The 72,089-nt window shown below is 34.7% G+C and overlaps 1 protein-coding gene and 2 long non-coding RNA genes across 38 annotated transcripts; 1 reads left to right on the forward strand and 2 right to left on the reverse strand.

Annotated features, from left to right (window-relative positions):
• Positions 1-9,489: 9,489 nt before the first annotated feature.
• Positions 9,490-46,902, forward strand: LOC137824195 (uncharacterized). 36 transcript variants are annotated; one of them, XM_068629680.1, is made up of 50 exons: positions 9,490-9,907; positions 14,591-14,870; positions 15,006-15,184; positions 15,329-15,575; positions 15,752-15,910; positions 16,293-16,499; positions 16,870-17,042; positions 17,164-17,422; positions 17,771-17,946; positions 18,087-18,357; positions 21,974-22,377; positions 22,502-22,646; positions 23,003-23,460; positions 23,560-23,704; positions 24,512-24,936; positions 25,023-25,164; positions 28,238-28,710; positions 28,830-28,974; positions 29,279-29,751; positions 29,868-30,012; positions 30,266-30,744; positions 30,870-31,014; positions 31,338-31,798; positions 31,922-32,066; positions 32,401-32,867; positions 32,992-33,136; positions 33,470-33,936; positions 34,061-34,205; positions 34,540-34,833; positions 35,168-35,634; positions 35,759-35,903; positions 36,237-36,709; positions 36,838-36,982; positions 37,305-37,765; positions 37,872-38,016; positions 38,398-38,885; positions 39,011-39,134; positions 39,485-39,954; positions 40,071-40,215; positions 40,815-41,293; positions 41,386-41,677; positions 42,028-42,500; positions 42,600-42,894; positions 43,647-43,822; positions 43,970-44,255; positions 44,437-44,606; positions 44,683-44,965; positions 45,316-45,645; positions 45,861-46,036; positions 46,193-46,902. In XM_068629680.1, the coding sequence occupies exons 1-50, from the start codon at positions 9,866-9,868 to the stop codon at positions 46,700-46,702; spliced, it is 14,229 nt and encodes a 4,742-aa protein (XP_068485781.1). In that variant the 5' UTR covers positions 9,490-9,865; the 3' UTR covers positions 46,703-46,902. The 36 variants fall into 36 exon arrangements, with proteins under 36 accessions (XP_068485781.1, XP_068485794.1, XP_068485800.1 ...); XM_068629693.1 differs by having other exon boundaries at positions 45,355-45,645; XM_068629699.1 differs by having other exon boundaries at positions 40,878-41,293.
• On the reverse strand, positions 13,099-14,591 carry LOC137824197 (uncharacterized). Its single transcript, XR_011083220.1, has 3 exons — positions 13,868-14,591; positions 13,690-13,784; positions 13,099-13,478 (listed from the first exon to the last, which is right to left on the reverse strand). It is a non-coding gene; the product is annotated as an uncharacterized lncRNA (long non-coding RNA).
• Positions 41,995-47,294, reverse strand: LOC137824198 (uncharacterized). The gene is made up of 5 exons (XR_011083221.1): positions 47,186-47,294; positions 45,847-47,066; positions 44,989-45,022; positions 44,467-44,619; positions 41,995-42,413 (listed from the first exon to the last, which is right to left on the reverse strand). It is a non-coding gene; the product is annotated as an uncharacterized lncRNA (long non-coding RNA).
• Between the last annotated feature and the right edge of the window lie 24,795 nt (positions 47,295-72,089).

Raw genomic sequence — 72,089 nt, forward strand, 5'->3', positions numbered from 1 at the left:
TTTGGCTTGGTACTCACCTATGACTTACCCGGTTACCAGCAATGAGTCAATTTTTACCAACAAGCTTTTAACGCCTAGTTCTTTGGCCGACAACATTCTAGCTACCAAGACTTCATACCAAGCCTAGTTATTGCTGGCCTTGAAGGTGAATCTCAGGGCCTGCTCGATCAACAGTCCGTTAGGCCCTTCTAGAATGATCCCAGCACCACTACCTTGCTAGTTGGAAGATCCATCCACCGAGAGGACCCATTGAAAATCACTATCGTCTACCTTAATGGCTTCTGAGGATAGCTCTACCACAAAATCAACATATTTTTTTTTATCAGCATATACCTGGCCCTTGATAGGCCCCCTGGGTTCGCACTGTACGTCGAACTCAGACAGCTCAACTGCCTAACGCACCATCCGACCTGCTATATCAGGCTTATGGAGTACTTTGCGGATTGGAAGATCAGTTATCATTATCACAGTGAAACTCTAGAAATAAGGGCACAACCTCCAAGCTATAAATACCACTACCAAGACTGCCTTCTCGATGGCTTGTTATCGCACCTCCGGCCCTTGTAGCACCTTGCTCACGAAGTAAATAGGCCTTTGAACTTGATCTTGCTCCTGCATGATGAACGAGCTGATTGCCCGATCCGTAACTGCAAAATAGAGACGAAGGGGGGGTACCTGGTAGCGGCTTACACAGGACAGGTGGTTTGGCTAGGTACTCCTTCAACTTGAGGAACGGGTCCTCACACTCATGCGTCCATGTAAAACGGTTGTTCTTCTTCAAGCACTGGAAGTAAGGGTACCATTTATCTCCTCCTACTGATAAGAACTGGACAAAGCTGCCATACGCCCAGTCAATTGTTGTACTTCCTTCACCCGTGGCAGGGCTTCTCATCCCTATGATTGTTGTGCACTTGTCCGGGTTCTCTTCTATCCCCCGTTCAGGGAGCAGGAACCCATGAACTATCCTACTTCTACCCCAAACACATACTTCTTTGGATTCGACTTCAGATTATACTTAGCTATTATGGTGAATAGCTCTTCCAAATCAATGACGTGTTGATTCTTTTCTGCCGAGGTGACGATCATGTTGTCTACGTACGCTTGTACATTTCGTCCACTCATGGGGGCGAGAATCCTTCCCATTAACCTCTGATAGGTGATGCTGGAATTCTTCAGCCCAAAAGTTCATGACCTTATAACAATAGCTGGAGAGCTCCGTCATGAAGGCGATCTTGCACTCATCATGGGGGGTGCATGCAGATCTGATTGTACCCCCGAGAACGTGTCTAGAAAACTCAGCAGTCGGCAACCTGAAGCGTTGTCCACCAAGGAATCTATGTTGGGCAGTGGATACGAATCCTTGGGATAGAACTTATTTAGGTCTGTAAAGTCGACGTACATCCTCCACTTTCCATTTTCCTTCTTCACCAATACCACGTTTGCTAGCCACTCAAGGTACTGGATTTCCCTTATGTGGCCAGATTTCAAGAGCTGCTGGGTTTCCTCTTTGATGACTAGAGGTCTCTCTTCGCTGAGCTTCCTTCTTCTCTGTATTACTGTCCTGACCTTCTTATCCATGGTAAGTCTATGACACAAGAAGTCAAGATTATTTTGGGCATGTTTGCAGAAGACCAAGCAAAACTCATGTGCCTCGCTATTACGTCAACGATCTTATCTTGCAATTCTTGGCCTAACGATGTGTCAAGCTTGAACTTCTTCCCCTGGATCACCTTCTCATGAACCTCACCAACAGGCCCAGGTCGCCTTTCGTTGGTGACCTCATCTCCGGTGATCACCTCTGGCATTTGCGGCTGGATGGTGACCGTACACACTCCCCTTCTGTTCTTTAGACTGTTATCGTAGCACTTCCTTGCTGCCTTTTGGTCAAACTTGATGATGATCACCCCTCCCTCGAGAGAAGGCAACTTCATCTTCATGTGCCTCGTCGAGGCCACCACGCCTAACCTGTTCAAGGATGGCCTTCCCAAAAGTAAGTTATAGGCTGAAACAACATTAATCACTAAATAACTGATACTGATCGTGCGAGATAACATGCCATCTGAGAAGGTCGTCCTCAGCTCCACATGTCCCCGCACCTCCACCTGATCTCCAGCAAAGCCAAACAAGCAACCATCGTAGGGTCTCAATTGGTCAGGTAACAACTACAAGTTATTAAACGTTACCCAGAACATCACATCAGTTGAGCTCCCCTGGTCAATAAGAATTCAATGTACTCTTCTTCCCACGGGACGACGGAGATCACCACTGGATCATCCTCGTGTGGGACCACGTCCCCCAAATCAGCACTGGTAAAGCAGCGGTCGGGTTCGACTGGCTGGTTAGCCTCCCACACCTCGACTATTATCACCTCTCTCGTGTACTTCTTATGTTTGGAGGCGGAACATGCTCTTCCTGAAAATCCTCCCGAGATGCTGTTCAGCTCACCGTGGACAGGTACCTCATGTCCTTGGTCCACTGAAGCAGTCTCTTCCTTTGACCCTTCCTATCTCCCTTCCAGATACTCCTTCAAGAATCCATCTTTTATCAAGTTTGCTAGCTGGTAGCTCAGGGCTATATAGTGTTCCATGTCATGCCCAAACCCCTTGTGAAACTCGCACTAGGCCTCCTTGCGCGACCCCAAGTTCCTGTCAGATTTCGGAGGAACCTCAGTTTTTTCGCCATTCCTGGCATACCCAACAGCTCCTTGTAAGTCATCCGGAACTTTGGGTGGAAAGGTAGGTTGATGGAAATCGTCCAGCGTCACACAACCATATAATAAGGAGGATGAAGACCTAGAGGTTGTTTATTGATTTAATTGCAAATATAGGTCTAATTGGGCTTTTGTTTATTTTTGTAAGCCCAATCAAGAGGAAAACTCTAGGGTGAAGGAATGTACAAACATATCCAAGAAGACCTCCAAGTCATCAAAACAAACTAGAGTTTTGGTCAGAAGAACACAAGAAGACTGGGTTTCTGCTGACTGGTCAACATTATATTATGGGCCAAGCTTTAGCTTAAATAAATTGTATAAATTTATTTAGGATTTCATGGGCCACGTATTGGGCCTAGTAGCATAAAATAATTGGACCAAATATTTGGGCCAAGTAGTATAGGTTTTTGGGCTTGTTTTTGGGCCAATAGTAAAATATGACTAGTTAGGGTTAAAAGTGACTAGTTAGGGTAACAATTGGGCTTATTGAGCTTCTTTGATCCTAATGTAACCCTAAAACGTCTAGGGTATATTGGAGAACGAAAATACCTTGGCATGGAGCACATGGACGTCCATATGGCAACATAGGAGTGAAACAGATTTAGCTTGGAAGGTGCGAGTTAAACATGGAAAACATGACTCCACATGACACCTTCTCATTGGAGAGTTTTATTTTGAATTTTAAACTTTTGGCTCCAAAATGTTCAACCCTCTCTCCTATAAATTGAGGTGTTTGGCTCTCATTTTGTAAGATTAATCAATGAGTGAATTGCTGCCAAATTTGTGCCAATTACACTCTTGTCTCCTACCCTCCTTAGGATAGACGTTTGATCTTCATTTTTTCACTAGACCAAGTGATTAGGCCTCACCTATCACTCTCCATACCTTACCTTCACCTTCAAGGAATCTGCAAGCTCTACATGAGCTCCTTGTCTGCTGCAATCCATGAAGCTTCCGTCAATCAACCAAAGAGATCTCAACGGATGAAGGCACTCTTCCATCATAGGTCGTCCCTTGCCTTTGTCCTAGGTTGGTTCTTTCTGGGTGCGTAGGGTGCTCGTCGTGTGTCTGACCTCTTTTCGGTCACAGCTTAATGGGTGTGTGTTGTCGCGCTTCACAGATACCGCCTCCTTAGCAGCGATGTGAGCGACAACTTGTCGTCGTATCTCCCCAAACGTCCTTGCTGGATTTCTTATCGCAAATTGCTGAACTGTCTTGACATGACCCCCTGTCCAAAAGCGTGGACCACCAAGGACTCATCCTAGGTTTGAAGTCTTACTATAAACGCCCCAAACCTGTTGAGGAAGTCCCTTGAAGGTTCTCCTTATCTTTGCTTTACACCGAAAAGGTCGAAGGGGACAGACGGTCGAGCCTGGTTAACGATGAATTGTTCCCTGAACAATTTGGAAAACTGGTCGAAGGAGGTTATGTGGCCATCAGGAAGGCCAACAAACCACTGTAATGTCGTGCCTTTGAGCGTACCCATGAACATCTTGCAATGTATGTCATCGGTTCCTCCTGAGATAATCATCTGGGCGTTGAACATTGTTAGGTGGCTCTCAGGATCTTCTACACATGTGAAAGTAATCTTGGGTGTTATGTAGTTGGCTGGTATGGCAACGTCCATAATCTCCTGCAAAAATGGTTTGGGGCAGGCCCTTAGTTGGACAATTGGACCTCACTCCTCTGTCAAGCTGTTGTAGACTCCTGCGCAATTCCTCATTAGTCTTGCGTAACTCGTCGTTGCTTGCTCGAGACGCGTCTATCTCCGCCATCAGCTGGTCTTGCCTGAGCAGCTGCTCAGCTCAGGCTTTCGCCATGAGTCTCTCTTGTTCAGCCCTAGAGGTTGTCATCTCCTCTTGGAGAGCACTCACGGTTTCCATAAGCTGTTGTATGGTAGGGTTGTCATACCCATCATATCCCAATGGACCTTTCCTTGTATTCCTAATCATGTTTAGAGACTCGAGCACAACTGTGGGTGGGACTTGGTTTTATCGGGCCCCACGGTGGGTGCCAAATGTTCTTGCCTGTTGACTTTCTCACCAATTGACTTTTGGTGACAAGCTCTAGCTCCGTTTGTCCTTCCCGAATCTGCCCTACGTCTTGTTACATTGCTCGTGGCTCCGTTGGAACAAAGGGGACCCTACTTGTTGATTGCACTCCAACGATCAAGTCAGTACAGGGCTTATAAGAATTTAAGAAGTAGGTTACCGTCTAAGAAACAGCGTACCTGTACCTGGGGGTCTCAAACCCCTTTTATAGCTTACCTCTTGTAACAACTTTCCATCACGAGAATCTAATCTCAACTGAAAGCATACTCAACAAGAAAATATTTTGTTTAGTGGCAGACTCTCTTGGTGTTGCAACAAAACGAAATCTTTCCTCCAAGGAGTGCATTAAAAAATAACAGAATAACCATCACGGTACCAACTCATGTACCAACATTAGGGGTCCAGTCTGTTTACGTAGGCACCCTCTCCGTGGTGCTACGCTACCTTTCATCATACATGCAACCTAACCTCCACGTGCCCTAACACACATGAGTTTAGGTTTAAAAGAAAACACTTACTTGAACTAGACCTTATGCGCACTAAGCGCACCCTTAGGTCCACAATTATCCCTTGCTAGCCGCCTAGGCCTTACGTATGAAGGATTATCTTAATTATACAAAAATGGACTTATACATACAACCGGGGCCCAATTACATGGCCTGCTATTCTGGCCCAAGAGCCGAGCTGACCTGTTTGCACCATGTACCGAGGTCTGACCACCGAGTGCTGAGTTTTGAGCTCACACACACACGAAGATTTGTTGTCATAAGGATCCAACATTTTTTTAACTGTCAAAAAGTTATTCATATGGTTTTAAATTGATTTATGGAAACTTATATATATTACTTTTTTACATCAATTGATTGAAAATACTTAAGATTATTAGCATTTTCTGAAATATGTTTTATATACGGGAAACCATGTTTTAATATGTTAAATAATAAGTGTTTTCAGTTTGAATTTTTTCCATATTAGAAAAATCACTTTTTATGCAAGTTATATTCCTTTAAGTAAAACCAACATATTACTTCGAGTTTTTTAATAGATTGATTTTACTAAATTGTATAAAAAGGCTTTACACTGTATCAGAAAAAGGTTACACATACGCTTTCAACTTTTACATCTAGGAGAGTTTTTGCGAATCAATTTTTTTGGAAAAATCTTTGTGGTTTCTTGGAGCAAAATTTGCATCATCTCGTTAAAGCGAAAAATATTTCACTGTTGTTTTGAATTTAAGAAATCCAGTTGTATTTCTTGTTTCACAATTCAGGTTAATTCATTTTTTTCTTTATTGTATTGTTTTTCAGTATTATATTATTGGTCAAGATAAGGTTATTTGGTGGATAGTTATGCTATAATAGGGTGTTAGCAGTGTGTTTTTGTTCTTGTAGTGTTCAAGAACAATTTTGTGTATTTATTGCAAAAGAATTTTTGTTTTTAGTGTAAGCCACATTGGTGTGAGGTGGGATAGATGCAGTTCTTTATAAGAGTTAACTAGTATAAAATTATTCTTGGTGCTTTTGTGTTCCCTATTCTGCTTTACGAATTGTCTACATAATGATATGTTCTAATATAATCTATCAATTATTTTTCACAAATAATTTATTGTCTTTGTTTCTACATATTTATATTGATTTTCTGTAATAACTGAAGTTACTGAAATAATTGATATTGATTATTACACTACTTTTGATATATTTTACTATAATTTATATAAGTTACATAATAAAATTGTTTGAAATAGAAACAATTTAATAAAATTACATTGATCTTAACAAATCAACTGTTTTATTAAATATTGTTTTTCTGAAATTTGTATTTGTCATATAAACTATAAAAAATAATTCTTTGTATTGTTGTTATATTTTATTGTATTTATTGTTTTGTGTGTTTGAAAAAGGTTTTAAAAAGTTCAATTAGTGTTTTCTAGTTCTAACAGGTTTAATGTTTTTTTAAAGTATTTTTTGTTTACAAAATTAATTTATTAATCTGTAAAATAATCTGTTGAAATTAATTTTATTAAATTGATTTTTGGTAAATTAGAGCGTACTGGAATAATATATAATGTATAAATCATAATTTAACCCCTTCCTTATTGTGATTTTTATATTTCTTACAGTAGAAATCTCATGAAGGTCGAAAGTCACGATACAGAAAAGAGTTGGAGTAGTGAGAAACCAATCTATATGAGGAGTGAGAGAGGTTGTAACAGAATGAGAATTATAGTTTATCCAAAAAACAAACACATTTTGGGTAAGAAACGCAACTCCTTTGTGCTGTCACAGTCTTTGCAAGCAAAGCATAATTTATTATTAGAGTAAATGCCTAAGCCCACTTGTAATAACATTCCAATCTTTGACGTATGGGCGGCTAAGGAGGTCCTAATAATTCAGCCTGTGGTCGGTCTGAAAATGATTCTTTCTTTTGTTCTTCAACTTTTTCTTTAATGAATAGTCTCTCAAATGATCACAAAATGACAATAAGTTGCACCCAAATTAGAGAGCTCATTGTTTGGAAGAGAAATAAACCACTTTTTTCTATTTGTGGTCTCAATGAAACAGTTTTTTTTTATGTTGGATAGCAGACAAGCCAATTCCTTCAAGTTTTGTTGTGAAAACTTATCCAGCTTGGAAGACACCTCATCTATGGGACAGACAGACTGGTAAGGTTACCGACCTCCACCGTCCACATAAGCCCTTACGCAATAATCAAATCAAATCATAGACCTAAAATCATTCCCAATACTATAATATATTTCGATAACTTTTCATACATTTTTTTTTAAATTAATAAATATTTTATAATTTAAAACTAGTTTATATAAAAATTTATAACTAAAAATTTAGATAATATATCAAAATTTCTACAATTAATTTACAGATAAATTAATTTTAACTTTTCACAAATTTATTTAGTTTTTTCTTCTTATTTTTCTCTAATAATTTTATGAGAAAAATTATATACACACACTCATTTCAATATTTGTCAACGAAGAGCATTTTCTCGTCATAATTATATTACTGAAAAGCTTCCCTTAAATTCTGGATAAATTCTAACTTTAATTCTTTAATTTTTAAAGAAACATTTCAATAACTTAAAAGTTGAAAAAAAACTCGGTTCCCAAATATTAAATTTCAAATATTTTTTTCTAAAATCATATTCTCTCAAATTTAGAGCTTAAAGACTAAAATTATATTTTACTAAATTTGAATAAACTAAAGTAAGTTTGTTTGTTTTTAATGTGAGGAACTAAAACGATTTAGCTTAAATTTCAAAGATTAAAATATAATTAAATATTAATAAAAGAAATGAACAAATCATAAGAGAAACCATAAGTTTCTTTACTATTTGTGTTCATTTACCAGTATCTAAACCAAGATCATCATTACGTTCTTGTTCTTTAATCATGTCGAAAGGGATTTGATTTCAAATATGTATATATAGGAAAATAACTGTTAGGACAACTTAATTTAAGACACTTTAAACACAACTTAAGACAAAATTTAATTGAGAAAAAAATTACTCCTTTTTATTTTCAATAATTATGAAAGTTTAGAACACACCACTATTTGTCCAAAAAAATATACATACCTTGATATCATGTTAGTTTCTGAAACTATTTTTCTTAAATTCCTAATTTACAATTCATCAATCAAATTTGTAAATAATTTAGAAAATGCATAATTTAAGTGATAATAATAACATGTTTAAAATCAAAATGACAATCAATGATTAAATTTAAAATTTAGATGAAACAAGTAAAAAGTTGAAAACTTATTTTAAATTATTCTTAATTTCAATAAGCAATGCATTACACTTGGCCAAAGTAACAGTTTACTAAAATAGAATTGAATTCTGTTTACAGGAGAATATAGCACCATTGGTGAATCACACCTTTGAGTTGAAATACTGATCACAATTCATATTTAAGACGCCACTAGTGTCATAAATTCTGAGCCAATTATTCATGTCCATATATGCTAATAGCAGTGAAACCATGCTATCACCATTAATCAATATGGATAGTTTTGGAGGAATATATGTATGAAGATTTCTAATATAAAAAAATCAAATGAATTTTTTAGTAAATTAAAACTAGTTTATAAATAAAATAATTGATAAATTAATTCATATAAATTTATTTAAATTTGTATCCTTAACTTGGATCAAATTAATTTTAACATACAGAAGTACTATATATTTTTTTTTCTTTTTCTAGAATTTTTTATAAAAAAGAACTATGTAATCTTTGGACATATTCCAAACCAGTCAATTATAAACATTATGACTTAATGAGCATTATATGACTCCTAGTAATTACTTTCGACAATGAATATGAGTGAACAGTTGATGCAGAAGGGATTTAAAGAAAAAGTAAGAAAGATAAAATTAACTTTTTCAAAGTTAAAATTATTGTATATAAAAAATCATTATTGCTGATAAAAAAATGTATATACAAAATAAAGTTAAGAATTTGAAACATTAATAAATAAGTTATTTTTTATTTTTTCTATTAGAGATCAATACTCCAAAACTTACTATCCGGAGATCAAAGACCTAGAAGCATAAAAATATATTAAACTTTAATTAATGGAAAATAAAATAATATTATACTTAGTGTATGTAAATATTATGTTGATTATTAATATAACTTTTAATCTGTCAACAAAGTTTGACAAAACATATTTACTTGCCAACTTTTATTTATACTAAGGAAGTGTTCTACAATGGTAGCAGATGAGAAGAATTAGACTCATATTAGGATCCTTAACTCCAAAAACGCCAACTTCATCAAGATAAATGATTATGCTTGCTTTCGCTGTTGACTAGAACTGTTCAAATACTATAGTCCGGAGAAAAATTAATAGAAATAGATTAATTTTTCATGTGACTAATCTATCAGTAGGACCATTGCCTTGTACACTGCTCTTGATATGTTTTAGCATATTACAAGTGGCACTGTCACTTTTATGGCAATTTAGTAATATTAATACACACATGCACACGCTTATATACACTACTATAGATACAAGATAGTTCGTGTTCAATTCATCAATACTCTTTAAGCAACTGCACCTTCTACTGAGTTGGTCAGGCCTGCAACATGGAAGCTGAAACCAATTCTCCAGAAGATGCATCTTCTAAGGTATGTCTTTCTACACAGCTTTCTAATGGCTGAACTTTTGCATACTTAGCTTGCTTTCACATGTACTTAACTGAAGCAAATACTTAGATTAGTTATCTCCAAAGTTATGTTTTTCTTCTGCTTGATGCTCCTGCTAAACTTGATTATGCAGTAATATTTCCTTCTGCCTTTGGTTATGAGTTATTTTGATGAAACAGAGTTGAAAATAGTAATAAGACACTGAGCATACAAAGAAATTCAACGCAATATCTCAATATATTAAGATACACACCTTTCTGAATACTGAGGAATACAAGTAGGATTTTCTTTAGCACTAAATTGTGCAGTTATCTACAAAACATCCCCTTGGTCAAATAGATTTCAAGTAAAAAATGATTAGTTTTTATAATTTGGATTGCGTTTAATTGAATCTCACATCCAACTTCTGTGATGAGTGTTGTCCTCCACTTAACACATATCCAAGCTTATACCTAGTTCTAGTGAATGGAGCATGCGCTTTCTCAATGCACCCTTTCACAACGTAGGCTTCACACATGACTCATATGCTAAGTAACAATTTTAATGGATTTAGGATAAATTCAAACACTATTTTATAGTTTGTATTAGACTCAATTCAATTCCACAGTTCTTCCGATATTAGTAAATTTGATTCAATAACATATATATAGTTACGGTTAGACTTTAAAAGTAAAAGTGAAGCTTCTTTTACTCTATTTGTGTCAACTTTAAGCTAATATGTTCAGTTTTAGAGGTCTAAGGTTGGTGTGTTAATACTCCATGCGGATACGATATGTATCCAATACAATAATATGGTATGGTTATTCTAATAACAACAAGACGTGCTAAATACATATTTAAAATGTAGTAAAAAACATAATGACTATATAGTTATGTTTCTTGTAGTTTTATTAGATATAAATGATTTAAAAGATTATGTATAAGTGAAGTATCCAAAAATATTGGTATTCAATACGTGGAACAAGTTGGATATACTTTGTCAATACGTATCACTAAAGTATAATCCTAGAATTGGACATTATGCAAAATAAGGGACGTTGGTCTTAAAAAGAACCAAAAAATAAAGAAATGATTCAAGTAGGACATTTGTCAATTATTTTAACCGAAAAATATTCCTAATAGAGACAACTCATTGTAACATGTCAAATCTAATCCTTTAACCATGTGGATTTGTTGATTTTTCTAGTGAACCTTTTTGGAAAGCATGTTTTAGAAAAAAATGTGTATAATACGTTCTAAAATGTGTTTTCTAAAATAAAATTTTAGAATGTATTTCAGAAAAAGTTTTTTAAGAAGAATTTTGTGGGTACAGAAGAAACATCCATACCTCACCCTTATTCAAGTGGATCTTGTTCTCAAGGTCATTGATGTGACTCTTGGGGTGATTTGGGATTGAAAGTAAGAGGAAATTCTTTCTGCAACATACCAATTTGAACTTACACCCTATCATCTTTTTTGAAAATTTTAAATTTAAAAATTTATAATTCAAAAAATATAATCCAAAAACAAAAATTTCATTAAAAAAATAAATCCTTATATCCAAAAAATAGTTTCTGAATCAGAAATATGTTCCGAAAATCCAGATCATCGCATACCACCAATGGACGGAGGGAGTGGTGTTTCCACTATAGTTTGCAATGAGTTGCTTCTTCCTGCATTTCCAACATTCTTCTGACATCTCATATACTTTATGTGAAAACACTTTTTACCTTTAGCAAAAAAGTTAAAAAAACCCTAAATTTCACACATTTCACATTCTTCCTTCTTCCTTCCTTTCTCCCCACGAAAACCCCAAACACCTCAGGCACCCTTCACCCTAAAGCACCCCAGCACCTCATTTATGCTCGTTCGAGGTTTTTTTAGTTCTTTAGGTCATTTATGATACAGTGAATATGCATTGGTGGAAAAGGTTGATTATTCAGTTGTATTTCATTGTTTTTTTTTACTAATTTATCATTAGTCACGTCTTTTCGTTTTTTAAGGACATTTTCATAATCTATTATTCCAAACTTGGAAAGGACATTAAGATTATGTAATTCATAACACACTTTAAAAAAAATATTACACATTCTAAAAGGTAATCCAATCAAGAAAATACTTTCAAATTATGTAATAAAAATATATTTTTTTTACAAAATATGTTTCAAATTCAAAACCGATACAAAATATGTATTTTTTAAATAATTACTTTCGAATTCTACCAATTCAAAAAAACACTCTTAGATCATAATTTGATTTTCGACTTTCCTAATCCATAATATATTTTCTAAAAACACATCCTGAAAAATATAATTCAAATTATAAATTTACATTTCAGATTGACTAATTTAAAACATTTTACTACATTCAAGAACAAGTTTTGGATTACCTAATCCTAAAAATACACAAACATTTTAATTAGTTCCAAATGATGTAATCCATATAATCTTTAGAATCCAAAATATACAAAATACACACCATAACCAAACCTTCAAACATTTAAACTTTTTATTTTTGAAATTATAAAATTTATGGAAGTGCAGAAAGATGGGCTTTAGTAGTTTGGTTGGGTGGTTTGTAAAAGGTGTTGGATACCCATGGGTAAGGAGGGATTGTTGTGGACTCTTTCTTCCTACACCTCCATACCTTCTTGTGCCACCCCAGACCAAATGTGAAAATACCATTTTATCTTTTTTTTGCCACCCCTTATATTTGAAATAAGTCTTTGAATTATGTAAACAAATATATTTTGGATTACATAATTCAGAAGTCAATCTCATATTTAGAAAAAACTTTTGGATTATGAAATCCGGAAGCTAATCACAAAGGGCTTTTGATTACATAATCCAGAAAATAAAGACTTCCAGATTATGTAATCCAGAAACTAATCACAAAAGGCTTTTGGATTACATAATCCGGAAGCTAATTCTAGATCTAGAAAAAAACTTCCAGATTATGTAATCTAGAATATTTAAAAGGGTATTTTTGGAATACAAAAAACTTATGCGGGTGACACTAGAAGGTATGGAGGTGCAGGGCCATTGTTGTGTTATAATGTGGGAAGTGGAAGCCATCTTGGTGTTGAGTGTTGTGTCAAGGTGGTAGGCTAAAGATTGTGTATTATTTAGGGCATTAGATATTACTAGGAGAACTTTATAAAGAAAGTGATCAAAAGATTAAAAGAACACTATAAATTTATTGAATAGGTTAGATTATTTTCAATTAAAGATTCTTATGTTGTGTCAACAATTGTTTCTTAAAGATTCTGGATTATGTAATCCAAAATATGGAAGTGATACAAAAAAGGATAAAAAAATATTTTGATGTTTTGTATGAGATGCCAAAAGAACATATGGAGGTGCAGGAAGAAACGTCTCTCTCAACCTTTCTTCATCAAAATGTCTTCAATACAGATATATTGAGAAAGTCATTGCAAATCTTTTCTAATCATTGCATAGTTTTGAAGTATTTTTTGTTCTTCAAGCTGTGCATTTATCATCGTTCCAAAGCTTATAAAGTAATATAGTCTTCCGTATTCATTAACGTTCCAATTGCCCTCCCCCGTGTCAAGATCCTGAAATACAAAATGAGCAAAAGAAAATTACAGAAAGGTTGTTGGAAAGTTTCATAACATGAAGGACATCTTTAAGATTGAGAGATGATAGAAGAAAAATATTGTCACATCCAATTATTAGGACATGAGTCTCGTTAGCAATAATAATGTGATCAATAGAAGAATGTAATAAGTCATATGATCAGAGAACAAGTACCAAAAGAAAACTTACTAAGAGAACCTATTTGAGTCATTGGCGTTCAATCTTAACTTCAAGGGCAAGGCCCCTTCTTCGACTAACAAAGAATTAAGAGAGACTTCAAGAACCTTCAAAATAAAAATTTGTTTGATGAGTCTTCTTTGAGGGTTAACCTTTCAATTCCACCATGTAAATGAAAGCTTATATCTACCTTGAACCAAATCTCCTTGGTATACCCACATTTCTTACAATGAGAGCACCAACAATCCTCCTTACCTTTTGAGTTGATCTTCGCATTCCTAATGATTGAGGCTCCAAGTTTGAAATTCTCGAATGTAAGACAACTCCTTTAATGAGCAACTCATTCATCATGATCATTTTACAAGTCTCTTCACATCCAAACAAAATGATATTCCTTTCCTTGCTATGAATGTATTCTCTAATATGGTCATATTAAAAAATTCAATCCTGACAAGAATTTGAAAATGCTACATCGTTCAACAAATCGAGTCGAGTTTATAAGCTTAAAAAATCTGATACTAGTTGAGTTTTCTCCATACGCCCATCAAAACCCTTTAGTAGTTTGCAACAAAGAGAACACCTTGTTTCACACTCAAAATCTTACTTCTAATGTAATTCAGACTCCATAAAGACTGAAAGAGCTGAAATAGTATTGACGACTAGAAAGGGATCCCGAGAAAAGAATGTAGAAAAATAAGAGAAAAATTAATCAACTTTGAGGTCTAATAGCAGTGAAAATTATAGCTTTAGGAGACGTAATGATGCACTGTATTGTGTAAAAAATATGGAGAACCTCATCTTTGCATGAGACATTATTTAATTTAGATAAGTTTTTAGTATTTATTTTATACTTTAAAGAAGAATGTTTTGTTTAAATTGAAAATCATGAGCTTATAATCTTTCTTTTTTGCAGAGTGTCCCATTAGTTAAGTCAATTATAAATATTGGAAATGAAGAAATAATATTTCCGCAAAAACTTGGAACTGAGGTAAATTCTGAATATCCCTTGGTAGAAGAAAAAGGGAAAGCAGATAGAAAGACTGATGAAGTCTCCGAAATAAGACCTCAAGAAATACATCAAGAATCATGTGAGGTCTGTGTGGGAAGCGAAAAACAAGCTGAAGTGCCTTCAGACTGGTTAAAGCAAAGAGATTCGGAAGGACTGGTTATGACGGAATCAATACCAAAGTCAAGTAAGTACTGAAGAGCAAGGAAAAGTTCCAGGTTTTGAGATTGGATATCTATCAGATGTATTAGAAATTAGAAAATAACTTTAGCCAACTTTGAGGGGATGATAGCTACAAACATCTAACATTGTATAATGACAGGTGAGCACGAGCATGAACCCATGTCAACAATACCTGAATTGGCAATTAACCACAGTGAGATGGCTGAAAAAATCTGTGAGGAAGAAACATACAACGAGGAAGAAGAATCAACAGAAATAGATGATGACAAGAGCTGCAGACCAGAAAATGATCTAGGGAAAAGGAGTAAAGCTCTTGAGGTTAGACAGTAATGAAGTATAACAAACATGCAGATAACTTCATTTTCACATAATAAGCCCATGTTTATGCATCCATGCAAATAACCAATCATTTCTTTTCTTTTTTTCTAATACAAATTTGATTCATATGCAACATGCAAACAGGCAATTGATCAAACCCAATTCATGGGCAAAGATACTGCAGTTAATGAACATGCTGACCACCAATCGGAAGCACCCAGCATGGAGAATGTGATTACAAAGCATTCCAACTCAGAAGAAAAGTTGCTAGCGGAAAGCAGCATAAAATCAAATTATGAGGAGGAACCACTACAAAAGATTCTTGAATTATACTCTGTTGATAATTCAGAGATAAAAATAGATGGAAAAGTCATGCCAGAGAAAGAAATAGGTATTAACAAAGCCACTGAAGTGGAAATATATAAAACAAAAAGTAATTATGTTCTGAAATTTTAAAACCTGTTCTTTTGTTTTACATCCTAGAAACAAACTGATTGTAGAAGAAAATATTAAAATAGACAACACTATGTCAATCATTTCATTTAATATCTATTTTGGATATGACAGGTGTGCCTGCAGATGGGACCCTGAAAACTTTATCAACTACAGAATGTATTGGCGCTGAAGAGTTAGAGAAAAAGGATGAAGGAAAATTCGCACACGAGAAAGCAAAAGAGATGGAAGCAGCAACAGAAATGCAATTATTAGAAAGAGCATCAGCAGATAGTATGTGGTCAAAGTTTACCAACATTTTGTTACTTCATTCAAATAAAGATTGACCCTAGAAAATAAAATAAAAGAAACATTAATTTTCATATCACACCCCAAACAATCAATTTTTCACTCAGAAATGGCCTCCAGTGTTTATGCCATTAAAAGGAATAACTTGCATTAAAAGAACCTGATAAATAAACTTGCATTAAGTGTAAATAATGTATGATATTATGTATAAATTATTAAATTAACTTTGATCTTATTAGTAGCGTGAAATGCCAGTAAAAATTTTAATATTTTAAGACACGATGTTTTTTCGAATGACTACTAAAGACCTACTTTAGCTAACTTTTTATGGGTGATATCAAAGAAATATCTCAATTGTTAATGATAGGTCCACCTGAGAATAAAGACAAGTCTGCAGTGTCCACATCTGAATTTGTCAAAGGTCACACTGACGAAATCTCACAGCAACAAACACATAAAAACGATGAAACAGCAGTTATTGACACTGGGAAGAGTAGCGCAGAACCTGAGGGTGATGAGAAATTAGATAAAGAAGCAAAAGCAATAACACAGTTACTAAACACTGAAACAGAAAGTATGTGCTCAAACTTCACTAATTTGTATTACTTTGCATTCAGTTTAATTTTGACCCAAGAAACTGTAGGCTTCTATTTCAAAATTTCATTATATCTTTCAATATCCTTAAGAAAACACAATTTTTGCTGAGAAACGGCATTTGGCACCTATAGTTTTGAAAGAAAAGCAATGACTTACAGTAAGAAGGAATACTTTATGGTGGGGTCTGGATTATAAGGTACTGACTTACTAGAATAACTTTGTCCGTTGATTGCTGAATGACGTGGCAGGACAGTGGAAATTTTAAATTTTCTGCAGAAAATGTCTGATAAAATCACAATAAATCTTAATACTTTAGCTATTGAAACATCTCACATGCATAATGACAGGTCCACCAGAGGAAGAAGTCCAGCCAAGATTGCCCACACCTGATATTGTCCAACAAAAAACTGATCAAATCATAAAGCAACAATCACTTAATGAAGATCAACCAGACGTGATTGATAATGCCAAGAGCTGCATAGCAGAAAATGAACTTGACAGAGTATCCACTGTTATTGAGGTTAGGCCATAGTGAAGTAGGCAAGTAACAATTTACATATATATATATATATATATAAGTGAACAAAATTTATTTTCTTAACTTGTTATACTAGTTTTATACTTAAAATATATTCAACCAGGAACCTGTACAACTTGAAACCAAGGACAACATCAGCATAGTAAAAGAACAAGCAGACCAACAATCAGAAGAAACAAGCATGCAGAGTGTCACTACAAATTATATAATAGAAGGACACGTCATATCAGAAAGCACCACTAAACTAACTGATGATGTCCACGAATCACACTCAATAAAGAATTTAGAGAGGAAAGATGCAAATGAAATCAGAGAGGAAGCAACAGATGTCAAACAATCCATACGAAAAACAGAAGCTAAAGGTAATTATGTTTTGAAATTTTACAATTGAATACTCGAAAGCCAAAGCCAAAAGGCAAACACAATGATATTTAAACCAGGAAAAGAAAAATAAACACATGAATTTAGAAGGAAAACAATTCTTTTTCCTCATAAAATAAAATAAACCGCCTCTTTAGATGGCACAGACAGTTTTATTCACTCCTTGTGGATGATAACATACACGGAAATTTTGTGGCCCCACAAAGTAACTTCTTGTGACACTTTGACCTTTTCAATTGTTAAGAGAACATATGGAAGTATTAAAATTGTAACAGCAGCCTCAGGTAATAGATTACTTTTCATATAATATAACCTTTCTTTAATAATAGGGATATCTGAAGATAAAGCCCTGCAGACATTATTCAGTGCAGAATTGGTCGGAAGCAAAACAGTTGAGGAGAGATGTCAAGAAGATATAAAACCAGAAGCACAACTTGCAGTGACATATGCAAATGAGGAGCAAACACCACAACATGAATTCGACACAAAAAAAGAAATTCCTGAGGTTTGAATCAAACAAACCAAACTAAATAACTAAAAATAAACCTTTTATTTTCACACTTGAACAATAACTATTATTTATTATCATAGAATAAAAAATGATAAAGCTGACAGTATTTTTTGAAACCGACATATGGGTTGTAGGAAGAGGCATGCCAGCTCACTGCAGAAAATGAACCAAAATCAGAACCCCAGATTGTAGCACAGAATAATGAGACCACATGCATAAAGCATCCGTATTTGAATGGAGAGACTGCAGAAATAAACCCCACCAGTGATACAGTAGAACAAGAGATTACAATGTCTCATACCAAGGAGAAACTAGCAATTGAGGATGACAAGAAGTTCAATCTAGAGGAAGTACAAGGGACAGTAAAAGAAACAAAAATGCAGTTACAAGACACTACAACAGAAAGTATGTCGCTAAAAAAATCATGAATTACTACTTTTTAGTTTCATTTTGACCAGAGAAATTATAGGTTTCTATTGCAAAAATTTATTGTTTCCCAATAAAGCAACTTGTTGTGGAAGTATGACAACTTCAATTTTCAAAAATAATATAAATGAATTAAAATAGTAAAACACACAGACTTTGTTCAAACGATTCCTTCCAATATATAATCTTTTATAACATCAGGTGTGCAACCTGTTAAAGCTCTTCAACTCTCAAATATTAGGGTAGAATAGAATAATTTTATTGCTGAGTACATCAGATATATATACAAGATTGAAAACTAATTTGGGAAATATAACAACAACACCTAATGTAATCAGATCACTATGATTCAGGGATATTTATGTTATACACTTGAATTATAATGTGCTAATTATGGAATAATAGAATATGATTGCTGACATTCCCCCTGAAGTTGGTAAATATACATTTTCTATTCCCAACTTTGAAATAATCCTTTCAAAGTTCTTGCTATTCAACCCCTTTGTTCATGAAAGGAGACATATCAGATGTAGATTTGACCGCTGTCTAATTTTTCTTTGATAAAATGCGTTTGGTTCTATCATGTTGCACTGGATTATAGATTAAGCAAATAGCAGATTTATTATAAAAAATAAAGTCTCATTGGTTCATCCTACTTAATTCTTAAGTCTTCCAAGATGATTTTCAACCATAGTAGTCCACAAATCCCTTGTGTCATTGCCGTGAACTCTACTTCAACACTAGATCTTGATACCACATTTTTTTTTGTACTCTTCCAAGTCACAATTGAGCCACCATAGGCAGCATATGTATATACTTTGAGATTTGTATTCCTATTTCATTTGAACAGAATTTCCTTGCCTGGAGTCCCTTTCATATATTGCACAATTCTTAGTGCATCATATAAGCGAGTTTCCTTTGGTTGGTGCACGAATTGGTTCACTAGACTCGCTACAAATGCAAGATCAAGTCTAGTGTGAGACAAATGAGTCTGCCAACTAATCTCTGGTACATTTCCCTTGTCAACAAGGATATCTCCTTCTGCATTTCCCAACTTCAGATTTGGATCAATTAGTGTACTTGTAGGCTTACATACTATCTTACCAATTTCTTCCAGCAAATCAATAATGTATTTATGTTGAGATAACAAAATACCCTTTTTAGAATGGGCTAATTCAATTCCCGAAAAATACTTCAATTTTCCCAAGGTCTTGATTTCAAACTCCTTGGATAGATGTTGGCTTAATAGTTGTTGCTCCTCTTCATCATCACTTGTCACTATAATATCATCCACATACACTAGTAACACTGTTATCCCCTAACTTAGTGTGTTTAACAAACACTGTGTGGTCTCCTTAGCATTGTTTGAAGTTCGAACCTATCATAACTTTAGTAAACCTCCCAAACCATGCTCGTGGTGATTGTTTTAGTCCATACAAAGCCCTTTTCAGGTTACAAACAATATTGGTAGCAGTTTTCCACCATACCCAGGGGAAAATTCCATGTAAATCTCCTCTTCAAGTTCCCCTTGAAGGAAGACATTTTTTACATCAAATTGTTGCAAGTTCCAACAATAATTAGCCACTAGAGATAATATCACCCAGGTTGTATTCAGTTCTGAGACTGGAGCAAATGCTTCCAAGTAATCCACTCTATAAGTTTGAGGGAATTGGTTATTAACCTTGCCTTGTACCTTTCAATGGATCTGTCAACCTTGCATTTTATAGTATATACCCATTTGCATCCTACTGGTTTTTCCCCTTTGGTAGAGTAACCAATTCCCAGGTACCATTCTTTTCTAGTTCCTCCATTTTCTATTAGTCAATGCGTCAAATAAAGAGGTACATCTTGTGGTAGTGTTTAGGCTTGTAATGAAGGCTTTATGAGTAGGTGAGAAGTGTCAAGGGATAGATAATTGGCTAAAGGGTATTGTGGCTTGGTGATATACATTTTCTAGTCTCTTTCCCAAGGGAAATTGGAATGTCTAGGTTCCCATAGGTGGTGGTGTCAAACTGGATTCAGGTTACTGTGCAATTGAGAAATCAGAGATTGATTCACTAGAACTTACAAGATTAGAAAAAAGAGTTACCTCATGTAATGTCGGATTGGATTCATGGACATGGGCAGATTCTGGAATGATCTTTGTCTTCCTTGTATAAACAAGATTTTCCCCAAATCTTCCACCATCCCCATCTTGAGTGGATTTAGTGCGTTCAGTGTGTTGAACTTCTTTCTCAGACTCAGTTTCTTTTTTAGTCCCTATTTCTGGTCCAAGTATAAAATCAAGAGGCAGCAGAGGAGGATCATCTTCCTTTCTTATATTTTCCCCTTGAAGATGATCTAGGTGAATGTAACTTTGTTGCTAAAAAAAAGTGAAGTTAGGATCCCAAACAGAAAACCCAGAATCCCTCCCAAACACAACAAGAAGAAAGAAAACTCTGTTTTATTACAGTGCAGAACAGAACACCCACAAGGGTTACAAAGGAGAATAGCTCCTTTCACACAGGTTTAATTCCTGTCAACTTCTTACAACAATTCCGATCCCCTCCCCCACAACAGGTCGGTCTTTATTTAAAGACCCCCCTCACCTCAACTAACTCACCTAACAACTAACTAACCCGCTCAATCTCTATTGTTAAATTTCCTTCTCTGATATACCCTCCAGGTACTGTCTTTATTTTCCTGCCTAACACATCTCTAGACACCAAAGTTTTTTGGATGGTGGATGATAGTATTTATATCCCGTTTGTGTGGGTGATTATCCTACAAAGACATATTTTAAGGGTTTAGGATCAAGTTTTCCTCTAGCACAACTATGATGGACAAACGATACACAACCAAATATTCTTGGAATGAGTTTATTTCATGTAGTCACATTGGGATAAAAAGAAGACAAGACCTCTGTTGGAGATCCCACATCGACTAGAGATTAGAGCCTTTCATAGTATATAAGTGGGTGCAAACCTCAACCTCATGAGCCGGTTTTATGGGGTTAAGTTAGGCTTAAAGTCCACTTCTTAACATGGTATCAGAGCCATTTTCGAGCCTATCCTAACGAGTATTTGTTGGGTTTATCAGGCCACCACCCATAATATGCTATTCCACGTATATAAGTGGGTGCAAACCTCAACCTCATGAGTCAGTTTTATGGGGTTGAGTTAGGCTTAAAGTCCACTTCTTAACAACCTCTATAGGACTTTTGTGTGTGTGTTCACTTCACACACAAGATTGAAAAACTAATTTGAGAAATATAATAACCACACTTAATGTAATCAGATCCCTATGATCCAGGGATATAATCAGACCACTATTATTCAGAGATATAATTAGATCCTTAGATCCCTATGATTCAGGGATATAATTAGATCCCTATGATTCAGGGATATTTCCGTTACACTTTAATTATAATTTGCTAAATATAGAATAGTAAAATATGATTGCTGACATAACACAAAATAGGTAGTAACTCTTTAGGTAAATATGAGAGCATTTTGTGGCACTGACTATTTTAATTTTCAAGACAGCATAACATGTATTAAAAAAGATATGCAATCTGTGTAAATAATTGCTTTTTGAAACTCTTCTATAACAACAGGTGTGTCAAAAGAGGAACCTATACAACCAATAGCCAGAGCAGGATCGGTCAGAACCGAAGCACATGATGAAAGTAGTTCAGAAGAGATACAGCCAGAAGCAAATGTTACAGAGAAATCAAACAAAGAGGTGCTAACATCTCATGTCACAGAAAAAGAAGGGATTTGGGATAATGGAAAGTGCAGTCAAGTGGAAGAAGCAAAAACGATTGAAGAACCAACAAAAATGCAGTTACAGGAGGAAGAAGTCCAGACAAGATCACCCACTCCTGCCTCTGTTGAAGGTGATACTAATCAAATTTGGCAGCAAGAAGCACTGTACATTGACGATTCAGAAGTAAATGATAATGCCAAGCAGGGCTACATACCAAAAATTGCACAAGACATAAAATTGACTATTGCTCAGGTTAGGCATAAAGTAAACAAGTAAAAATTTACAAATATATGACCATGTTATGAACAAATAAAATTCTTTTATTTGCCAAACCTCTCAAACAAATTTTATACTTATATTGTATATATTCAACCAGGAAACTGAAAAACCAGAAACCATGGACAATGTTAGAATAGTGAGAGAGAAATTAGACAACAAGGATGTAAGTGACATCAGATTACAGGAAGGAACAGATGCCAAACAATTGACTGATGTGGAGATATCAAAGTCAGAAACCGAAGGTAATTTAAATTTTGAAATTTTAGAATTGAATTTGACTGAAAAAACTAAACCAAGAAACAAACACAAAGTGTATATTCATGTCAATAAAAAAAATAAACACAACTTTAAATGAAAAAAAAATCATTTACTCCACATAAAATTAAAAAATTAGCATGTCCAGGTGACAAAAAGTTTTACTCACCACTTTATGGGAATGATAAGAAAAACAAAGTAATTATTTGGGCCAATGTGGGAGCTTTTTGTGGCCTGTGACTTCTAATTTTCAATAGAGCATATAGAAGTATTGAAACAGTAAGATATGAAACGTTTGTTTGAGTAAATGATTAATTTGTTTAACTCATTTTTATAATAACAGGTGTGTCAAAAGATGAAGCTCAACAACCAATAACCAATAGAGTATTGGTGGGAACCGAGGTAGTTGATGAGGGTAGTCAAGAAGAGAAAGAGTCAGAAGCAGATGTTGAAGTGCTATCTAACAAAGAGGAGCAAAGACCAGAATATGTAACTGGGGGAACTGTAGAAATAAACACCACTAGTTATACTAATGAAAACGAAGAGGTTCCAACATCTTCTGTCAGTGCGAAAGAAGGGATTGAGAATGATGGAAAATTCAGTAAAGAGGGAGAATCAAAAGGGGTTGAAGAAAAAACAAAAATGCAGAAACAAAAATCACCCACACCTGCCTTTGTCAAAGGTGATACTTATCAAATTCCTCAGCAAGAAACACTGTACATTGATTCAGAAGTTTTTGATAATGCCAAGCAATGGTGCATACCAGCAATTGAACTTGACAAAAAGACCACTGTTGTACAGGTTAGGCATCTGTGAAGTAAAATTTTATATGTATATCAGCATCCTGTGAGCAAACAAAATATCACTTATTTTCCCAACTTGTTGCACGTATTCAACCAGGAAACTAGTAATCCAGAAACCAAGGATAAAGTCAGCGTAGAAGCAGAGAATTTAGACCACAAGGATGCAACTGAAATCAAGGCAGAGGAAGGAACATATGCCCAACAATTGACTGATGTGGAGATGCTAAAGTCAGAAAGAGAAGGTAATTAGGTTTTGAAAATTTAGAATCAAATATGACTCAAACTAAAACCAAGGAACAAACACAGTGAATATATTAATGCCAGGAAAAGAAAAAAACGGCTCAAGGTGAGAGAAAAATTATTTAATCCACATAGAAAATTAGGAAATTAGATTATTTAGATTTCTTTTATGATATTTTGAGGTGCTGCATATGACTGATATTATTTGTGGTATCAACATAGTTACGATGGCAAACAACATAGTTAAAACAGACAATATTACTCAATACTATGTGTTGGAGATCCTACATCAAATACATCAAATAGAGATTAGAAAATTTTATAGTATATAAGTGGGTACAAACCTCACCTCATAAGCCGGTTTTATTAGGTTAAGTTAGGCTTAAAGTCAACTTCTTAATATGGTATCAGAGTCATTTAAAACCTATCCTAGCGAATGTTTGGTGGGTTTATCAGACCACCCGTTATCGGACCACCCATATATTACATTATCTCATGCACAAGCTGTCACTCTCGGCATGAGGGGTGTGTTGGAGATCCCACGTCAATTAGAGATTAGAGCATTTCATAGTATATAAGTGGATACAAACCTCATCTCATAAGCCGGTTTTACGAGGTTGAGTTAGGCTTAAAGTCCACTTCTTAATACTATGTATATGCTGTCATACATTCTTTTGGCTAGTAAGGGAGCATTTGTGGCACTGCGACTATTTTTAATTATCAAGAGAGCACAAAAACTATTAAAATAGTATGACATGTGCCCTGTTGTATGAATGACTACTTTCCTTAACTCAATTTTATAAAATCAGGTATGCCGATTGATGAAGCACAACAACCAATAGCCAATGCAGTATTAGTCGGATCAGAAGCACTTGATGAAAGTAGCCAAGAAGAGATACCACCACAAACATATCTTAAAGAGAAATCTAACAAAGAGGTGCCAACACCAGAATATGTTACTGATGAAGTTGTAGAAATAAACACCAGTAACTATACTGAGAAACAAGAGGTTCCAAAGTCTCATGTCGAAGAGAGAGAAAGGATTGGGGATAAATTAAATCAAGAGAAAGTAGAAGGAATTGAAGAAGCAACAAAAATGGAGTTACTGGAGGAAGAAGTCCAGATGAGATCATCCACTCTTGCCTCAGTTCAAGGTGATACTAATCAAATACTGCAGAAAGAAACACTACACGTTAATGAATCAGAAGTGATTCAAAATGGAACTATTGTTCAGGTTAGGAATTAGTGAAGTAAACAAGTAAATATTTAAATATATATCACTCTGCAGTGAAGAAACATAAATAATTTCTTTTCCTATAGGAAATCGAAGTATATGAAACGGAGGACAATGCCGGCAGAGTAATAGAAAATTTAGACAATGATGCAAGTGAAATCAGAGCAGAGGAAGGAATGGATGCCAAACAATTGACTGATTTGGAGATGTCAAAGTCAGAAACCGAAGGTAAGTAAGATTTGAAATTTTATAATCGAACTTGACTCAAACCGAAAACAAGAAAAAACACAAAGCATATATTCATGCCAGGAAGAAATTAGCACCGTTAGATGACATCAACAGTTTTATTCACCACTATATGTGGATGACAACATAGACATTGTAACTTTTTGTGCCAATATGGGAGTGTTTGTGAATTTTTACAAGGCTTTATAATGCTAATATAAAATAGAAAGATATTCAGCTTTTTGTGTAAATTATTGCAACCAATAGCCAACACGTATCAGTCAAAACTGAAGTTGATAAGACTAGTCAACAAGTGATACAGGCAAAAGCAGATGATACAGAGAAATTTAACAAAGAGATGCAAACGTCACAATATTTTTGTTAATGAACAGCAGAAATAAACTCCACTAATTAGACTGGGGGACAAGAAGAGGTTCCAACATCTCATGCCAGAGACAAAGAGGTTAGAAGAGAGAAAGTAGATTGAAGATATGTGAAAAGTGTGTGGAATGTGTTGGAGATCCCACATCGACTAAAGATTAGGACACTTCGTAGTATATAAGTGGGTGCAAACCTCACCCCATTGAGCCGGTTTTATGGGGTTGAGTTAGGCTTAAAGTCCACTTCGTAATATGGTATCAGAGCCATTTCGAGCCTATCCTAGCGAGTGTTTGTGTTGGGCCTATCGTGCCACCTGCTATCGGGCCGCTATCGGACCACCCAAAATATATAGTCCCACGCACGAGTTGGCAGTCTCGGCGTGAGGGGGTGTGTTGGAGATCCCACATCGACTAGAGATTAGGACATTTCATTGTATATAAGTGGGTGCAAACCTCAACCCTATGAGCCGGTTTTATGGGGTTGAGTTAGGCTTAAAGTCCACTTCGTAATATACTATGAAAGGCTCTCATCTCTAGTCGATGTGGGATCTCCAACAGAATGCATAACAAAGTCCATTTATAAGTTAATGGAAATACATACATGATATGATATTCCTATAAATATATTCTGATAAATCTGATTCTAAAAAGATATTTCTATAATTCTATACATACACTGTCAGCCACCAGAATTCATCCACCACCAGCCACCAGCCACCTTTTTGTCACTGAACAATTCAGCATCTTTTCCACAAGGTTCGCCGGATCTCCTTGTCCTTGTTTCAACCCTTGTTTCTCTGGTTTCAGCTTCGGTTAAGAGGCTCCTCTCTTATTCTCTCTCTCTCATACTCCTTCTCCACCACTGTTTGCTATCTTTTACAGTTGGCACTGGTTGTCTAGTGTAGATTATTTCTCTTATTCTCTCTCTCCTATACTCCTTCTCCACCACTGTTTGCCATCTTTTACAGTTGGCATTGGTTGTGTAGTGTAGATTATTCTTATAATTCTGATTGTTGGCGAATTCATCCTTCAATATGTCTTCCTTTACTCAAAGTGGATACATACATCCTTAATATTCCTTATGAAGAATATCAAGAATATTTTAGTTTGAAGTTTGACAGCCAAACACAACCTTGAACTAGTTTGTCAAAAGCTTGCATCTCTCAAACCTTTCATTAGTTTGAAGCTTTAATGTTGTTTTCCGTCATAGTGATCTAAAAGAGATGTACATGGATCAACCTTTAAGTTTTATTGCTTAGGATGAGTCTGGCTTGGTTTGTAAGTTACATCAGTCTCTCTATGGCCTTAAGCAATCTCCTTATGATGTTGACTTGGCACGATTTTCCAAGGATAGACGATCCACTACTGGGCATTGTGTTCTATTTGGAGAAGAGATTATTTCTTGGAAAAGAAAAAACAAAAATATGGTTGTCCAATCTAGTGTTGAAGATGAATATAGGGGCAATGACATTTTTCATTTGTGAACTTGGATGGGTAAAATAAATTATGTGAGATCCAACAAATGAAGATGTATTGTGATAACCAAATTGCTTCCAATCCAGTGTTCCATGAGAGCACTAAACACATAGAACTTAACTGTCATTTTATTCGGGAAAAGTTGTTATCCAAGGAAATTTGTACCCAGTTTGTCAGATCCAATGATCAACTTGCAAATGTGTTACAAAATCTTTAAAGGGACCATGGATTGAATTTATTTGTTCCAAGCTTGGTACATACTGTTGCATAATCAGGAGAATTATGCTATAATTAAGTGCAGATTCCATTCTATATTTATAATGACATTCTATATTTATAATGACAGATTTGTTAGTGATTTTATTTTATTTTATTTGTACAGCTTTAAACACCCATTATTTCTGGCTTTCATTACCCATTATTTCTGGCTTTCATTACCTATTATTTCTTTCCTTAATTAGGTTGTAAAATAGTCTATAAATAGACACTGTAATCACATTTGTAAAATACATCAGAAATACATTCCATCTATTTCTTTCAACTTGGTATCAGAGCTCTTGATATGGGAGACTCTGCTTCTGCAATATTTTTTTAGCAGCCTTCATTGCTGCAATTTATTTTTCTGGGTAGCCTTCATTGCTGAAATTATTTTTTTTTATTATTATTTTTTTTATAGTTGAAGAAAGTAAACAAGAGTCGCAGCCTATGAATGCAAGAGTCACAGCCTATGAATGTTAAAATAGGTAGTAAATATAGGTAGTTAGTAGTTGTATTGGAAAACTGCTATTTTTTGTACCTATGAGTTGTTTACTTATTTGTATTAGTTGAAAGAAACAGATGAAATGTATTTATAAGATGATTTACAAATGTGATTATAGTCTCAATTTATAGACTGTTTACAACCTAATTAAGAAAATAAATAATAGGTAATCAAAGCAAGAAATAATGGGTGATTAAAGCTGTACAAATCAAATCAAATCACTAACAAATCTGTCATAATAAATAGAGAATGAAATCTGCACTTAATTACGGAATAATTCTCCTGACTATGCAACAATATTAATTACTTTGATATTCCTGATGTAATTTTCTTCTCTAAATAACAAAGATCAGTTGACAGATAATCAGTCTCCTAAGCTCTTTTTCTCCCAGTCTTAAAGTTCAGATATGCAGTATTTGTGTAAATGATTGCTTTCAATATTTCAACTTTCTTAAAACAGGTGTGCCAGAAGATGAAGTTATGCAACCAATATCCAATGCGGTACAGGTCAGAATTGAAGCAGTTGAGGAAAGTAAACAAGAGTCACAGCCAAAAGCAGATGCTACAGATAAATCTAACAGAGAGGTGCTAATAAAGAAATTTGTTACTGAGGAGACTGCAGAAATAAACACCAATAATTATACTGAGGAACAAGACACGGTTCAAACATCTCATGCCAACGAGCAAGAAGGAACTATGGATGATGAAAAATTACATGAAGAAGAAGCAAAAGGGATTGAAGAAAAAACCAAAACTCAGTTCCCAGAGGAAGAATTTCAGACAACTTCACCCATTCCTGCCTTTATCCAAGAAGATTCGGGTCAAACTTCGCAGCAAGAAACACTGAACATTGATGAATCAGAAGTTCTTGATAATGACAAGCAAAGCTGCATACCAGAAAGAGAACTTGATGGAAAGTCCACTGTTGTTCAGGTAAGCCATTACTGAAGTAAAAAAGTAGTAATTTACATGTACATCAAGCTTTATATGAACAAACAAAATATCGGTTATTTTCCTAAGTTGTTTAAATAATATTAGACTTATTCATCCAGGAAACTAACAATCCAGAAACCAAGGACAATGTCAGCACAGGAGCAGATAATTTAGACAACAAGGATGAAATTGAAGTTACGGCAGAGCAAGGAACATGTGTCGAACAATTGACTAATGTGGAGATACCAAAGTCAGAAACCAAAGGTAATTAAGTGTTGAGGTTTTAGAACCAAATATGACTCAAAACCCTGAATGAAAAATAAAAATGGAACAAAGGTTATATTTATGATAGAAAAATTAAAATAAAATCATGACTTTAGATGAAAGAAAAAATTATTTAATTCACATAAACAAACAATTTTAGTAACTACTTTATGAGGATTATAACATACAAATAACAATTCTCTATGCAAATACAAGAGAACGTATACTTCTCTTAAAAGAGTAAGAAAAATCAGCGTTTATGTAAATGATTACTTTCAATAACACATGTGTATCATAATAACAGGTGTGCCAAAAGATGAACCTCTGCAACCAATAGCAAACATAGTATTAGTCAGAACCGAAGCAGTTAATGAGGGTAGTCAACAAGGGATACAAACTCAAGCAGATGTTACACAGAAATCTAACAAAGATGTGAAAACACCAGAATATGTTACTGCAGAAACTATAGAAAAAAACACCACAAACTATAATAAGGAGCAAGAAAAAGTTCCATCTACTCCTGCCAAAGATGAAGGGATTAAGACTAAATTCAACCACAAGGAAGAAGCAAACGGAATTGAAGAAGCCGCAAAAATACAATCACTGGAGGAGGAAGTCCAAACAAAATCACCCACTCCTATCCTTATCCAAGGAGATAACAATCAAGTTCCATATAAAGAAACCTTGGCCGTTGATAGATCAGAAGTAATTGATAATGCCAAACAGAGCTGCATAACTGAAATTGAACTAGATGGAGGAAATTCCATTGTTGTTCAGGTTAGGCATTTGTGAAGGAAACATTTAAAACTTTATATATATATTAGCTTATTGTTATCGCACAAAAATAATTTATTTTCCTAAATTTTATAATAATATTCTACACAATCATCCAGGAAACTGAAAAACCTGAAACCAAGAACAATGTCAACATAAGAACAAGGAATTTTGAGGACAAGGATGCAAGTGAAATCAAAGCAGAGGAAGGATCATATGACAAACAAGTAACAGAAGTGGAAAGATCAAAGTCATTAACGGAAGGTAAATAAGTTTTTGTAGTTCATATATTCAAGAAAAGAAAACAAAAAAAAATCATGACTTTCGAAGAAAAATGCCAATTATTCATAAACTAACAAAATTTACTTACTTAACATAGGAACTTTGTGGGCCAATATGAAATCTTTTGTCTCACTGGGACTATTTTAATTTTCAAAAGAAATCATACATGCAACTAAATAATAAGATAGCAGCATTCAAGTTAATGACCGCTTTCAATATCTCCATTATAAAACAGATGTGCCAGAATACGAAGATCCAACTGAAATAGAAATTACTGTAGTGGTCGGAGCCGAAACAGTTAATGACAGTAATCAAGAACAGATAGAGCTCGACGATGGTACAGAGAAAAAATCTAACAAAGAGGAACAAACACCAAAATATGCTGCTGACGATACGGCACAAATAAACACCAATAATTATCCTGATGAACACGACAAGGATCAAACATCTCATGCCAAGATAAAGGAAGGGATTGATGAGGAAATTTTGGATCAAATGACAAAAGCCAAAGCTACTGTGCAATCAAGCAAAATGCATTTACCCCAGGAAGAAATCCAGACAACATCACTCACTCCCGCCGTTGTTCAAGGCAACACTAAACAAATCTCACAGCACGAATTACTGCATGTTGATGAATCAGAAGAAACTATTGATTACGTCAAGCAAAGTTGCATACCAGAAATTGAACTTGAAAGAAGGTCCACAATTGCTCAGGTTAGCCCTCTGGTGTAAACGAGTAAAAATTTATAAATATAAATCTCCTTTGAAAAAACCAAAATTCAATCCTTTTCCGAACATCTTATAGAAATTTTATACATACATTTCATAATTTCAACTAGGAAACAGAAAAACCTGAGTCCAACGACAGTATCAGCAAAATAACAGAGATGTCAGCCACCAACGATGCAACGAAAATCAGAGCAGAGGAAGAAACAGATTCCAAAACATTGGCTGATCTCAAGATGCAGAACTCAGAAATCGAAGGTAACTAGGTTTTCACAATTTTAGACTCGATTTTTACTGGAAAACACTAACCAAAAGAATAAGTGCAATAATATATAGAAAGTAAAACTAAACACAACTTGACGTAAAAGACTTATAATTTACTGTACATACATTTATATAAACAAGTGTTTTTAGATGAAAATGGCAGTTTTACTCACTCCTAACATGCATACAGTAATACTTTGGCAAATATGGGAGCTTTATGAGGCACTGGGACTATTTTTATTTTCAAAAGAACTTAAACATGCAATTAAATAACAAGATAGAAGAATTCATGTTATTGATTAATTCTTAATATCCAGAAGATCAAGTTCGGCAACCAATAGTGATCATAACCGAAAGAGTTGATGACACTAAAGAAGAACAGATACAGCTGGACAAAGACATTACAGAGAAAAAACCCAACAAAGAGGAACAAACAAAACAATGTGTAGATGATGACACTGCCGAAATAAACACCACTAGCTATACTGATCAACATGACAAGGTTCAAACATCTGATGCAGAAGTAAAACAAGGGATTGAGGATGATGAAAATTTAGGAAGACTGATAGAAGACCAAGCTACAGCAGAATCAAGCAAAATGCAGTTACCCAGGGAAGAAGTACTAACAATATCACTCACTCCTGCCTGTGTTCAAATAGACACTGAAAAAATCTTACAGCAAGAATTACTACATGTTGATGAATCAGAAGGTATTGATTATGTCAAGCAAAGTTGCAAAGAAGAAATTGAACTTGGAAGAAATACCACTTTTGCTCAGGTTAGGCCTAAGTGGTTTAAATTAGTAAAAGTTTACATATATTACATCTCCTTCGAAAAATAATCAATAATTTTCATAACTTTTGAAAGAAATTTTACACATACATTTCACAAATTCAACTAGGAAACTGAAAAACCCGAGACCAAGGACAATAACAGCAAAGTAACAGAGAATTCAGCCACCAGCGATGCAACAAAAGTCAAAGCAGTGGAAGAAACAGATTCCAAATCATTGGTTAATTTCAAGACCAACAAGTCAGAAATAGAAGGTAACTATGTTTGGAAAGTTTAAAACCGGTTTTCACTCGAAAACACTAACCAAAATAAAAACATCAATACTGTAAAGAAAATAAAACTAAACACTACTTCGCGTGAAAGAAATATTATTTAATGTACATAGAAATTTAAAAACACGTGCTTAGATGAAAATGGCTGTTTTACTCACTACTATATGCGGACGATAAAATGTGTACAGTAATTCCTTGGCAAATATAGGAGCTATATGAGCCACTGGGACTATTTTTTGTTTTCAAAAGAACCTGTACATGCACTTAAATAATAAGATGCCACAATTTATGTAAATGATTGATTCTTAATATCCAGAAGATCAAGTTCGGCAACCAAAAGGAAATGCAGTAGGGATCGTAACCGAAAGAGTTAACGACACTAAAGACGAAGAGATACAGCTGGATGAAGACATTACACAGAAAAAACCTAACGAAGAGAAACAAACAACACAATGTGTAGATGAGGAAACTGCCGAAATAAACACCACTAGCTATACTGATCAACATGACAAGGTTCAAACATCTGATACAGAAGTAAAACAAGGGATTGAGGATGATGAAAATTTAGGACCACAGATAGAAGACCAAGCTACAGCAGAATCAAGCAAAATGCAGTTACCCAAGGAAGAAGTCCTAACACTCACTCCTGCATCTGTTCAAATGGACACTGAAAAAATCTTACAGCAAGAATTACTGCATGTTGATGAATCAGAAACTATTGATTATGTCAAGCAAAGTTGCAAAGAAGAAATTGAACTTGGAAGAAATACCACTTTTGCTCAGGTTAGGCCTAAGTGGTTTAAATTAGTAAAACTTTACATATATTGCATCTCCTTTGAAAATAAAATCAATAATTTTCGTAACTTATGAAAGAAATTTCACACAAACATTTCATAAATTCAACTAGGAAACTGAAAAACCCGAGACCAAGGACAATAATAGCAAAGTAACAGAGAATTCAGCCACCAGCGATGCAACAAAAATTAAAGCAGAGGAAGGAACAGATTCCAGAACATTGGCTGATTTCAAGACCGACAAGTCAGAAATCGAAGGTAACTATGTTTTGAAATTTTAGAACCGGTTTTCACTCGAAAGCACTAACCAAAAGAAAAACTTCATTACTGTAAAGAATTAAAACTAAACAGTACTTTGCTTGAAAGAAATATTATTTAATGTATATAGAAATTTAAAAACACGTGTTTAGATGAAAATGGCTGTTTTAGTCACTACTATATCCAGACGATAAAATATGTACTGTAATTCCTTGGCAAATATGGGAGCTTTCTGAGCCACTGGGACTATTTTCTATTTTGCAAAAAACCTGTACATGCACTTAAATAATAAGATGGCACAATTTATGTAAATAATTGATTCTTAATATCCAGTAGATCAAGTTCGGCAACCAATAGAAATTTCAATAGCGATCTTAACCGAAAGAGTTGATGACACTAAAGGAGAACAGATACAGCTGGATGAAGACATTACAGAGAAAAAACCTAACGAAGAGGAACAAACAACACAATGTGTAGATGAGGACACTGCCGAAATAAACACCACTAGCTATATTGATCAACATGACAAGGTTCAAACATCTGATACAGAAGTAAAACAAGGGATTGAGGATGATGAAAATTTAGGACCACAGATAGAAGACCAAGCTACAGCAGAATCAAGCAAAATGCAGTTACCCAAGGAAGAAGTCCTAACACTCACTCCTGCTTCTGTTCAAATGGACACTGAAAAAATCTTACAGCAAGAATTACTGCATGTTGATGAATCAGAAGCTATTGATTATGTCAAGCAAAGTTGCATAGAAGAAATTGAACTTGGAAGAAATACCACTTTTGCTCAGGTTAGGCCTAAGTGGTTTAAATTAGTAAAACTTTACATATATTGCATCTCCTTTGAAAATAAAATCAATAATTTTCGTAACTTATGAAAGAAATTTCACACAAACATTTCATAAATTCAACTAGGAAACTGAAAAACCCGAGACCAAGGACAATATCAGCAAAGTAATAGAGAATTCAGCCACCAGCGATGCAACAAAAATTAAAGCAGAGGAAGGAACAGATTCCAGAACATTGGCTGATTTCAAGACCGACAAGTCAGAAATCGAAGGTAACTATGTTTTGAAATTTTAGAACCGGTTTTTACTCAAAAACACTAACCAAAAGTAAAACTTCAATACTGTAAAGAAAATAAAACTAAACACTACTTCGCGTGAAAGAAATATTATTTAATGTACATAGAAATTTAAAAACACGTGTTTAGATGAAAATGGCTGTTTTACTCACTACTATATCCAGACGATAAAATGTGTACAGTAATTCCTTGGCAAATATGGGAGCTTTATGAGCCACTGGGACTATTTTCTATTTTGCAAAAAACCTGTACATGCACTTAAATAATAAGATGCCAATATTTATGTAAATCATTGATTCTTAATATCCAGAAGATCAAGTTTGGCAACCAATAGGAATTGCACTAACGATCGTAACCGAAAGAGTTGGTGACACTAAAGAAGAACAGATACAACTGGATGAAGACATTACAGAGAAAAAACCTAACGAAGAGGAACAAACAACACAATTTGTAGATGAGGACACTGCCGAAATAAACACCACTAGCTATATCAGCAAAGTAACAGAGAATTCAGCCACCAGCGATGCAACAAAAATTAAAGCAGAGGAAGAAACAGATTCCAAAACATTGGCTGATTTCAAGACCGACAAGTCAGAAATCGAAGGTAACTATGTTTTGAAATTTTAGAACCGGTTTTTACTCAAAAACACTAACCAAAAGAAAAACTTCAATACTGTAAAGAAAATAAAACTAAACAGTACTTTGCGTGAAAGAAATATAATTTATTGTATATAGAAATTTAAAAACAAGTATTGAGATGAAAATGCCTGTTTTACTCACTACTAAATCCGGTCGATAAAATGTGTACAGTAATTCCTTGGCAAATATGGGAGCTATATGAGCCACTGCGACTATTTTTTATTTTGCAAAGAACCTGCACATGCATTTAAATAATAAGATAGCAGAATTCATGTAAATGATTGATTCTTAATATCCAGAAAATCAAATTCGGCAACCAATAGGAATTTCAGTAGCGATCGTAACTGAAAGAGTTGATGACACTAAAGAAGAACAGATACAGCTGGATGAAGACATTACAGAGAAAAAACCTAACGAAGAGGAACAAACAAAACAATATGTAGATGATGACACTGCCAAAGTAAACACCACTAGCTATACTGATCAACATGATAAGGTTCAAACATCTGATGCAGAAGTAAAACAAGGGATTGAGGATGATGAAAATTTAGGACCACAGATAGAAGACCAAGCTACAGCAGAATCAAGCAAAATGCAGTTACCCAAGGAAGAAGTCCTAACACTCACTCCTGCCTCTGTTCAAATGGACACTGAAAAAATCTTACAGCAAGAATTACTGCATGTTGATGAATCAGAAACTATTGATTATGTCAAGCAAAGTTGCATAGAAGAAATTGAACTTGGAAGAAATACAACTTTTGCTCAGGTTAGGCCTTAGTGGTTTAAATTAGTAAAACTTTACATATATTGCATCTACTTTGAAAATAAAATCAATAATTTTCGTAACTTATGAATGAAATTTTACACATACATTTCACAAATTCAACTAGGAAACTGAAAAATCCGAGACCAAGGACAATATCAGCAAAGTAACAGAGAATTCAGCCACCAGCGATGCAACAAAAATTAAAGCAGAGGAAGAAACAGATTCCAAAACATTTGCTGATTTGAAGACCGACAACTCAGAAATTGAAGGTAACTATGTTTTGAAATTTTAGAACCGGTTTTTACTGAAAAACACTAACCAAAACAAAAACTTCAATACTGTAAAGAAAATAAAACTAAACAGTACTTTACGTGAAAGAATATTATTTATTGTATATAGAAATTTAAAAACACGTGTTTAGATGAAAATGGCTGTTTTACTCACTACTAAATCCGGACGATAAAATGTGTACAGTAATTCCTTGGCAAATATGGGAGCTATATGAGCCACTGCGACTATTTTTTATTTTGCAAAGAACCTGTACATGCATTTAAATAATAAGATAGCAGAATTCATGTAAATGATTGATTCTTAATATCCAGAAAATCAAATTCGGCAACCAATAGGAATTGCAGTTGCGATCGTAACCGAAAGAGTTGATGACACTAAAGAAGAACAGATACAGCTGGATGAAGACATTACAGAGAAAAAACCTAACGAAGAGGAACAAACAAAACAATGTGTAGATGATGACACTGCCAAAATAAACACCACTAGCTATACTGATCAACATGACAAGGTTCAAACATGTGATGCAGAAGTAAAACAAGGGATTGAGGATGATGAAAATTTTGGACCACAGATAGAAGACCAAGCTACAGCAGAATCAAGCAAAATGCAGTTACCCAGGGAAGAAGTCCTAACAATATCACTCACTCCTGCCTTTGTTCAAGTAGACACTGAACAAATCTCACAGCAGGAATTACTGCATGTTGATGAATCAGAAGTTATTGATTATGTCAAGCAGTGTTGCATACATGAAATTGAACTCGAAAGAAAGTCCACTATAGCTCAGGTTAGGCCTAAGAGGAGTAAATGAGTAAAAATTTACATATATAACATCTCCTTTGAAAAATCCAAAATTCAATCATTTTCCGAATCTGTTTTAGAAATCTTATACATACATTTCCTAAATTCAACTAGGAAACTCAAAAACCCAAGACCAAGGACAGTATCAGCAAAGTTACAGAGAATTTAGGTAGCATCAATGCAAGGAAAATCAGAGCAGAGGAAGAAACATATTCCAAAACATTGGCTGATTTCAAGACCCGCAACTCAGAAATCGAAGGTAACTATGTTTTGAAATTTTAGAATCGATTTTCACTCGAAAACACTAACCAAAAGAAAAACTTCAATAGTGTAAAGAAAATAAAACTAAACACAACTTTACGTGAAAGACTTATTATTTAATGTACATAGAAATTTATAAACAAGTGTGTTTAAATGAAAATGGAAGTTTTACTCACTCCTAACATGTATACAGTAAATTCTTTGGCAAATATGGGAGCTTTATGAGCCACTGGGACTATTTTTATTTTCAAAAGAACTTTACATGCATTTAAATAAAAAGATAGCAGAATTCATGTTAATGATTGATTTTTAATATCCAGAAGATCAAGTTCGGCAACCAATAGTGATAGTAACCGAAAGAGTTGATGACACTAAAGAAGAACAGATACAGCTGGATGAAGACATTACAGAGAAAAAATCTAACGAAGAGGAACAAACAACACAATATGTAGCTGAGGACACTGCCGAAATACACACCACTAGCTATATTGATCAACATGACAAGGTTCAAACATCTGATGCAGAAGTAAAACAAGAGATTGAGAATGATGAAAATTTTGGACCACAGGTAGAAGACCAAGCTATAGCAGAATCAAGCAAAATGAAGTTACCCAAGGAAGAAGTCCAGACAAGATCACCTAGTGCAGGCTTTGTTCAACATGACACTGATAAAATCTTGCAGCAAGAATTACTGGAACTTGATCAATCAGAAGTTATTGATTATGTGATGCAAAGTTGCATACCAGAAATTGAATTTGACAGAAAGTCCATTATTGCTCAGGTTAGGCCTAAGTGGTGTAAATGAGTAAAAGTTTAGATATACAACATACATCATTTTGCTAAGTTTTTAAAGAAATTGTATACTTATATTTCATAAATCCAACCAGGAAACTGAAAAAACTGAGACTGAGGACAATATCAGCAATGTAACAGAGAATTTAGGCACCAATTATGAAAGCAAAGTCAGAGAAGAGGAAGAAACAGATGTCAAAAAGTTTGTTGATTTGAAGATGCCAAAGTCAGAAATCGCAGGTAACTAGGTTTTCAAATTTCAGAATCTATGTTGACTAGAAAACATTAACCAAAAAACAAAATCCAATAGCATATTCATACAGAGAAAATAAAAATACAAACATAATTTTATGTTCAAGAAACATTATTTAAAGTACATAAAAATTTATAAACAAGTGTGTATAGATGACACTGGCAATTTTACTCGCTGCTATATGTGGATGATAACATGTCTATGGTAATTATTTGGGCAAATATGGGAGCCTTTTGTGGGATTGTGCCTATGGAATCTTATTGTCACACTGGGACTATTTTTATTTTTAAGAGAACTTATACATGCATTTCAATACTGAGATAGCAGCCTTCATGTTAATTATTGTTTTCAATATCTAATTTTTATAGAAATAAATGTGCCAGAAGATGAACTTCTGCAAACAATAACAATTGCAGTTGTGGTCGGGACCGAAACAGTTGATGACAGTAATCAAGAACAGATGCGGCTGGAAGAAGACATTACAGAGAAAAAATCTAACAGAGAGGAACAGACACCACAATATGTTGCTGAGGACACTGCAGAAATAAACACCAATAATTATACTAATGAACATGACAAGGTTCAAACATCTGATGCAGAGGTAAAAGAAAGGATTGAGGATGACGAAAAATTTGGTCAGCAGGAAGAAACCAAAGGTATCGAAGAAACAAGGAAAATACAGTTACTGGAGAAAGAAGTCCAGACAAGATCACCCACTACTGCCTTTGTTCAAGGCAACTCTGATCAAATCTTGCAGCAAGAATTACTGCATGTTGATGAATCAGAAGTTATTGATTATATGAAGCAAAGCTCCCTACCAGAAATTCAACTTGACAGAAAGTCCACTGTGGTTCAGGTCAGTCCTAACTGGTGTTAGAGTAAGAAATGACAGAATAACATCTCTTTTGACCAAACCTAAAATCAATCATTTTCCTAACTTGTTATACAAATCTTACACTTATATTTCATAAATTAAACCAGGAAACTGAAAAGCTTAATACCAAGGACAATGTTGGCATTGTAACAGAGAAGTTAGGCACCACTGATGCACGCAAAATCAGAGCAGAATTGGCTGATTTCAAGATGCCAAAGTCAGAAATTGAAGGTAACTACGTTTTAAAATTTTAGAATCGATTTTAAGTTGAAAACAATAACCAAAAGACAAACTCCAATAGTATATTCATACAGAGAAAATAAAAACAAAAGGCATAACTTTACATGCAAGAAATATTATATAATGGTCATAAAAATTTGAAAAGTGTCTTTAGAGGACAGTAGCAGCTTGAATCAATCCTATATGTGGATGGCATCATGTATATAAGTAATTCTTTGGTCAGATACGGGAGGATTTTGGCGGCACTGGGACTATTTTAATTTCCATAAGAACGTATACATGCATTTAAATGGTAAAATTCAAGTTAATGATTTCTTTCAATGTCTCATTTTTGTAAACAGAGGTGCCAGAAGATGAAGTTCCTCAACCAATAGCAGTTGCAGTAGCGATCAGAACCGAAACAATTGATGACATTAATAAAAAACAAATACAGCTCAAAGAAGACATAACAGACAAAAAATCTAACAAAGAACAATCACCACAATATGTTGTTGAGGACACTGCAGAAATAAACACCAATAGCTATACTGATGGACATGACAAGGTTCAAACATCTCATGCTGAAGTAAACCAAGGGATCGAGGGTTTTGGTCAAGAGGAAGAAGCTAGCGGTCTTGAAGAAAGAAATAAAAGGCAATTACCTAAGGAAGAAGTCCAGATAACATCACCCACTCCTGCCTTTGTTCAAAGGGACACTGCTCAAATCTCGCAGCAAGAATTACTTCATATTGATGAATCAGAAGTTATTGATTATGTCAAGCAAAGCTGTATACAAGAAATTGAACTTGACATAAAGTCCACAACTTTCCAGGTTAGGCCGAACTGGCGTGAGTAAAAATTTACATACATAACATTTCCTTTGAACAAACCAAACATCATTCATTTTCTGAACTTGTTATACAAATTTTATACCATAAATTTAACCAGGAAACTGAAAAACCTGAGGCCAAGGACAATGTTGGCATAGTAACAGAGAATATAGGCACCAATGATGCAAGCGAAATCAAAGAAAAGGAAGAAACAGATGCTGAAAATTTAGCTGATTTGAAGATGGCAGAGTCAGAAATCGAAGGTAACTAAGTTTTGAAATTTTAGAATCAATTTTGACTAAAAAATAACCAAAAGACAAACTCCTTACTATATTCGTACAAAGAAAATGAAAATAAACACACAACTTTACATGCACGAAATATTATTTAATTTATATAAATATTTAAAAACAAGTGTATTTAGATGACACTAGCAGTTTCGCTCACTGCTATATGCGGATGATAACATGTATATAGTAATTCGTTGGGAAAATATGAGAGCCTTTTGTGGCAATGGGACTGTATTTGTTATCTAGAGAACAAAGTCAGAAACCAAAGGTAAATCATGTTCAGAAATTCTGTGGATGCCAAAACGTATATTTAAGCAAGGAAAATAAAAATAAACACATGAAACAAAAATTATTTAATCCGCATAAAAGTTAAAACAATTAGCATCACATGAGATGACAAAATCAGTTTTACTCACTACTATATGTGGATGATAAATACACATACTAATTTTTTGGGTCAATATGGGAGTCATTTTTTTGGCCCAGGGACACAATAACTGTATTAAAATAGTAAGATATGCAGTCATTGTGTATATGAATCCTTTCAATATCTATTTTCTTTATAACAACAGGTGTGCCTAAAGAAGAATCTCTCAAACCAATACCTGACACGGTTTTTGTTGAAAACAAAGCAGTTATTGCGAGTCAAGAAAAGAGACAGCCACAACAAGAATTTGTTAAGAAATTTAACAAAGAGGTGCAGAAACCACAATATTTTACAGAGGTCTCGGCAAAAATAGAGACCACCAATGACACAGAGGAACCAGAAGAGGTTCCACCATCTCAGCCGCCTAAGGAGAAATCAGGAATCAAGGATGATGGAAAATTGGAAGAAGAACAAGAAGAAAAAGGAATTGAAGAGGCAACAAAAACACAGTTACAAGACAAAGACATTAGGACAACATTGCCCATCCATACCTTGATCCAAGGTCATTTTGATCAGATTTTGCAGCAACAAACACTGCATGATGATGAATCAAAAGGAATTGGTAATGCCAAGAAGAGTTGCACGCATGAAATGGAACTTGACAGAGAATCCATTATTGTTGAGGTTAGGCAGTGGTGAAGTAAACATCTCAAACTTTATGTATTTATCAGCTTGCTTTGACAAATCTATTCTTATATCATCTGCATTAAAACCAGGAACCTGAAACCAAAGACAATGTCAACATAATAAAACAAGAACAAGCAAACAACCAATCAGAAAAATCAAGCATCCAAAGAGGCATTACAGATAATATAACAGCAGAAGGACTTGTCACATTGGAAAGCAACAGAAAAATAAGTGATGATGTCTGCACTGATGAACAGAAGACGGTAAAATCATGCTCAACTGAGAATTTGGACAACAAAAATGCAAGTGAAATCAGAGTAGAAAAATCATCAGAGGCAAAACCATCAACTTATGTGGAAATAATTGAGTCAAAAACCCAAGGTAATTATTACGTTGATTTTTTTTAATCAAGATACTCTCAAAACCCTAAACCAAAAAACAAACAGTGCTTAAATTCAGGTCAAGAAAAGACATAAACACATGACTTTAGATAAAAATTCTGCAACCAATATAAAAATTAAATAATTAGTGTCTTCAGATGACAAACAACTTTATTCACTTACTATAAGGGGATGATAACATATACATAATTTGGTGGCCTACTAAAAGCAACTTGTTGTGGCATTGGGACAATTTTAATTTTCAAGAAAACAAATAGATGTAATAAATTAGTAAGATACTCAAAATTGCATAAATGATTGGCTTAAATTTCTCATTTCTTGTAACAATAGGTGAGCCTGAAGATAAAGCGTTGCAAACAAGGCTGAATTCATCATCAAATGGAAATGAAGGACTTGATGAGAGTAGTCCAGAAGACAGACAGACAGAAGCAGAATTTACAGAGAACTTTAACAAAGATGTGCAGACACCACAACGTGATACAAAGGTGACTGCAGAAACAAACACTGCCACTTATCCTGACAAACAGCAAGAGGCTCCAGCTTCTGATGCCAATGAGAAACTAGGGATTCAGGATGAAGGCAAATTCGATCAAGAAGAAGCAGAGGGTATTGAAGAATCAATAGAAAAACTGTTACCAGAGGAAGAAATCCAATACACATTGCCCACTCCAACATCTGTCCAAGGTGATATTGATAAAATGTCACAGCAACAAACACTGCATGACAATGAAATAGAGGCGATCAATAATGCCAAGAGCTGCATGACAGAATTTGAACTTGACAGAAAATCTATAGTTGTTGAGGTTAGGCAGTAGTGAAGTAAAGAAGTAAAAAATTACAAACATATAGAGTTTATTTTCTTAACATCTTATACAAATATACTCATTGTAAATATGGTATAGGAACCTAAACCAGAAACCAAGGCAAATGTTGACTTCGTGAAAGAAGAACAAGCAGACCATCAATCAGAAGAATCAAGTGTGCAAAGTTTCATTACAAATTATCTAATAGTTGAAAGACATATGACATCAGAAAGCAATAAAGAATCAAGTGATGATGTTGACCTCGATGGACACAAGAAAGAAGAATCACACTTGGTGGAGTTTTTACAGATTAAGGATGCCAGTGAAATCAGAGCAAAAGGAATACACACCAATCAATTGACTGATATAGAGATACAAAAATCAGAAACTGAAGGTGATTGTCTTCTGAAATTTTAGCATTGAATATGAGCTGATAATGAAAAATAAGAAACAAACACATCCATTTCCTGCAAAGGAAAACAAACACAATTTTGGATGAAAGAAATTTTCTCCAATCCACTTTAAAAAATTATGGTGTCTTTAGATGACAAACACTTTTTTTCACTTCTATATGTGAACTTAAACAGTAATTTTGCCACACTATAAAGAAGCTTGTTGTAACATTAAGACTTTTAATTTTCAATAGAACTTAAAGTTGTATTATAGTAACATACACAATCTTAATGGAAATTGAAGCATAAAATGCTTATTACCCTTCCAAGTAGCTTAGTTATTTTGTTTTGTTGAGTTCAATGTATACCATGAAGTTGTAATGTTATAGCTTTTCTCTTCAAAATAGTTGTTTATTTATTACCTTTATAGTCATTATTGTTATAAATAGATGAATATGTTCAATGGTAAATGTTGGAAATAGGGGATTATTATCCTAATATCTCTAGTAACTAGGAAAAATATTCGCAAAATCTATAAATTCATTCCAGCTGATTTTATTTCCCTTCTTAAGAGAATGTGATTGTTACAAATAGAGGAGTTGAAAATGCAATTATTATTATTGTAATCAATAAAATAATTCTTCTCTCCCTCATTATTCAAGTGTAAACTCACCCAAACATATTCAGAAAACATAAATTGTTTCTCTCTTCTCACAAAATGATTTATTTCAATATCTCATATTTACAACAATAGGTGTGGCTGAAGATAAAGGAATGCAAACAATGTCCAGCACAACATCAGGCAAAAATTACGCATCTAATGAATGTTGTCAAGAAGAGATTCAACCACAAGAAGAATATGTAGAGACACATATCAAAGAAGTGAAGACGCCATACTATGAATTTGATATGCAAAAACAAATTCCTGAGGTGTGAGCAAACTACAACAAACAAAAGTAGAAAAATAAAACCTTTCATTTTCACACTTGTACAACTATTTGACCATTCACACACAGAATATTATTTCTTGACATGGAATAAAACATCTTCAGCCTGACACAGTATTTGTTGAAACAGGCATTTGGGATACAGGAAGATGCATGTCAGATCATGGCGGAAAATGAAAAGAAATTAAAATCCCAGCTGGCACCACCAAACAAGGAGACCACATTCATAGATAATCTGTATTCAGATGGAGAGATAGCAAAAACAAACCCCATTAATGATATAGAGAAAGTAGTGAATCCAAAGTCACGCACCATGGAGAAATCAGTGATCCACGATGATAGTAAATTCAATGAAGAGAAAGCAAAAGGAATTGAAGAAATGGCGAAAATAAAATTACTAGATACAGCGACAGACAGTATGTGCTCAAAACTCACAAATTTTTTCATTACTTTTAAGTCAGATTTATTTTCCCTTAGCAGACTAAACTCTAAATAACAAAAAAGTTGAAATTTTATGTTTTCCAGACATGATGCTTATCAGAATCAATAAAAATAAATATTTTAGCAGTTGAAAAATCTCACATGAAAAAATGACAGGTCCACAAAAAGAAGTCCAGCCAAAATTACCTGCTCCTGCAACCGTCCAAGGTGACACAGATCAAATCTTACAGCATCAAACACTTCCCAGTGATGCATCAGGCATAATTGATAACGACATGAGATGCATACCAGAAAATAAACTTGACAGAATGTCCACTGTTATTGAGGTTGACAGCATGTCTGAGAAAAAAAGAATCATTTATTTTCTTATTATTAAAACTTATATTGTATTTATTCAAATAGGAACCTGAAATCAAGGCAAACATCAACATAGTAGAAGAAGAACAATCAGACAAACAATCACAAGAACCTAGCATGCAGAGTCTGATTACAGAATATATAACAGAAGAAGGCCATTTAGCATCAGAAAGCAATTCAAAATTAAGTTATGATATGAATGCAAAGACAGTAAACTTGCAGGTGGTAGAGAATTTAGGGATCAAGTATGGAAGTAAAATGACAGTAGAGGAAGTTACAGATGCCAGACCACCAAGAGGTGTGGAGGTAGAAAAAACAAAAAATGAAGGTAATTATGTTCTGAAATTTTACCATACAAGTTGACTTGATAACCAAAAACAAGAACCTGAAAAGAAAAACAAAACACATGGCTTTAGATGACAGAAATAATCTTTAATCCATTTACAAAAATAGTTTCCTTACATGACAAAAAAAAATTATTCACATTTGTGTCTGGATGGTAAAATATAAGTAGTAGTTTTGTGTCCCCATGAAGAGTTTGTTGTAGCACCTAGAACTTTTTTAATTTTCAAGAGAACATGAACATTGTTGTATTAAGATAAAAACATTGTTGTATTAAGGTAGAAACATATGTAGACATAAATGACTTCTTTTAATATCTCATTTGTACTTGAATAGGTGTGCTTGACTTTAAAGCGAAAACATTAACTAATGCAGAATTGGCTGAACATGAAACACTTTATGAGACTAATCAAGAGACGCAACCAGAAGAAGAATTTTCAGGGACATATAGCAAAGGCAAGCAGACACCACAATCTAGCATGGAGAGTGTAATTACAAAGCATATTAATTCAGAAGGAAAGGAAATAACTGAAAGCAGTACAAATTCAAGTTATGATGAGGAAGAACAAGAACAGGTTATAAACACATACACTATAGAAAATTCAGAAATCAAGGATGGTAGAAAAATCATGCTAGAAGAAGCATCTGATATAAAAGAAGCCACAGGTATTGAATTACATAAGCTTAAAACAGAAAGTAATTATGTTTTGATAACTTTCTATTTTATTTTTACCCATGGCTATGTCATCCAAACAAACAAATATTAAATTTAAGTGTCTACCATAAAAGAAAAAATTCCTACATGACATTTTGAATCATTTAAAGTTTTGAAGAAACGTATAAATGTACTAAAAATGGACATCTTACTTGTCCAATGACAGATGAACCTGTGGATAGAGCCATCTCAATTATATCTCCCATGTCATTTGTAAGAATTGGGATAGTTGACGAAAGCATTCAAGAACAAATACAAATGGAAGTTCAACCCGCAGTGATCAATACCGAAGAGGACCAGAAACCAGAAAATGATTTTGTGCGGAACACGGAAATTCTCGAGGTGTGACTTCACTTCAACAAATTAAACTAGATACTGATATATACCACATTGCATTTCAGACTTGCACATCTTAATTTAATGTCTGTTAGAACACCAAATATTAATTTTTTGAACGTACAAATATCTGAGTTCTGATGCAGTTTTATGTTAAATTAGGAATTTGATTTAAAAAAGGTGTCAGGCAACACTTGCGTGGAAAATGAAGGGAAAGTTAAAGTCCAATCTGAAGCAAATAACCAGAAGACCATTAAAAAGCATCCAAATTTAGAAGAACTGGAGACTGCAGAAACAAGTCCAAGTAGTGATACCAAAGAACTTGGAAAGCAACGTGAAGTTACCAAACTTGGAGGTGTCTCTGAATCAGTATCAGTAGATATCACAGAACATACAGACATGGGAAAACTGGAAACTCAAGAGACCGAAAATGCTATATCAGGCAACACAAAAGAAGATAAAGCAGGAGACGAATTCGAAAAAATAAGCCCATCATCTAGTGTGGATGTCATATCCAGAGACTCTCAAGACACTGGCACCAAAGTTTTGCACAAAAAATCTAACGGCATCCTATCAGGTGTAGGGTCAAAGGTGAAGCACTCAATTTCCAAAGTGAAGAAAGTCATTACGGGCAAGTCTTCACGCCCCAAGACACCACCATCATCAAAATAAAATAAAAAAATAAGGGCTCATTACACAACTGCATGATGCTGCTGAAAATAGAATATACACATGTTTGGGAATTTTAGAGGGCTTATTTCTTATGTTGAGGAATTGGATTGATTTGTTTCATTGATGTATTGGATATATTATCCTTCTAAACCGGTATAATGTATTCATATTTTCTTGGTATGAATTTAGTATTTGTTAAACATAGGCACAAATAGTTGGTGATCGAGAACATAGGAAAAGGGTTTGAAGCTATTCTCCAAGGTACTCTCTTCTCTTTCTGCACTCACCGCACCGCTTCACTCACTGCACATGCACCACCTCTGCACTCACTGTCAAAGGGACACCTGAAATGAATCATTAGACCCTACAAAGACATCCAAAGAACAAAGAAAAGTGACGAAATTCCAGTTCTGAACATCGTTTTCTCGAGAACCAAACGGAAAAGTGAGAAAATTTTGCCATAGAAAGAATAAAAGAACATACCTGACTCAAACACCACCACCTGTGTACCTTGCAACGAATCAATGGTGGGTCAGGAAATAGGACGGTTGATTTGGTGCGCGTGTTTTTCATTAAAATGTCTTTAATGGAAAAAAATAAAAATAAAATAAGTACAATATTAAATCCCACCCAACAATAAAAAAATAATTTTATCATCTCTCCTTTCTTTTCTCAACAAAAATATACACAAAGAAAATAATTCCTCAAAAATAATTAAATATAACATGCTCTACTGGTAGAATATTTGAAATCTTTATATATATATATATATATATATACATATAAATATATAAATATAATATATTTATATATTTAAAGATTTGTGAATATGTAATATATATATATATATATATATATATATGGTACCGATATTTTGACACTTCTATTGAGGTTGCTCCATATTACATCCAGTTGACATGGAATTTTTAATATTAAAGAAAGAGTGTGTGAGTCCACTTGTTGAGTTGGAAAAAAAAATATATACCATTTGGAAGGTGCGTTCGAAAAATAGTGTTTCTGAAGGGAGAGGAAGTGCGTTCGAAAAAAGGGTTTCTTCTTCCATTGATTTGTGTGTTTGAAAGGTAGGGTTGTGGATTGCGAAGGGACAACGTTGCGTTTGAGGCTCTTTATTGCGAAAGAACAAGTTCGAATTTGTGTGCATTTTCGATTGGTGGGGTTTTGGATTGGGCGGGGCGGTTTAGGGTTTTGGATTGGGCGATAATAGGGTTTTGAGATAGGCAAGGAAGATGGGGAAGGGGTGAGGTATGTGGGAATAGGTGGTGACTTGCCACCACGTTTATGCATCGTTAAAATTCGTGTGGTTTTTATTTATTTTTTGCATGTATTTTGGTGGGACAATATTTATTTTGGTTTTTGTAGAATTGAATTGTGGTGTTCATGGTTTTCAATTGATTAAGTGATTACTTGTTCAGGATATAATGTCAATTAGCGGACTTTCAGATGAGGAGGTTGTTACGATTGATCCTCATCCCGAGGCTCAAGCTAAGGTTTCATTGAAATGACGAATTTTGTTATAAAGTAGATATGATGTTATATTTATGTTTTGATAATTTTTTTATATTAAAGTGAATTTCTATTTGATTTGATTTATATGTGTTTAGGCATAATTGTAGGTCAAAGTGTTTGGGTGTTGTGAACAAGCAGTTAAGTTTGGAACAAAAGTCTATTATACATTCCAGCCCATTTGGATGGCTTATGTTTGTCCGTGAGGAGATAAAATTGAGTCGTGGACTTTTAAGTAAACTATGTAGTGCTTGGGTGGAGAGGAAGCAAGCTTTTGCAATTCAGTGTCAATTTGTGTCGTTTAGGTTGTTAGACATGTGTTTAGTTGTAGGTCTTAGAGTAGTTGGTACAAAAATTGATTTAAGGAAAAGTAAAATTATATCTAACATTAGTAGTTATTTTGAACAAGGTGATGTAAGTGTGGAAATGATTTATTTTGTAATTTTGAAACGTGGGAACAATATTTCTTTAGAGGACTTTTGTAAGTTGTACATCCTGTTAGGATTGTCGGAGTTTATTTTGCCTACTAGAATGGGTTTAGTTCATGATGGGTTGTTTAACATTGTTGATGATTTAGACAAACTTGGGATGTATAATTGGGGGGTTTAGTGTATGATGTTTTGGTTGATAGTTTGTGTTCGGCTTCAAAATGGATGATCGAGGAAAGTATGTCGTCTATCCATGTAGATGCTTGTGTTTACCTGTTGCAGGTAATATGAAATTTTTTCTTATTGGTAAATGTTTATAATAATTGTGCATGTGTTTGAATTTGTAATAAATGAATTTTTTGTATTCATTCTTCAGATATGGGCGATGGAGAATTTGTTCTCTTATAAGCGTCAAATACCTAGGAGTGGAAATAAATTTCCCTATATCATGCATTGGATGGATGTTAGAGTTGGTGACCATGAACTTGGACGTGGTCTACGTAAGAATATGGTATGTCATTTTTATTGGAATTTGTATTACATGAATGTTGTTATGAATGTAAATAATTAAGTTTGGAATTATATATTTCAACGAACAACTTGTTGTTGAGTTATGTGCTTCCAATGAAGAACTTTGCAGTGAATTTGTTCAAGAAGCTTTTCACCAAATTGGCTATGGAATTAGGAAGAAGAAACCAACAAAGGATGAAGTTCGTGCAATTACGGTGAAAGTTGTTGAATTGGTGCGCAAATCTGGGGAGCATGAACTATTAATCACGAGTATGGAGAAAGAGGTCAAGGACATACTTGAGTTAATTGGAAGCATAAATTATGTTCCTGATGATATTCGGTCGAAAGTAGTTGAAGTTGAAGCTCTTTGAGTGGATCGCACATACTTCAAAAAGCTAGAAGGTAGCCATGAAGATATACATGAAGAGAAAGACTTACATGGAGATGAAAATCAGCCAAATGAAGAACTCAACATGTTTCCTAAAATGGAACGTGAACTCAGGAAACGTTTCAAGACTTGCTGCTTTGAAAACACCTTGGACAACATTTTCAAGGAGGAAGCGCAAAAACTCAAAACCTAATGATTAAGTAATTGATTAATGGATATGTTTTTAGGTTTCTGCAGTTCTAAGTTAGTTGATGTATGGTTTATTGACATTGTTCAAACGATTGTTATGAAATTCTTGTAACAAATATTTTTGTTTAGAAATAATTTATTGTGGAAACTGTTAATGTGTGAGTGGATTTATTTTGTTATTCATTCATAATTGTTTATTGACTTTGTTAGCTTTGCAACTATATTTGTGATTGTTTTGTATTGTTGATATGTCTTTGTTAAAGTTTGTAGTGAATGTGGTCAATTTAGTTCAATCCAAGTTTTTATGCAATTCAACAGTCTAAACCTGTGAAGTGGGGACCCATTTGATTTTAAGTGGGGACCTGTGTAGAACTTTATACACTGTCATGTCATCCTCCAACTTAATGTTTCCATTTGTCTTTTTTGTTCTTGTGAGGGTTCAAATGGGATTCCAGTGACGTCAATAGAGGTTAGTAAATTGAATAGTGCAAGAGTAGGTTCAGTTTTGGTGTGTGAATGAATGTGAGAACCCATTTGATTTTAAGTGGGACTTGTGTAGAACTTTATGCACTGTCATGTCATCCTCCAACTTCATGTTTCCATTTGGTTTTTTTGTTCTTGTGAAGGTTCAGATGGGATTCCAGTGACCTCATAACTAAATTGATTATTTTTGCAGGTTGTAACGAAGGAAGCAAAAAACTTTTTGCATACAAGGAAGTGCTTTATATGAGATAGGAGAAAACCTTTATGATTTTTGTTGCATCACAACTCCTAATTGTTGTAACATCCTTACAGGGGATACATTTCTATATATGTATTGAATATAATTTTTGTGTTGTAAGTTTAACTTACAAATGAATTTCATGTCTTCTTTGTTTGAATACATGGTTATATAAAACCATTATTGCAACAGTTAGTTGTATGTTAGGAATTGAATTGAATGATGTGCATGATATGTTAAAAATACAATCATTTATAATTTCTTCCAATCAATTTCATTGAAATGAATGACAATTAGTTTGGCTAAGAAATAATATTAGTCCCCTCCCCTGTGCCCTTGTAACATATTATTCAGCCATTCATTAACCCAAATACAGCACAGGCTTCACAAATATGCTTTACTTGAACTGCCTCATGACCATGCACAAACCTTGTCATGGGTCTCCACATATTAACACACGGTTCCCCAGTTACACTTTAAGGGTTCCTATGAGCACCACATGCCTCCAGCCAACCAATTCAGGTTCTTATGAGAACCACATAGCTTTGAAGTATGTCCCTTCACACACATGAAGCACTGCCAAGTGCTGAATCCTAAAAACCAAGATAACAAAATGACCATGCAGAAACCTAGTCAAGGGTCCCCACTTACAGTATAGGGGTTCCTATTGTAAGAATTGATGGCTTAAACAGGGGGTGAATTGTTTTATGAAAGATTTTCACAAAAACTTGATTTAGAATGAATCTTTATCAAACAATCTAGATAAGCACTTAAGGAAAGCAATGAAATAATCCAACATAAACAGATATCAGAATTTTAACCGGCTAAAACTGCGTTTTAATCGGTTGTTTATACCAACAACAGAATTATCAAACAGTTATAAAGAGTTTGAGAGAAAGAGAGATTTACACAAAAGGTTTATACTGGTTCACTCACACTAGAGCTACATCCAATTCTCAGAAAAACCTCTGAGGTCCACTAGTAATCAAAACTAGATTACAACACACACACAAAGAGGTAATTTTGCAACCCACAAGATTCACTCACCCTCTTTGAAATATCAAACACCTCAAGACAGAACAACCTCTGTCTTTGTAGGATTTCAAACACACACAACAGATAAAAGAAGTACTTATTACAAGTATCTAGAAAAGGATAGAAAACACCAGGATTTGCACAATACAGGAAACTCCTATGATTAGAACTTGTTACCACAACAAAGCTTGAACAACAATCTTTCACTTTGAAAAACTTCTTTCTAAAAAGAAACTCTTTCTTTGAACTCAAATCTGTATCAATACTTATTGTATTTGATTGTCGCATTTTGCTTTGAAAGAAGGGCTATATTTATAGCACTTGAAATGCAACCGTTTAAGGCAGTTTTAATCAGTTGAGTTAATTAAAACAAGTTTTCAAAAATCTGTTATAAAAACACACATTTAAACGATTGAAACCACTATTTAACTAGTTGAATGAGTCAAGCAGTTGCATAACTAATTCAAAAAGCATTTCAAAACCTCAAGGCAGTTAAATGACAAACAACCGATTATCTCAATTATTCAACCGATTGTTTTCCCTTTGTCTGGAAAAACACTTTGTTTATTTAAAAGTTGTTTGATCAATCTTTGTGTAGGATTAAAAACTGATCTTAACAAAGATTCTAAACACCCTAATCTAAACCCAAACCAAAAAGCAGCACAGCTTCAGACTTGATGTGGATTTTGTTGGGTCTATTAATGTCTAAGTTCAATAGGGGATGGGTGAATTGAACATATAAATTTTTCGCAAACACAAACTGTTTTCAGTATATCAGAGGTAAAAGAAAAGATTGATTTTAGAATGAACAGATTGATTCTTCAAAATAGTCTAACACAAACAGAACTGCACCAGATTGGGATTAAGACCAGATCGTGAAAGATAGCTAAATCAGATTGGTTCACTTTTAACAGTTTTAAAGAACACACACTATACCAAAAGAACAATCAAATTTAATCAACACAAAGCTTTAAGGACAATGATTCTTTTACATGAATTTTATGAAGAAACCTATTGGTTCTTAATTCAACTACAAACTTATATTCAAAAGTTTTGTTTATGATTAGAGAACTTTTCCAGATTAAGAAGAACGGTTTTTATTAAGCCCAAAATTAACAGATTTGATTTGAAATGAACAGATTTCGTTCTTGACAGAATTAAGCAAAACCAGAAACAAGTGGTTTTATACTGGGTCACTCATCAAGAGCTACGTCCAGTTCACCTTACTCCAAGGTGGAATCCACTAAAACAGATACAATCAATTATAGCATACACAGCAGCTCTTGAACCCTTCAAGAACTTCAACAAACACTACTGAAAAACACTATTCCAACACACCTTGCACTCCAAGAAACCCTATCAAGAGTGACTAACACTTAGACCTATTACAAGAACGAATAAGGAAAAGATTACACCTGAAATTGTGTTGCAAGAACATAAACCAGTTGTTCTATTTGCTCCAAGATAGTACCAACACCTTCATCCAACACAAGGTTCTTTAAGAACAATCACACATCTATTGAAAAACCTCTGCAAAACCTTTCCAATTCTCTTTCTCACACAATAAATGTTTTATCTCTGTTAAAATTGTGATTGCTCAGCATCCCTTCAAGTGAGAAGGGCATTTTATTTTATAGAGAACAGTTTCTAACCACTTTTCAAAAAACAGTTTCAGAGCAGTTTAAAAAACAACAAATTGATTTTAAAAACAACAGGTTAAATGTTGACAAAACTGCCAGCTCAGCTTAACTGAAATAACAGACTGAGCTTTACCTTTGGTGCCCTAACTGAATTTCGAAAACCCTTTCAGCAGAGCAAAAATAAACCTATTGTTTCTCAAGAAAACAGATTTATTTTTGTACTGAATCAAACCTTTTAAGAAAACTTTAAAAAGCTTTTCCAAAACCATTTAACCACATCATGTGCTTGATCTTACTACCTTGATTTGGCATCTAGGATGGGTCATGCAGCAAAAGGCAACCTTGAATACACACAAATCTAAAATACAGGATCATCTAAGACACATTGCAACCTTCAAAGCAAACTAGCTAAAGACTACATCAAACACACCAATGCAAGGTAAAGATGTGCTTCATCCATCTCCAACAATCTCCCCCTGTTTGATGGAGAAAAAAACCCCTTTGCTTTGCATACTTGATGACCGAAACTGCACTGTACTAGCTTCCAAGCAAACTGCACAACAACATTTAGAGATAAAACCAGAATATAACAGTATATGAGTTTTGTGTTACCTCCCTGCAGCTTGAACCAAATCATCAACTTATGTGAGCAATCTTTCATCTGTCCTTCTCCCCCTTTGGGTTCATCAAACAGAGTAGAACATTGAATAAAAGAAGCACACCATAGACATGCATAACAGTTCAAACTAAAACCAGTTTATAGGTCTATTACAAACCAAAACAGAATGAAATCGGTGCAGAAAAAAAAAACAGAAAACCCAATTGTTCAACAAGACATAAAGGATAAAAACTTTGAGAAGATCACTTGTTATAGTGGTAGAGCTCGGCTAGCTGCTCCTGAACTCCTTCAATTTGGTCATCCAAGTGTTGAAACCTGGCTTAAGTCATTTCATAGTATTCCTTTTGGTCGTGTGTGAGTGTATCCAGCCTGCTTAGAACTTGCCTTTCGAACATGGATAGAGGTTCACCTCTATGCACAGGTTCCTGATATGCAACCAATGCATTTTTGGCTTGTAGCAGCAACATCCTCATTTACGAAAGAGTGAACTGGTGACTCATCCATGTGCTGCACACCATCAACATTTTCTTCTTCTTCATCTCCTGGATTAGCTGCTTCATTCTCAGCTCTATTTGCAACATTCCTTCGAAAGATCCAACTGTCTTCCTCCTTTTGGAACCCCATTTTCAAGAGAGTGGAGTTGTCTATTTCACTTGCTGCCTTAATGGTGTCATTTCTCTCATTTGCAGTATCAACTTCAAAATAGTCAATTAGTTTTGATACAAAAGTTGCATGTGGAAAGCGATAATCGGGAAGCCTTGTGGATTTGAGCATATGCTCTACCATTGTACTTACCCAATTTACCTTGAGTTGATTCATCATACAGTATAGCAGAATCAAATCTTCTTCATGAAAAGTAGCATGATTGCTTCCTCTAGGAGTAAGTTGCCAAGCAATTATGTAGGCTAGAAGTCTTAGAATTAAGGTCAGATTACCAGCATGAAATCTAGCTACTGGTTTAGGAGGATTTCTAACACAGCTCCTATAAAACTGCATCTTGTTGAATCCTTGAATTCCAGCAGTATTCCCTTTGCTAACTTTCATTCCTAAATACTTGATTCCTCCCACATTGCTCCATATTTCCCTTGTAATTTTTAGCTTCACTCCTTTCACATGGGAAACAAGGTTCTTGCCATCTTGAATGAGGTTGCTGTAGAACACCTTCATCAGGTCTGGATAGATATTTCCAGTCATTTCCAAGAAGCTTTTCAGTTTTTGATGCTTGAGCAGAGTTTTTGCTTCAGTCAGATTTTCTTCCCGCAACCATGAGAATTCCAACACCTTAGGCACATTGACTTGCTTTCTGCTTGTCTCATGTATGAACCTTGTCATAGCTTCAAAATCTCCAGCAAACCAATTTTCCAGAATGCCTTGGCTATTGTTAGGTTGCTCTTTGAGTTTCTTCTTTCGGTGTGATGAGGATGCCATGCTTTATCTGTTGTTACCTGCACCTGTTTATCAATGGACAATCCCAACTGGAGAGAGAATCAGTAACAATTCACATGTTCAAGGAAAACAGAAATTAATACTGTAAACGTTTTGAACCTGGACAACTTGAAGTAGGAATGAGAGAGTGTGAAAAACAATTGATTAATGCCAGATTTATATAGGGCTTAAATCATATTTCAAAAAAAATCACAAGTTTTAAAAGGAATCAATTCAATCAGATCTTCTACAGATTTTATTCTTGTGTGGTACAACAGGTGCAGGTGTTGATTGATGCAAGAATATATTGGAACCAGATTTCAGTTTAGCAAATCAAATCTGTTGCACCTACAAGATATCAAATCAGTTAGAATATCCACATATGATTGTCATAGACCTGCTGGTTAATAACCGTAAAAGCAGTCAAAGATCAAGGAGAGAGAGAGAGAAAAGTAAATATTTCTCTTTCCTAGTCACAACTGTGATTCTAAAACAGAGAGAGAACACATTAAAATATAAAATAACAGATTGAAATTTTTACTGCAGAGGACAATTAAGCTAATGATACCCAATTCATTTAGAAGAAAATAAAACCTATCTTTAGCAAGAAGTTTAGTAAAAAGATCAGTCAATTGAAATTCAGTGCCAATGAATTTGATATCACAAGTTCCATTAGCTATATGTTCTCTTAGAAAGTGATGTATAATTTCAATATGTTTAGTTTTTGAATGCATGACAGGATTCTTAGACAGATTTATAGCACTAGTGTTATCACAATTTATAGGTATCTTGTTTAATAGAATCCCAAAGTCTCTTAGTTGCTGCCTTAGCCATAAGGTTTGAGCACAACAACTTCTAGCAGCTATGTATTCTGCCTCTGTTGTAGAGAGAGCAACACAAGTCTGTTTCTTGCAATGCCAAGAGATTAGACTTGATCCAAGCATGTGACAAGTCCCGCTTGTGCTTTTCCTATCAACCTTGCAACCTGCAAAGTCAGAATCTGAAAAACCAGTTAAGTTTAAAGATACATTGTTAGGATACCATAATCCAACATCCTTAGACCCTTGCAAGTATTTCAAAATTCTCTTTGCTGCATTGTAGTGTGATTCCTTTGGATCAGATTGATATCTAGCACATAAGCACACAACAAACATAATGTCAGGCCTGCTAGTAGTTAAGTATAATAAAGAACCAATTAAACTCCTGGACTTAGATTGATCCACTGATTTTCCTGCACAATCTTGTTCCAACTAGTAGCTTGTTGAAATAGGAGTGTTGATTGCTTTGCATTGATCCATATCAAACCTCTTAAGCAGCTCCTTGCAGTACTTTTCTTGACTTATGAAAATTCCATCCTTGAGTTGTTTCACTTGTAGTCCAAGGAAGAAATTCATTTCCCCTAACATTGACATCTCAAACTCACTCTTCATTGTTTTCACAAAGTCTTCACACATCTCTTCATTTGTGGATCCAAAGATAATATCATCCACATAGACCTGCACAAGAATAATGTCTTCTATTTTCTTCTTTATGAACAGAGTTTTATCAGAATTGCCACGGTTATATCCTTGAGAGAGCAGAAACTCACTTAGCCTCTCATACCATTGTCTAGGTGCCTGCTTCAATCCATATAAAGCCTTCTTGAGCATGTACACATGCTCTGGATTTTTATGATCTTCGAACCCTGGAGGCTGAGATACAAACACCTCTTCGTTAATGTAACCATTTAAGAATGCACTCTTGACATCCATTTGAAATAGCTTGAAACCTTGTATGCTGGAAAATGCTAAGAGTAATCTGACAACTTCAAGACGTGCTACTGGTGCATAGGTTTCACCAAAATCTATTCCCTCTTCTTGGTTATAACCTTTAGCAACCAGCCTTGCTTTATTTCTAGTGATAGCCCCATGTTCATCCATCTTGTTCCTGTACACCCACTTGGTTCCTATGATATTCATCTCATGTCTTCTTGGAACCAAAGTCCACACTTCATTGTATTCAAACCGGTTCAGTTCTTCCTGCTTTGCTGTTATCCAATTGCTGTCTTGTAGTGCTTCTTCCAGACTTTTAGGCTCAATATGTGAAACAAAGGCCACTGTTCTGCAGAAATTATTAAGTGAATTCCTTGTTGAAACTCCTTTCTCAATTTTACCAATTACATTGTCAAGTGTGAGATCCCTGGGTGTCTTCCATTCTTTAGGCAGTCCTACATTCACAATAGATTCTTTGACAACATTTGAATTAGTTGTATCAATATCACTTGATCGATTCTTTTGCAGAATGGTTCTTAAATCATCCATACCAGGTTCATCCAGAACAGATTTAGGCACAGAACAATCTGTTTCATCAAATACAAGCAAGCAATCTTTTGTTATACACTCTATAAGCATGTCCATTTATAGCATAACCAATATGTATTCCTTCATCTGATTTAGGATCAAATTTCCCCAGATTGTCTTTACCATTATTTAGAACAAAGCATTTGCAGCCAAAAACCCTAAGATGACTAATGCTAGGCTTCCTACTAGGGAGTTTTCTTAAGAATAGGTCTAATCAAGGTTCTGTTAAGCACATAAGAGGCAGTGTATACTGCATATGCCCAAAAATATTTAGGTAAATCAGATTCATTTAACATGGTCCTAGCTAATTCCTCTAATGATCTATTCTTCCTTTCAACTACACCATTTTGTTGGGGTGTCCTAGAAGCAGAATAACTATGTGTGATCCCGTGTTTTTCACAATACCTATCAAATTTTGCATTTTGAAACTCCCCCCCATGATCACTACGAATCGGTTTTATTCTATTTTCATTTTCATTATGCAGAACCTTAGCTAGTTTCTTAAAGGCCTTATATGCATCATTTTTAGAAGCAAGAAATAAAGTCCATGTATATCTTGAGAAGTCATCAACAATCACCAAAGCATAGTAATTTCCAGCTAAGCTAGCAGTCCTAGATGGTCCAAACAAGGTCATATGTAAAACATCCAAGGCTTTATTTGTAGAAACCACATCTTTAGATTTAAATGAGGTTGTTATCTGTTTGCCCTTTACACAAGCATCACACAATCTGTTATTTTGAAACTTTATATTTGGTAAACCAGAAACTAGTTCCTTAGACTTCAGCTTATTCAAATGATTTGTATGGATATGAGCTAGCCTCCTATGCCACAACCAAGACTCATCACTTTTAGACAACAAACATTCATTTTCAGAACAGCTATTCATAATATCTAAGAGATAGATGTTGTTTACCCTTTTTCCTGTGAAAAGCACCTTACCAGAAGTTTCATTTGAGATTGTACATGTGTTGGTTTCAAAATTGACCGTGTAGCCCTTGTCACACAGTTGGCTAATGCTTAGGAGACTATGCTTTAGTCCCTCCACATATAGGACATTCTCAATTGTGGTTGACTCTGCAGTACCAACATCTCCTCTTCCAAGAATTCTTCCTATATTATTATCTCCATATGTGACGTGTCCTTCAGCTTTAAGTTTCAGATTTTTGAATTGAGTAACATCACTAGTCATGTGCTTTGAGCACCCGCTATCCAAGTACCACTAATTTTTCCTGCTGTTTTTCTGCAAAACAAAACAGATTTAACACATATGGTACCCCTTTCCAGTTTAGGGTCCAACATGATTAATACCCTTCCTTAGGAAGCCATTTGGCTAACCCTTTGGGAACAAGGTACCTTCTAGCTTTACATGTTCTAGAGATATGTCCATTTTTCATACAGTAAAAGCAAGATGCAGTATGCATAGTATTTGAACTGCTAAAAGAAGAGAAACCTGTTTTGGAAGGAACAAAAAAACTGGATAGCTTTTTAACATTGTTCTTCATTCCAGGATTGTATCCTAGACCATTCTTATTAAAAACAACATTTTGTGAACCCAGCAGTGTTTCAAGATTTTCTCTTCCTTTGGTGAAACTTGATAGTGTTTTTAGCAGATATTCAACCTCTTTTTTCCAATTTCTTACAATTTTCACAAGTTTTTATTGATGCATGCAAACATGTTAATTCAAGGCTAACCAAGTCAGTTTTAGCTTTGTGTAATTCTTCTTCAAGAGCCTTAACTTTAGGTTCCAATACCCTATTTACTTTATTCAGTTTGTTACATATGACAACCAATCTATTTGCTTCATCATGTGTTTCCTTAAAGGCAATTAATAGTTGATCATAATTTTCAGAATCAGTTGAATAGTCACTTACTGAATCAGATGCTGATCCTTCATCATTCACCATGAAGCACAAATTTGCTTCTTCACTTCCAGTTGAAGAGTCACTTGTTGAGGATACATCATTCTCTTCCCAAGAGATATAAGTTCTCTTTCCTTTGCCTCTTTCACTCTTCTTGCTTACTAATTTTTCTTTGTTTTGATTGTTTGGGCAATCAACCTTTATATGACCTGGTTTGCCACACCCAAAGCAAGTATAACTAGAAGAATTTGAGTCATTGGATTTAAAATACCTTTTCCTTTGTTGAGTTCTGTCTCGGTTCTTTCTTTTAAGAAACCTGCTAAATTTTCTGGTGAGCAGACTCAAGGTCTCATCATGTTCAGGATTCTCTTCTTCTTCTTCACTTGTATCATGTTCCAAGGTAGTTTTTAAGGCAATTCCTTTGGCTCTCTTCTCCACAGTTTCTTGTGCTTTCAATCTTTTCAGCTCTAGTTCATGCTCCATCAACTTTCCAAAGAGTGCAGCAGTAGACATCTTGGATAAATCTCTGGATTCTGAGATTGCTGTTACCTTAGGCTGCCAACTTCTATCAAGGCATTTCAGCACCTTTATGTTAAGCTCTTCCTTGTCAAAGACTTTACCAAGGCCAGTGAGGTGATTTACAATATGTGTAAATCGTTTTTGCACATTTGCAATACTTTCTTCTGATTGCATTCTGAACAGTTCGTATTCCTGAATGAGTGAATGCTTCCTTGCTCATTTCACATCATCCGTCCCTTCATGAGTTACTTCTAGTACCTCCCACATCTCCTTAGCTGAGTTACATTGAGAAACTCTAAAGAATTCATCCATATTCAGTGCAGATGTGATGATGTTCTTGGCTAGAGAGTCATATTGAGCCTTCTTCCTTTCACTTTCACTCCATTCAGACCAAGGCTTCTTTACTGCTTCTTCTTTGACAACATGCATAGGTATAAAAGGTCCACTGACCACTGCATCCCAAATACCCATATCAATAGACTCCATAAAAATTTTCATCCTAATTTTCCAGAAAGCATAGTTAACACCACCAAACATAGGAGGTCTATTAATAGACGCACCTTCAGCAAAAGGCATTTTAAACTCAGACATCATGCATACACTTGAGCAAAATACAAGCCCTATCTCTTGATACCAATTGTTGGGTCTATTAATGTCTAAGTTCAAGAGGGGAGGGGTGAATTGAACATATAAAATTTTCGCAAACACAAACTGTTTTCAGTATATCAGAGGTAAAAGAACAGATTGATTTTAGAATGAACAGATTGATTCTTCAAAACAGTCTAACACAAACAGAACTGCACCAGATTGGGATTAAGACCAGACCGTGAAAGATAGCTAAATCAGATTGGTTCACTTTTAACAGTTTTGAAGAACACACTATACCAAAAGAACAATCAAATTTATTCAACACAAAGCTTTAAGGACAATGAATCTTTTACATGAATTTTATGAAGAAACCTATTGGTTCTTAATTCAATTACAAACTTATATTCAAAAGCTTTGTTTATGATTAGAGAACTTTTCCAGATTAAGAAGAACGGTTTTTATTAAGCCCAGAATTAACAGATTTGATTTGAAATGAACAGATTTCTTTCTTGACAGAATTAAGCAAAACCAAAAACAAGTGCTGGGATGAGAAGAGAAACACAAGAGAGTTTTTATACTGGTTCACTCATCAAGAGCTACGTCCAGTTCACCTTACTCCAAGGTGGAATCCATTAAAACAGATACAATCAATTACAGCATACACAACAGCTCTTGAACCCTTCAAGAACTTCAACAACTGCTGAAAAACACTATTCCAGCACACCTTGCACTCCAAGAAACCCCATCAAGAGTGACTAACACTTATACCTATTACAAGAACGAATAAGGGAAAGATTACACCTGAAATTGTGTTGCAAGAGCATAAACCAGTTGTTCTATTTGCTCCAAGACAGTACCAACACCTTCATCCAGCACAAGGTTCTTTAAGAACAAGCACACATCTATTGAAAAACCTTTGCAAAACCTTTCCAATTCTCTTTCTCACACAAGAAATGTTTTATCTATGTTAAAACTGTGATTGCTCAGCATCCCTTCAAGTGAGAAGGGCATTTTATTTTATAGAGAACAGTTTCTAACCACTTTTCCAAAAACAGTTTCAGAGCAGTTTAAAATACAACAGGTTGATTCTACAAACAACAGGTTAAATGTTGACAAAACTGCCAGCTCAGCTTAACTGAAATAACAGAGCTTTACCTTTGGTGCCCTAACTGAATTTCCAAAACACTTTCAACAGAGCAAAAATAAACCTATTGTTTCTCAAGAAAATAGATTTATTTTTGTACTGAATCAAACCTTTTAAGAAAACTTTAAAAAGCTTTTCCAAAACCATTTAACCACATCATGTGCTTGATCTTACTACCTTGATTTGGCATCTAGGATGGGTCATGCAACAAAAGGAAACCTTGAATACACACAAACCTAAAATACAGGATCATCTAAGACACATTGCAACCTTCAAAGCAAACTAGCTAAAGACTACATCAAACACACCAATGCAAGGTAGAGATGTTGTTCATCCATCTCCAACAGATTTGACACATGAAAGCTCCCATGTTCAACAATCTCCCCCTATTTGTTGGAGACAAATCCTTGGGATGCTTTTGGAATTTTCTTTGTTCAGAATCTGTTCAACCTGCATTCATGAGCAAACACAAAAACACAGGGTAATCTATTCCAAATCAAATAAGCACCAGAAACCAGTTCTCTCTTGGTGATTTCCAACTCAGGAACATCAGCCAAATCAGATGAGAAACCAACAAACATACATAGGTGCAAAACAGATAAACAATCGGTTATTTCGCAGGAATAACCTGTTGAAATTTTTGTTTATCATAGTTAACAGTTAAAAGCTTTCTTCAAATTTAAACCAGTTAAACAATTCATAACAACAATGTTCAAAGCAATAATGAAAGCAGTTAATAAGAACATTACAAAACCAACTTTTCCCCTATTTGTCTCATCAAATTTGCAAAAGGCAGGATTTAAAACAGATTTTAAGACAAGATATGCATATCAATTATACCCAACTCATTCCTTAGAGAATAGAATCTGTCCTTGGACAGAGGTTTGGTGAAGATGTTTGCAAGCTAACTTTCAATTGAGACAAACTTAATTTCACAATCTCCATTATTGATATGATCACGGATGAAATGATGCCTAATTTCAATATGCTCTGTCCTTGAGTGTTGAACTTGATTTTTTGTCAAATTTATGGCACTCGTGTTGTCACACAGCAAAGGAACTTTGTTAATCTTTAATCTAAAGTCTTCAAGTTATAGCTTGATCTACAAGATCTGTGCACAACAACTTCCTGCAGCTATATATTAAGCTTCAGCTGTTGATAAAGCCACACATGCTTGCTTTTTACTGTGCCACGATATGAGGCTAGATCCGAGTAGGTGGCATGTTCCACTCGTACTCTTCATGTCTAATTTGTAACCTGCAAAATCAGAGTCAGAGTATCCTAATAAATGAATAGGAGAATGTGAGGGATACCATAAACCCATGGATGTTGTGCCTTTCAGATACTTCAGGATCCTCTTAGTAGCTTTGAGATGTGATTCCTTAGGACAAGATTGGAATCTTGCACAGAGGCAGACAACAAACATTATATTTGGTCTCCTTGCTGTTAGGTATCGAAGAGAACCAATTAATCCCCTATATTTGGTTTGATCAACTTCTGGTGCAGCTTCATTAGCACCTAAGTAGCAGTTGGTTGACATAGGCATTGCTGCAACTTTATGAGCTTCCATATGGAATTTCTTGAGTATGTCGTTGTAGTACTTGGATTGACATACAAGAATACCTTTTTTGGATTGCTTGACTTGCAGTCCAAGGAAGAATGAAAGTTCCCCCATCATTGACATTTCGAACTCTCCCTGCATAGCTTGGACAAAGTCCTCACAAAGTTTTGCATTAGAAGAGCCAAATATAATATCATCCACATATATTTGTACTAAGATAACTTTAGAATCAGCCTTTTTAATGAACAAAGTTTTATCAACCCTCCCTCTTTCATATTGATGGGATAGAAGAAAGTGACTTAGCCTCTCATACCATTGTCATGGTGCTTGCTTGATGCCAAGGCTTTCTTTAGCTTGTATACATGATCAGGATGCTTGTGATCTTCAAACCCAGGTGGTTGTGAAACATAGATCTCTTCATTCACGATTCCATTGAGAAAAGCACTTTTCACGTCCATCTGAAATAATTTGAAACCACTCATGCAAGCAAAAGCTAATAAAAGTCTTATAGCTTCTAACCTTGCTACCGGTGCGAAGGTTTCATCATAGTCAATTCCTCCAGCTTGGTTGTACCCTTTGGCAACGAGTCTGGCTTTGTTCCTTGTGATGATGCCTGAGTCATCCGACTTGTTCCTGAAAACCCATTTTGTACCTATTACATTCATCTGGGTTGTTTTAAGGACAAGGGACCACACATCATTTCTCACAAACTGAGCTCCTCATGCATTGTTGCTGTCCAGTGCTCATCCTTGAGTGCATCACATACTGATTTTGGTTCAATCTTATAAACAAAAGTTGTATGGTTGCAGAAGTTTGCCATACTCCTCCTCGTGGATACACCTTTATTGATCTGGCCAATGATGTTATCAACAGATAGGTCTCGTGGGATTCTCCATTCCTTTGCCGGATCATCTTGCTACAGATTTTCAATCGGTTGTTTCACAGAATCAACAGGTTGAATTTTTGTGTTGTTTTCAAGATTCTTCAGGAAGATGTTCTGTTCATCTGCTTCTGTGTTGATCTTTGCTAAAACTTGATTAGATTTGTTAGTTTCATCAAATATAACATGTATGGATTCTTCAACAATCATAAGCTTTTTATTATAAACCCTATAAGCATGGCTAGACAGAGAGTAACTAAGAAAAAAACCTTTGTCTGATTTAACATCAAACTTACCCAGATTTTATTTGCCATTGTTTAGAATGTAGCACTTACATCCAAAGACCTTTAGAGGGCCTATGTTTGGTTTCCTTCCATTCAGTAGCTCATACGGGGTTTTCTCCAAGATAGGTTTGATTAGCACACGGTTCATCACATAGCAAGCAATACTTACAACATCGGCCCAGAAGCACTTAGGCAGGGAAGAATCATTCAGAATGGTCCTTGCAAGCTCTTATAGAGATCTATTCTTCCTCTCCACCACTCCATTTTGTTGGGGTGTTCTTCGTGCAAAGAAGTTGTGGAAGATTCCTAGCTTGTTGCAAAAGCTGATGAACTTCTCATTTTGAAATTCCCCTCCATGATCACTTCTGATAGCTCTTGCTGCAACATGTGTTGTGCAGCCTTTTTGCTAGCTTTTTGAATTCTGGATATGCTTCCTTCTTTGAGTGTAGGAAAAGAGTACAAGTAAACCTGGAAAAGGCATCTACAACCACAAGAGCATACAAATTTCCTCCAAGGCTCATAGTCCTAGAAGGACCAAAAAGATCCATGTGCAAAAGCTCAAGAGGTTTTGAAGTTGAAACACAATTTTTCAAATTAAAAGATTTTCTAGATTGTTTCCCCTTTTGACAAGCTTTGCACACATGTTCCTTATCGAACTTGAGTTTGGGTAAGCCATGAACAAGTTCATTTGAAACAAGTTTATTTAAATGATTCATAAGAATGTGTGCAATTCTTCTATGTCAAAGCCATGATTCCTCATGTTTTGTTAGAAGACAACCTATAGATGTGGAGCTGGATATATCAAGCAAATAGATGTTGTTAGATCTCTTACCAATGAGCATAACATCTTTTGAATTGGGCAAACGAATCTCACATGAATTCATTCTGAAGGTGACTTGATATCCTCTGTCATAGAGTTGACTGATACTGAGCAGGCTGTGCTTCAGACCTTCAACATAAAGCACATCATGAATATGCAAACTATTTTCATTGCCTATAGTACCTTTACCAAGAATCTTTCCCTTGTTATTGTCACCATAGGTTACATGCCCATCTTGTTCGAGAGATATGCTGAGGAATTTGGAAGCATCTTTAGTCATATGCTTGGAACAACCACTATCTAGATACCACAAATCTTGTTTTCTCTCCAAGCAACCCGACAAAATTTAAAAGCAGGTGGTTAGATCTGGTCCCCTTACGAATTTGGGTCCACGAGTGTTAATATGCTTCCAAGGAACCTTAGGATCCTTAGGAACCCATTTCAGAATACCTTTAGGAACAAAAAAATTCTTGATTTTACAGAACCTAACAGAGTGGCCCTTTTTCATGTAGTAGAAACAACAAACAACCGGTTGTTTCGACTTTTTAGCCGATTAATTTTTGGTGAAGGTTGAAAAAGGTTTTGAACATCCACTTTGTTTGCTTTGAGGGTTGAAGCCCTAGCCATATTTTCCAAAAACACATTTTTGATATGCTAACACATCTTCAAGATTTGATTTTCCTTTTGAAATTGTATCAACCGTTTTCACAAGATATAAAACTTTATTTTGAAGGGACTCACAATGTTTACAAAAACTTGGATTACATTTGCAAGATGAGTTTTGATAAATCAGTTCAAGGTTTTTGAAATCAACATTTGAATGATTTAAATCATTTTCCAGAACTGTGATTCTCTCTTTCAACATGTTGTTTTCACTTTTCAATCGGTTATTTAAAAGGGTTAATCTTTTAGCTTTTTCATTGGTTTCTTGGAAAGCATCAAGAAGTTGAAAATAATTTTCACATTTGTTGGAAGAAGATATACTTACTTGGTTTGATCCAGATTCTTCTTTGGCCATTAGACAAACTTCCATCTTAGTTTCTGAAGAGAATGAATCAGCAGGTGATTCTTCCTTGTCCATCAAAGCACTCCTTGGATTCTTGTGATATTTTTCAAGCGTATCCCACATTCCCTTAGCTGAGATACATTCTGAAATCTTGAGCAATTCATCAGAATCTAGAGCAAAGACAATTATATTCTTTGTTATACAGTGAAGGTGTTCTCTAGATTAAGAAGAGTTATTTTCAGGTATATGCATGTAGGCATTATGTGAAATAACATTCCAAATTTCCTTATCTAAAGATTTAATAAAGAACTTCATTCTTATGCACCAAATATGATAGTTTTTACCATAAAACAGAGGTGGTTATTCAAAGAAGCACTTTCCCCAAATGCAAACTTGTTAGCCATATGAAACAGTTTTTCAGAAGAAAAAAAAAACAGAAACAGGAACTTGAGTATTTTTCAAGGACCTAGCTTTGATACCAATTGTAAGAATTGATGACTTAAACAAGAGGGGGAGGGGGGTGAATTGTTTCATGAAAGATTTTCGCAAAGACTTGATTTAGAATGAATCTTTATCAAATAATCTAGATAAGCACTTAAGGAAAACAATCAACCAATCCAACATAAACAAATATCATAATTTTAACCGGTTAAAACTGCGTTTTAATCGGTTGTTTATTCTAGCAACAAAATTATCAAACAGTTATAGAGAGTTTGAGAGAAAGAGAGATTTACACAAAAGGTTTATACTGGTTCACTCACACTAGAGCTACATCTAGTTCTCATAAAAAACTCTGAGTTCCACTAGTAATCAAAATCATATTACAACACACATAGAAAGAGGTAACCTTGCAACCCATAAGATTCACTCACCCTCTTTGAAATATCAAACACCTCAAGACAGAACAACCTCTGTCTTTGTAGGATTTCAAACACACACAACAAATAAATGAAGTACTTATTACAAGTATCTAGACAAGGATAGAAAACATCTGGATTTGCACAATATAAGAAACTCCTATGATCAGACCTCATTACCACAACAATCTTTCACTTTGAAAAGCTCCTTTCTAAAAAGAAAATCTCTTTCTTTGAACTCAAATCTGTATCAATACTTGTTGTATTTGATTATCGTATTTTGCTTTGAAAGAAGGGCTATATTTATAGCACTTGAAATGAAGCCATTTAAGGCAGTTTTAATAAGCTGAATCAGTTAAAACAAGTTTTCAAAAATCTGTTATGAAAAAACACATTTAACCGGTTGAAACTATGATTTAACTAGTTGAATGAGTCAAGTAGTTGCATAACTAATTCAAAAAGCACATTTCAAAACCTCAAGCTAGCTAGGTGACAAACAACCGATTATCTCGATGATTCTACCGGTTGTTTTCCCTTTGCTTGGAAAAACACTTTGTTTATTTAAAAACTGTTTGATCAAGCTTTGTGTAGGATTAAGAACTGATTTTAACAAAGATTCTACACACCCTAATCTAAACCTAAACCAAAAAGCAGCACAACTTCAGGCATCATGTGGATTTGGCACATCAAAACTCCCATGTTCAACACCTATGACCACCACAACATGGCTTTCACACACCTGAGGTGCTTTCAAACACATGATGGACTGACAAATGCGAATCCCAATAACCAGTATCAATAAAAACAAGATGCACAAACCTTGTCATGGATCCCCACTTATTAACACATGAGTTCCCACTTAAACTAAAAGGTCTACTATGAACATAGAATGAATATACACTGAAAACAACAGTCAGTATCACACAATTTATGAACATACAACTTCACATTCTTGTCCTCCAATGACACATTTGTGCTCAAAATATGGTATATAACAATAAATGAACTAAATAACTTAGATAAAATTTAAATTGCTTCCATTGATCAAACAAATGTATCTATATTGTTCACATTAGGTCATAATAACTAACATTTTTGTCAATAACTATGAAACTGTACAATTACATAAAAATTACCTCCAATAAAAATCAATGACAATTTACTTCCAAATCTTTCAAGATGGCTTGTCGTTCAACGTTACGCTCACCCAACACCCAAGACAAAAGCATTTCTTGACGAAACCGTAGCAGCTCCTTCTGAATAATAAATCATGGAATAAGTTTCCAATCACGAAACTGTAAATTAAACGTGTTAACTGATGAAAATAACTCTTACCATGGTGTAATGGGGAAAGGTATTCCCATCCAAGTGCTCTGAACCATCCCACAACTCGATATATTTGACAACTAAAATGGCACAATCATAATTGCATAGAAGGAAATAATTTTTAACCCTAAACAACAATTCAAAATAATAAGTCCAAAAAAATTAAAATACATATAAAATCAAAAAAATAACACTATTACTATCAATACTAACCTATTCGATTGTAGGGGAACCTTTTCTTTTATCAATGAAATTTGAAGACCACTCTTTTTAGAGAAGTCGCCAAGAATTTCGAATAGGTGTTGCAGTTGATCAACCTACAACATGCAATTAAGAAGAATCATAAACAAATCCAAACCAAATCAATTCATTAAGCATTGAAAAACATCCAACTATTTACCATTGTTGTATTAATATTTTGTCGACCTTCAATTCCATCACCAATGGAGTCCAATACATGCAATTGCCGAGTCCGACAATTGAGTGCGTACACCCACCAGTGGTCATTGAATACGATTGGCACAAACACCTACAAAATTGTGCAAAACTTAAACTGGCAGTCAACTTGACCATTCTAACCAACAACAACAAATTTTACACAAAACATCAGTAATATTAACTTACAAAATGACAATAACATATTCCTTGATATGGGAATAAACTATTCCATAAAAAGACATGTAATCGAAAAATCACCATGAAATTTGTCCTCCATTCATGTTCATCTCCTTGATTACACGAGTTTGCAACAAAAAACTCTATTTTTAATATTATTAAAAACTTAAAACAACTAACAATATATTTAAATCAACACTAACCTCAAAAAATAGGTTGGATGAAAACCTATTCAACACTCCAAATTTCAAAATTTGATTCAGATTTAACAACCTGATTACGAATAACATAACCTACAACCACATTCAACATAACTATGTAAATAATATAAGCAAATACAACAAACAAAACAATATGTCGAATTTTACCTTGTTGTCAACTCTAGACCGTGACCTTAATGATTGCAAATTCAGCTTCATCAAAATGTTATTTTGTATGTCCACAATAACACTAGAACAACATTTAACACGAAATCATCATTCATGCAATAACAACAAATCAAGTAATGACTAAAAGTATAGTATATTTACTTACCGTTTCATGTGAAACTTATACGCAAAAAATGTTGTATACATCTTTACAATATCCAAACTACATGAGCTTGGACCATCACAAGTTGCACCAGAAGAGGTTGGGTTGGCTCCAAGCACGAACCCAAATAACCATTGATTTTTTTTAACAAGAAGTTGTCAGACCTCTTGAAGTTGCTTATCCAAATCAACAATTCTATGTTGATTATCTGCAACTTTCTTTTGACAAACTTCATGTTGGTCAAGTAAGTTCTCTCACTCACTTGTACCAGCACTACCTTCCTCAACTCTCTCATCTGAATCAGCTAAGGCTTCTTTCACAATTTTTATATCCGCCTCTTCAACACTTACTGGCCAATCCCATACAATCTGAAAAAATAAATAACTTATAATTACTCAAAAATTACTACAAAAGCATGCACAAAAATCTTAAAAAATAAAAGAAATACCTCAGCAGATAAAAAAAATTCATGTAACCTTCTTCCACGGTTATTTACACACGACCAATGCAGAAGTCGTGGAAAACCAACACACTCGACACGGTCCCCAACACCCTCATGGTGAACCGGCCACACCTATTTCCAAAAAAATAAAACAAAAGTAATTAACATTTTATCAAAATTGTTCACCAATTCACTTTAAACCTAGTGTTAAAGTGGCAGATGTTGTGGTGGCCAGTTTTATGGTACCGTAAAACCGCCACATTAAACTTTGTGGTGGCCAGTTTTATGGCGGTTTGGGAAACTGCCACACGGGTATATTGTGGCGGTTATAAACGCCAGTTTATACGAAAATAACCACCACATTATACACCATTTTTTGTAGTGTCACCAATTCATTAATACAACATAATTGTACACATTTTAACTAACCTGCAAGACGACAACACAACCTGCCAAATAAATTTCACTGATATTCTTTTCCTGATAGTACACTTCTGATGCCCTTGTCAAACTTGTAGTTAAGACATTATAAACTGCACCCGCCAGTTATATAATTCTAGGGCATCTAAATTGTCTAAAGATTTAAAAGAAAAACTAGTAAATGTCCTAAAAGTCATAGGAACATAAAAAAACATAAACCAAGCAATATGTATAATCTACAAAAATCATCAACATTTTTCTTCGTATTGAAATTATTCTCCCTCAACTTTTTTAAAATTGTTGATAATTTTATTTCTTCCCCTTCATCAAACAACCTATTTACAAGACCTCCCCCGTCATTCTCCATTTTGACTTCCTCCCCCACAACTGGCAATCCTAATACAAAACAAACATCAAGAACTGAAAAAGAAACTAAACTTTTTTGAATCCTAAATTCCTTGTTATTTGATGCCCATCTACTTAGTAACTCTCTCATTAGGCTATTAGAAATGTCCAAAAAAATTTCCATTTGAACCATTCGCTTAAAAAGAGTTTGTTGTATCCTTTGTCGTTGAAATCTGCTAAGCTTATGGTTCACATGAACAATATATTGAGTCAACATATTGTGCCTAACTAATACCTGCAACATCACAAAATAAAATAATACCACTATCTTTATTTATTAAACAATGTCAATTCACAACATATTCAACTACTATGAACACAATCTAAAAAACAGTACCTTCAATTCAGCTTTTGCACGAGACACAAAATTCTTAGACAATGAACTTTCCATTCTCTAAACCTTCACAAACAATTCATTTAATAAAAAACAAAACCAAAGAAATACATCCAAACATTCACTTTTAACACAACAAGACAATGCAAAAAGTGTTTCATAGATCCCCACATAAAAAAAGAGGACCTAAACCACATAAAAAACAAGGGCTGACCACTTAGTCTTGCATTGACACACCAAAAGTGAAGTTAGTCTTGCATTATCCAATTCCCTAACCTAAATTGACCTCACTGGAGTCCCACTTGAACCCTCACAACACCAATAGCAATAACTTGCAAACATTAAATTTGAGGATGACATGACAGTGCATAAAGTTGTACACAAGTCCCCACTTCACAGGTCTGGACTGTTGAATTGCATAACCTGGATTCAACTCAATTGACCACATTCACTACAAACTTTAACATTCATCTGAACAATACACAACAATCACAAATATACCCAAAATGGCAGAGCACAAAACACTAAACAATGAAATCCAAATCAATTCAAACTTCAAAAACCTAAAAACCACAACACCAATCACTCATCACAAAAGTTTAATACTTTTTCAATAATACAAACTTTCAAATGAAAAAAAATATACAATAACCAAGTTTTAGACGAAGAATAATATCAATCATCAAAGAAGAGAACAACACACACAACAAAAAAACTCACGTACTAAAACCCTAAATAAACCCTAAACCACCAAAACCCTAAACCACAAACATCCCATTGTAAACCTTAAAATGCCAGAAAACCCAAAATAAACACACTTACCTTCTCCTCGTTCCTCGCACACCTTTCGCACACCACTACAACCTATCGCACACCACCGCAACCGCAACCACAACCTAAACCCTTAACCACTGCCTTTTCGCATTACAATGTTGTCGCCCTTCGCACTACGTCGTTGTCATCGCCTTCACACTAC

Source organism: Phaseolus vulgaris, chromosome 8, assembly GCF_000499845.2.
Source record: "Phaseolus vulgaris cultivar G19833 chromosome 8, P. vulgaris v2.0, whole genome shotgun sequence".
Classification (NCBI taxonomy): Eukaryota; Viridiplantae; Streptophyta; class Magnoliopsida; order Fabales; family Fabaceae; genus Phaseolus; species Phaseolus vulgaris.

Coding starts and splice junctions, on each gene's coding strand:
- LOC137824195 (XM_068629680.1), top strand. CDS start 9,866: ATGGAAGCTGAAACCAATTCTCCAGAAGATGCATCTTCTAAG. Junction 15,185..15,328: donor AAAGGAGTAAAGCTCTTGAG/GTTAGACAGTAA, acceptor ACATGCAAACAG/GCAATTGATCAAACCCAATT. Junction 39,955..40,070: donor TAAAGTCCACAACTTTCCAG/GTTAGGCCGAAC, acceptor AAATTTAACCAG/GAAACTGAAAAACCTGAGGC.